Source organism: Physcomitrium patens, chromosome 20 (assembly GCF_059467195.1).
Source record: "Physcomitrium patens ecotype Gransden chromosome 20, ASM5946719v1, whole genome shotgun sequence".
Taxonomy (NCBI): domain Eukaryota; kingdom Viridiplantae; phylum Streptophyta; class Bryopsida; order Funariales; family Funariaceae; genus Physcomitrium; species Physcomitrium patens.
In genome coordinates this window covers 5,778,601-5,850,689 of record NC_143429.1, presented here as the reverse complement: position 1 = coordinate 5,850,689, position 72,089 = coordinate 5,778,601, and the positions used below count along the sequence as shown (strand labels likewise).

General features: G+C 32.3%; 3 protein-coding genes and 1 long non-coding RNA gene across 9 annotated transcripts in view; 1 reads left to right on the top strand and 3 right to left on the bottom strand.

Annotated features, from left to right (window-relative positions):
• Nucleotides 1–4,127: 4,127 nt before the first annotated feature.
• Nucleotides 4,128–7,953, bottom strand: LOC112273520 (uncharacterized). 2 transcript variants are annotated; one of them, XM_090245152.1, is made up of 5 exons: nucleotides 7,827–7,942; nucleotides 6,184–6,236; nucleotides 5,563–5,983; nucleotides 5,341–5,404; nucleotides 4,128–5,138 (listed from the first exon to the last, which is right to left on the bottom strand). In XM_090245152.1, the coding sequence occupies exons 3-5, from the start codon at nucleotides 5,700–5,702 to the stop codon at nucleotides 4,896–4,898; spliced, it is 447 nt and encodes a 148-aa protein (XP_090101278.1). In that variant the 5' UTR covers nucleotides 5,703–5,983; nucleotides 6,184–6,236; nucleotides 7,827–7,942; the 3' UTR covers nucleotides 4,128–4,895. The 2 variants fall into 2 exon arrangements, with proteins under 2 accessions (XP_090101278.1, XP_024358182.1); XM_024502414.3 differs by lacking the exon at nucleotides 6,184–6,236 and having other exon boundaries at nucleotides 7,827–7,953.
• Nucleotides 7,954–8,705: 752 nt separating this feature from the next.
• LOC149987270 (uncharacterized) lies at nucleotides 8,706–9,752 on the top strand. Its single transcript, XR_016498923.1, has 2 exons — nucleotides 8,706–8,917; nucleotides 9,014–9,752. It is a non-coding gene; the product is annotated as an uncharacterized LOC149987270 (long non-coding RNA).
• A 33,950-nt stretch (nucleotides 9,753–43,702) lies between these two features.
• Nucleotides 43,703–46,965, bottom strand: LOC112273658 (uncharacterized). Of its 2 annotated transcripts, none has more exons than XM_024502679.3 (4): nucleotides 46,829–46,965; nucleotides 45,144–45,564; nucleotides 44,922–44,985; nucleotides 43,703–44,719 (listed from the first exon to the last, which is right to left on the bottom strand). In XM_024502679.3, the coding sequence occupies exons 2-4, from the start codon at nucleotides 45,281–45,283 to the stop codon at nucleotides 44,477–44,479; spliced, it is 447 nt and encodes a 148-aa protein (XP_024358447.1). In that variant the 5' UTR covers nucleotides 45,284–45,564; nucleotides 46,829–46,965; the 3' UTR covers nucleotides 43,703–44,476. The 2 variants fall into 2 exon arrangements, with proteins under 2 accessions (XP_024358447.1, XP_090101373.1); XM_090245247.1 differs by lacking the exon at nucleotides 46,829–46,965 and adding an exon at nucleotides 46,032–46,645.
• Nucleotides 46,966–69,832: 22,867 nt separating this feature from the next.
• The window catches only part of LOC112273143 (cationic amino acid transporter 1), a 3,871-nt gene continuing 1,614 nt past the window's right edge, over nucleotides 69,833–72,089 (bottom strand). For all 4 annotated transcript variants that reach the window (XM_073529217.2, XM_024501607.3, XM_073529215.2 and 1 more), the window contains 3 exons: nucleotides 71,859–72,089; nucleotides 71,483–71,722; nucleotides 69,833–71,365 (listed from right to left, as the gene is read on the bottom strand). The exon at nucleotides 71,859–72,089 is cut by the window's right edge and continues 151 nt beyond it. In XM_073529217.2, coding sequence (XP_073385318.1) covers nucleotides 70,206–71,365; nucleotides 71,483–71,722; nucleotides 71,859–72,089 — 1,631 coding nt within the window. In that variant the 3' untranslated portion in view covers nucleotides 69,833–70,205. The remainder of the gene's footprint in view (nucleotides 71,366–71,482; nucleotides 71,723–71,858) is intronic.

Genomic DNA, 72,089 nt, shown 5'->3' with positions numbered 1-72,089 from the left:
TAATTAGACAATATATATGGAGGTAAGAGTGAAGCCTCCTTTACTTTTGTCAACACTTATTTAGTTCTTAGTCTTTTTTAAAAACTTTTCAATCTTTTTTTCCTTAGAAATAGCTATTTTAGTTTAATATTCTATCATTTTTGAGTAATTATTTAGTCTTTTTGAATGACACAAGAATATCTTAATCTTTCAATTCTTCAAGATTTATATTTTTGATAGAGCTTTAAAATGTACCATGTCTATTTGCATGTCTTCTACTTTAAAATGTATGCATTGATAAGGTATAGATATTGCTATTAAAATTTAAAAATATTGAGGTCCACTTATACAACTCTCAGATCAAAATTCAAAAAGTCAATTGTCAAACTTCATAACAAAGTCAATTGTTTGGTTCAATGTCTAAGAATTAGATAAGTTCAATATAAACTTATTTACCTTATATTATAATCTATAGAAAAATTGGGTAATGAATTCAATATCATGCTATTTAATATTTATTGTAAGTTATCAAAATTGTGAAATACATAATATTATTCATTGATTCTTATGTCAAAAAACAAAAATCTTATTAGTTACAATATAAGTTATATCATATTTTTCATACATGAGTCAAAACTTTGCCAAAAGAGTCTATAAAATATTCAATTTTAAATCTTATTTTTAAAAAAAAGATGAATACCATGATAAAACAAAATCTAAAAGTAATATTTCAATAAATTTGATTTGTAACCTTGAAGTTAAATAGCTTAATTGATAAATTTATGAAATATTTATTTTGTATCATCAAACTTCTCAAATAAGGCAACTTTTAGTTTTCTAATACTTGAATAATATTCCACCATAGAAAAAATAATATGATTTGATATAGATACTTTAGTAACTTTAATCATTTCTATATCTTCACTTCTTATCAATTATTTTGCTTCTAGTTGCAGTAAATTGAATTGATGCATTTTAAACATTAAGTCTTTTATTTGTTCTTGCATTTGTGCCATTTCAATAAGCTTTGCTATAATAGGACAATAAAAAAGAAGATGTCTAATATTACTCAAGATAAGTAGAAAATAGAACTTGAAGACAAAAAAAAATCTAATAAAAATATTAATTTAAAAAAATATAATTAAAAAATTCTAATATGATTATTTTTTATCAAAAAAATAATAAAATAACAAAAAAAACACTCAAATTTCAATCATAAAAAATGATATAAGGCAGTGTCAATATTATACAAAGATGACTTCTTTATTTTTTCGGTGTTGCAAAATATGTTATAAGAGCCTTGAATAAAAATTTCACTAAAAACTATTTCAAATTGCTATACAAAAGTAGATATGAATAAAAAATAGAAAGTATCCAATATTAATTTATCAAAGTAGCTAATAGACTCCAAATTTGATTTAATAGCTAATAGAATATTAAATATATTCAAAAAAATAAATTTGATAATCACACATGAAGAGATGAATGAGTATTTTTTTAATAGATAAAAAAGCCAAAAATAAGTGGCAAGATGATCTATTCAATGATTGTGAGGAAAATAAGTAAATCTTGATATGATTCAAGAAAATAAGACAATTGAATAAGATGAAATTGATGCTTTAAGAAATAATACAACTTAGCAATATTAGCAACAATATAGATTTTTGGATATTAACAAACTATTAAAACATCTTATTGAAGTAGAATCATAGTTGAGATCTATTAAGTTGATTGAAGTTATTGAAAATCATTTAGTAGATTTCTTGAGATTTTTTACTATATGTAATAGGATTATTAAAAGATATGCAAAGAAACAAAAATCTTTAACAAACTAATATTGTTTGATATGTTTAAATTAAAATAAAGCAATATCAACTTGAACTATATTTCTAATCATTTATTTTGTATATTTAATCTAAATACATATTTAATATAGTGCATGCTTAAGAAAGAAATTACTACAACATAAATTCAATAGAAATGTGACTAAAGATTAATGAAACCATACTTCTTTTTTAACAATCTACAAGTTATATTTTTAAATATTAAATAAATATTACTATTAATTATTTTATTAAATACATAATAATTTAAATGGACTATTTTTTAAAAAAAATTATGCCAAAAAATAGAATACTAAAAAATTCTTAATTAAATATACTTAATTACCACTTAATATATAAGGATATATAATAAGGTATTAGGATTAGTACTTCTATTGATTATTACTATTTATACTTAGAATTACTACTTAAAATATACAACTTAATAGAAAAATAGTTTTTGATATTAAATCTATTTCACAATAGATATAATTTGCAAAATCTTATTTAAATTTTTATATATCTTAATTAAATATTACATTCTTGCCTATCATAATTTATTTCTAAGTTTCTAATTACAATTTTTAATTTTTTTTTATAATTAAAATATAATTTAATTTTTTATATATTGCATGTATATAAATATATTAATTGCATTTGTAAAAATTAATATCAATATGTTACTACTCTAGATGGTTTTTTTTAATTACCTATATTTTTTTATTAAAAAAATAGATAATAAGAAAATAATTATTACTAAGGACTTTTTTTCTTTACTAAAAAATTTAGAACTAAAATTGATTCTTTAATTAAACTTTTTATTCTTATTCTTATTTTTTATTTGAATTGAGATGAGATTTAAAAATTTGGAGAGTCTTTTCTTTAAATATTTATATTTAGACTTTTTTTATAATTTGAAATCAAATCTTATTTTATTTGGTTGTCTTTCGCACTTTTAACTGTACATCCATTGCTTTAATGTTTGTAACAAGAATAGCTATTATGCTTTAAACCATAAAACTTCTTTCTTTTACCATCTCAATTTACTTTAATGTTCTCTTGTTTATCATTAAACTTCCTTCTTTGCTTGAAGTTTAGTAATTTTCTAATTTGGCCTAGAAGTATAGTCCTTCCTTTAAATTCTTTCAAATCTCTTCTTCAAATCCAAATCCAAATAATTTCTACTACTCAAAATATAAACTTCTTCAAAATATTTTTTATGCAACTATTTTCTTGGATTTTAGAATTATTTGAACTCTTACTTCAAGGCAACTTTTCTCTTCATTTTCTTCTTAAATAAGAATCAACAAGACTTTACTATATTCAAACTTAAACATCTTGAACAAAAAAAATTGAATTGCAAGGACTCTACTTTAAAAAAAAATTGTTTTAATTTCTCTTTCCTTAGTTTTCTTCTTCCTGAAAACCATCACCCAGAAAAGATCTGATTTCCACTTCCTAACCAAATTACATTTCTGTCTCTAACCTCTTATTTTACTTTATAACACCAAACACTTTATCATAGTATATGATTTGTCATTCTTACTTTAATTTCTTTAAGAAATTGACTTACTATACAACCAAATAATTAATGATTTTTGACCTAGTAAACATCCTCACAAATCCTAAGACTTGAATACAATGATACTTAAAGATGTCCCACACTTTTCTCAACCCAACCCTCTCAACTCCTACCAAACCCACATTGAATTTGTAAACCCCAACACAGGTAGCAACTTTATCTATTTCATGGCATGAGTCTTAAAATCTTAGGAAAGACCGTACCCAAAGGATATGTTTTCCAAATGGATTGACTTCCAAAGAGCCACTTCCTCCAGAAAACTCTTAATAGGATTCTGTGACAACATGGCATGTAACCCTTCCAACCACAAACTCATATCTCAGCATATTGTTCTTTACGTAAAGTCAACTTGGAAAAGACATCCAATCATGTTGTGTTCGTTTCGTAATGAAGTAGTCCCACAGATGCATGACAAATCCCCACTTGAACAAGCGTCATAACATGGTTCCAAACCCCTTTCGACAAGGATCACCGATTCACAAAGCCCTGAGCATGCGGACCACACACTACTCGCATCACCGCCATCCCCTACTTCCCAACACAGCCGCATCAACCGCCACCCACGTCTACATCTCGCACACCCAACCCAACCTCCACTCGCCTCTCGCCATATACACTCCTCTCACCACCACACCCACCTTTCAACAACCCACTCCACATCAACTCATGCGCACATCCCACCAACATTCCCACACATTGCCGCAACCCGCACCCACACACCCCCTTCCCCCTCAACTCCTTCATCAAGGTAATGGACGCTTTATTTGCACAAATGTTGTAGTACAGGCTGCACCTCGTCAAAGGGCTCGTAAATTACATGGACACACCCAATGGGAAACGCTTACAGTAAGATTACAGGGTCGCGTGTATGTACAGAACTAAACGCCGTCAAAATTTTGAACAACTATATCCGGAAATTCCCCCTCTCTCTCTCTCTCTCTCTCTCTCTCTCCCCATGCACTCAACCCAACACGCTGGGCTGTGCCACGCACCAATTCATGGCGCTTTCAACCGATTTCCTGGTTTCCTCGCCGCTGCTCGCTAAACTGTCTCACTACATCTGCTCCGTCATGTGTACAGGGATCAAATCTTTCCAATTTTCAAGAAAAAGTCACCAAGAAAATACTTCCAAAATAACTATGCGAAAAAATATTCTATAAAAAAAGTATAAAAAGAAAAATACTCTCCAAACTCGAAAAAAAGCCACCTCCCCCAGGATCCTTCGACCACGCCTCTACACCGCTGCGCGCGTGTCCAACCTCCAAATCAGTCAAACCTGATTCCTCGGACTTCCTCTGGGCCGTCTCGTGCACACCCAGCACCGCTTCCGCTGTGTGCACCTTCGACTTCATCTGACCGCGTTTGGAGCGTCACAAAATCATTACCAAAAATCTATTCGCCCTCCCACTGGCATCGCCTTCTCCAATATCACACTCTCTCTCTCTCTCTCTCTCTCTCTCTCTTTCTCTCTCGCTACCTACAACGTCTCCACTTCCACCCCCACCCTACCGTCACGCAAGTGCCGATACTCGAGACCGCGAGTCCGCACCGCCCGACGCAAACCCCTCCACTCGCACCATCGGATTCCCGCCGAAAGACTTCGGCCCGCGACCCGACACCTGATGCGACAGAACCGACTGAGCTCTCTGCAGGAACTGCACGTCGTGAATCAGCGGATTCCCCGACCGACTCGGAGGCGACCCGCAGAAGTACGGCGGCGAACACCCAAAATTCGATACGTCCCCACACCCACCCTGCACCACAGTACGCCCACACATTACCACCCCGCATCCTGTACCACCGCTGCCCCAACTACCCCAAAACCACGTAACACGCCCGTTACTACCACTCATCCCCCCCCCCACACACACACACACAAAATACAACAAACCCCCCACCGCAATGGCACGCCGCCGCATTCCCGAATCCACACCGCACCGGTCTCTGATCACTCACCTTGCTCAGAAGTATATCCAATAACTCAAATCCCGCATCTCCCTCTGTTCGCACCGTCGCCTGACTGCAACCGCCACAACAAAGCACACCACGACTCGGTTCATGTTCCGTCACAGCACCACGCCCCATACAACACTCTATCCATCCCCATACCACGCTACACCCCAATACCACCTCTCCTATCATGTTACCCACACCAAACCACACATGCTCCACACGTACCCTCGTCGCCGCCTTGGAGGCTTCATCAACTCGTTTACAGGACACGACACGTTCGTTGGTCGCCGCGGTTTCGGACAAATCACCTCCTCATCGTTTCCCTCCACTCGAAATCCCGACAAAGGTCGTCTCCTCTCGTTCATCTCTGGACGGCTCTCCAACGAGTTCCAGGCCCCAGCCAGGTGCTGGACACCACCTAGGTTCCTTGCGATCTCCAGTTTTGCTGATTCGTGCGCTTCCAGCCCCAACGAACCCCGTCTTCAGTCTATCACTCTTACCCAAGCACGTTACCGCATTCCCAGTTTCAACAACTTCCAAAACCTATATTGCTCCAAGTCCAAAGACACCGTGGGTGTATGTGTACAAAATTAAACTCTTCATGTACAGCAGCCTCATGTATATACAAGTGTGCGGTAAGATGATCCTGCAAAAGGACCAGAGACCGTACATCAGATTTATTGCTGGCTCCCTTGAGGACCACGACCGCATTGACACACCAATAATCCTATTTCACGCCGCTCTTTCCACTATTCCACACATCTGATCAGAATATGTGGATTCACATACAGATTGTAAAGCAGAAGTTAACAAATATTTTCTGCATGCCATAAGCGGTTTACGAACCTGAGATTGTTTTCCGTGTTGCGTCAAATAGTTTGATTCCCTCTCTAATGACACTGTGCAAGATCATGTTAATCTCAACTCCAGCAATAACGTGAAATTCCAAATGTAACTAGATTCACGTACGTGTACCTACGCCTAATATTGTCCCGTGCCACGAAAACGAAGGATAAACTAGACATACATCGCAACAAGAGGATGGGTGGTTTCATCGACAAGCTTGGATGAGGTGGGACCAATAAAACACGACTGGTATCAAACTTTCCCAAGGTGTAAGGTTCAGCATATCGTTCATGATTCCAAAATAGAATAAAATAACAGAAATAAATGTAAGCAGTCGGGCAAGGCGAAGACTGCTGCATGTATGGTTTCCTGGTGGTAGTATGATAGTAGAGGGAAGGAAACAGCGGGCAACTCTCTTTGGGCCGCCCTTCGTGACACCAACTGGTGCTGCTCCAAAAATTATACTAATAACAGGCACGGAATTCAAGCGATCCGAGAGAGATTCAAAATAACTTAAGCCACGAACCACAGCAATGACCGTGCTGAAGATTGAAGACGGTGTTTCTCTATTCGAAAATTTTGGTTAAAGACAGGCTACATTATACACCGAGAGCGTCGGTCCGTACCTCAAAAAAGACCTAGCCTTTGAACTGTCTATTATGCGAGGGGCACGACGCACTTCTGCCTCATAGCCTGACATCCTGGCAAAGAAGGTTTGCACCACGACGACTGAGTCTTTATCTCCTAATGTGATAAAGCTCCCTCTAAGCTGAAGTGTGTCTCAGAAGTCCTAATGCAGCGTGCGCTGACCCATTCATTCGGATTTGCCACAGCCTACGCTGTGTGTGTCTGTGTGCGAGAGAGAGAGAAGAGGAGAAGAAGAGAAAGGCAGCATTTAGCAATCGACATTTAACATGTGCGCTACTCGTGTACTTACAGATCCAGAAATACATTCCGGAATAGATCTTCAGACACCACACCCAAACATGCGGTTTCAAACTTTATGACACGCGATTAGTCACTTTACGGCTTCGACAACGAGCAAAACCAGCACGCCATCCCTCAACAACCGTCACGGTGTATCACCACTGCAACTTCTAACCCTTTATCTCAGCCAACGATCTCGTCGCCCGCTCAAACAATATGAGTATCATGAAGGTTCATATGCCTCTTAAGTCGTGGGGGAAGGGGGACAAAAATGCCTCACCTCCTGGCACTAAGCCGTCTCGAAAAAACCAAGGGAAAAGGCCGAGGAAGGCCACTAATCACCATGGCTCCTAATGAGCAGCACGCAACATTCTTTTAATGATACCTACCTAGGTTACTACAACCTCAGCATTAAGACAACAGCCCAACAACCACCACCCCCTCCTTCACACCCAAACCGAAACTGGACCTTAACACTATCGAACGGGTCCACATGCATGTTACACAATGCACAGACAAACCCACATGTGGAGCCATGAAGCCAAACTCGCAGAGATGGTCTGAACACCTATTATCCAAAATCTCAACAGCCCACAACTTGCGAATCGTAACAACACTCGACTCTGCAAGACCCTCCGAACCCCTAGAATCAACATCCATGCACCCAAAACAACGATGCGAAAATGAGATCGGGAGGGAGGGAGGTGCGCACATACCGGACAAGGGGGCCAAGGGTGAGGAATGCGACCACGGCGAAAACGAGTGCAAGAAATCGGCCGGCGATGCGGGGGTGTGGCTGGAATGCAAAGCGAGAAAAAAAGGCATGAAGGAGTCGAGAGCTTATTATGCTTCTCGACCTCTCGCTCAGCCGGGCAGGACGAATCTTTCTACGGGTAGGTAGGGGGCAGGCCAGGATCCTTCAGGGCTTTGTCCCTGGGGTAGCTTTGGATGCCGGGCAGCGATTGAGGTAATATGGAAGAGAATCCGTTAGCACAGGCCGCCACGGAGACGAGGGCTTTTGACGATAAGTTTTCTGAAGACGTTCCTAAAAGAGTTCCCATAAGCGTTCCCAATGCAAGTGGAGTTCTATTCTTCGTGAGGACCGAGTTGGTCCGATCCAATTCCTGAATAGGAAAAGGTATCTACATATTATGAATATATCAACAACTACAACGTATGCTTCTGTGCTCATGTTTTCATTTTTGCTGTACAAATCACTTGAAGTCTAAGAAGCATTGGAAGGCGAATACATCGGGGAAGGCTCAGCAAGCTTTACGACGTGGTCACATGGAACGGGCGTGGATTTTGACGAGCACTATCTAGGAGAAAAAATTTGAAAATTTGATTCTTTGAAAATAGGAAGGTTCACATCCTGTACCTAATAACAATGAATCGAGTAATTCTCTTACAGACGATGTAAACTTCGATTTGTTGATAAAATCAGCATTTTCAGTTCACAATCAGTGAAATCAGTGAAGAAATTGGCTTTTGCTTAAGACGGAGCAATCGCCTTACGAACTCCGTGGCAACGGCGTTCACAGAAGCTTCGGCGTCGCTCTCACTGACGAGTGTGCGGTACGTGGCAGAATCGCGCGTCCCTGTTGCGGGATACAATAGGCTTTCCCTGTTCGTTGTTGGGAACAAAGGTTGTTGAATTCTGTAGCTAAATTTGTCAGTTGCTTGCCGGACTCTTCCTTGGCAGTGTTTGAGTCACATCTGCGCTTTTTTCGAAGCGCACGATTGAGTCAAGAGGTTGTGGTTGAGTGAACGTGTCGGAGTTCTTTCAGATAGCAGAAGTGTTCGAATGGTGAGTTCACAGCTGCGGAGTTTTTTCGTTTTTTTATTTTTATTTTTATTTTTTGTGTGCGATGAATTTTGAGTTGTGGTTTGATGGCGCTCACAGGGATGTAGGAGTTTTGGTTCCACAGGTTTGCTCATTTATTACAATCGACGACGACGACGCTCATTTATTACGAGTCATTGCAACCACACAATCTAGATTTCAGTGCAGGTCTGTACTTCTGATTTGCAATTCATCAAAGAAGATTGTGATATGTGACTTACTAAGCGGTTTAGTTTACGCCTTATCCTCACAGCCCTTGAAACGACGTTCCTGGGCGCAATTGGGGGATTAAGAAAGTTGCGACGAGAAGTTTTCGCAGCAAAGTTATGTTGGGAAGTTCACAAGCTGGAGCTTTACAGACCTCTCCTTACTTGGACCAGTATTTAAAACACAGTATTATCAGTATGTAAACACAGTATTTGCAGTATGTAAAGACAGTATTTACAGTTTGTATTTGATCACTGTAGATAGTATTTGTAGTATTTTTATAGTTTTATAGTTATATCAAATATCTTTATATTTTTATATTTATAGTTTTAAAGTTTTAAAGTTTTATAAGATATAGAATTTTACAAGAAATAAAATCGTTTTATCATTTTTTTCATTTTATAGTTTTATATATAGAAATTTTTATTTTTATATTTAATTTTTTTTATAGTTTTTATCTTAATTTATCTACATGTAGTTTTTATATTTATATTTATAGTTTTTATAGTTCTTATAGTATATTTATTATATTATATTTCATATTATATCTTCATTATAAATAAAATTCTTGAATAACAAAGTTTTATTGGAATTTTAAAAGTATTGTCAATTACAATAAGAATTGTTGTATAAAAATTGAATTATAAGAATTTAATTCCTTGCTTTTATGTGAATTTTTTTAAATTCAACTTTATTTGCATAAATATAGGAAAATGATAAAGCAATCCAAATTTTTATTCAATCGACCCACATACCACGTTCCTAAGCTATTCTCCTATTCTCAACTACTCCTTTGTTCTCAACAGTCGCCTCTGTTCTTGACATTTCTAACCTCTAGCCTCCATCCCTATCAAGGACATGAACTCCAAAAGAAGAAAATCTCAATACACTCTTGTGTCACTCGAAAATACTTAGAAATCAATCAAAGGTGATAATATATTGATCTAGAATGGCTATTGTCAAAGACTAGAAAACATGATGACTCTTGAAACTAGACAAGAAATAAGAAAGTAGTTGACAAGAGTGAAGAAGGCTTCACTCTTGTCTCTATATATACTATCTAACTAGGGGCTACGTGGCGATGTTCTATAGGACCTCCAATATGTATTGACTTTGTAGGACACTTGCCTTGACTTACAAGGCAAGTTTTTTTACATGTAGGCCACATACTTAGCTTGGTCTTCAAGCTAACAACATGTGTGGCACATGGCCAACTTGTTGACCACGTTTCTAATCCAAAAAGTCAATTAAAGACACCTATGAAGTCAAAGCAGTGTCTATAAAGCTTCTAGAAAGCTTCCATATCAAATACTATAGAATTATCTTACTTTTATCTACTTTTACTTACTTCTACTTATTTATATATGTAATTACTAGCTTACATGAGTATGTCCATGACATTACCCTCCCTTCTATGGACGAGTTCCATAGGGAGCGGTCATCATATGTTGCGACAAATTATATTCGCCACATACTCTCATCTTTGTTTTCTTCGAAGATGATTGATAGGGCCTCTCAACCATCGGTAGTGTCCCATACCAAGGCGGGAAGACCACCCAATTATTTGATCATTGTTGAGGCCTTCATTACTTCCTTTGAATAAAACATTTGGAACACCATCAGGAGTTGTTTCTACTTCTAGTAAAATCACCAAATATCGGGAGTCTCTTCCAAGGTCGTGATATTAAATACGTTGTATCTGACCATCTATTTGAAGAAGAATATGTCGTTCTTGAAGATCTTCATCTCGATTGTGTCATCTTGAAAGTTGTGACAATCGTAATGTCTTGTCTGGTAGGTCAGCAAATGAAGGCTCTTGAGTCAAATCCGCTAGTTATTGATTCTCCATCTCTTTAGCGTTACAACTACAAAGAAGCTACAAATAAGGATTAAAAGTAGAATGTTATCTTATCTAGATCTTGTTTCTTTTATAAGGAAGATTTTTATCTTGATTTTGATGCATGTCGTCGATGAAAAGCCTCGACCGCCTTTATTGCATTTACAAGATTCTTTACTGGCTCCCATGTGCATTCACTAATATCATATCTGTGCTAATGGACAAGATATTTCAATTTATTTCGACGTAGCGTTGAATCTATGACTTCTTTCACTTCAAACTCTTCATTATTCTCCACTTCTATAAGAGGAGGTAGAACTTGTCTTCTTCTTGGTATGTCCACTATCTTGTATGGTTCAAAAAGAGATACGTGGAATACTAGATGGATTTTTATTGACTCTGGTAGATGTAAACGATATGCAACTCGATTGATTTCTACAGAAATAGAAAATGGTCCAAGCCTTCGATAGTCCAACTTATCATAAGGACGAGTGATCTTGATATTGCGACGAAGTAACCATATCTCATCGCCCATGTGGAATGGTAGTTGTTTCTTTTGATAGACATCCGTATTTATCTTTTGTCATTCTTGAGCTTCTTTTAATTACGCCTTCATTGTTGAATGTAACTTTGACAACCGATTTGCCATATCTTCTGCCGCAGGATTATCAACTTTTGAAAAATCAAACATGTCAAGTTGTAGATGATAACCATAAATGGCAAAGAAAGGTGTTTGTTGTGTAGAAGAATGCATCGTATTATTATAAGCAAACTGTGCGAATGGCAAAAGAGTTGTCCAATCATCTTGTTGATAGTTGATGGTACATCTTAAGTATTGCTCCAAGACTTGGTTTACATGTTATGTCTATCCGTCAGTTTGAGGATGAAAAGCCGAAGATAGTTTTATATCCATTTGTAAAATCTTAAAAAGAATTTTCCAAAATCTTGATACAAACTGAATTCCCCTATCCGATATAATATCCTTTGGTAATCCATGATAGCGATAGATATTATCAATAAAAAGCTTAGTTGTTTCTTAACCCGTGATGGATTTTGTACATGGCACAAAATATGCCATCTTGGTGAAGCGATCTACTATCACAAATATAGAGTCATAAAAACCTGAGCTTGGAAGATTTGTGATGAAGTCCATAGAAAGAAAAGACCATGGTTGTTCTGGAATGGATAATGGCTGAAGAAGTCCAAAAGATCGATGATGAGGAGTTTTTGATCTTGAAAAAACATCACATGATTGTACAAAATCTTCAGTTGCCTTCCACATTTGAGGCCACCAAAAATCCCTAGATATCAACTCCAAAGTCTTATTGTATCCAAAATGTCTTGCTGCTAGAAAGTCGTGATGAGTTTGATGAACACGTAAATGTGCTTCTCCTTCTGGAACATATAGACATTCTTCAAAATAGAGTAGGTTGTTCTTGAATTCGAATTTAGAGGCATCATGAGATTTAGAAGAATTATTCTTGATATCATGAACAAGAGGGTCTAAAGACATACTTAACTGAACTTGCTTGAGAAAAGTTAAATCAACAATCAATGTTGATTTTATTGCTCGAAGATGAAATTGCTCTAGCTTCAAGAGAACCATTCTTTGTTGCTCAAAAGCTACATCTCCTTCTTTTGGTACAAGATAAGAATGTTTAGACAAGGCATCAAACAAACCTTATTATTTTTCTGGTCGATAAGTGATGATGAACTTGAATCTTGATAAAGACATGCTCCAACAAGCTTGACGACAATTTAATATGCATGCTGACATGAAATATTTGAGGTTTTTATGATCCATGTACACAGTGATTGGACTTGAGGTGCCTTCTAGATAATGATGCCATTCTTGAAATGAATCCACAATTACAAGAAGCTCTTTATCGTGGATTTCATTGTTAATCTTCATTGCTGAAAATTTCCTGGAATAAAAAGCTACTAGATGGAGCTTGTCATCTACTCCTATTTATGACAAAACGACACCCAAAGCAAAGTCTGATGCAACTGTTTCTATAAAAAATACCTTGGAGAAGTCGATGCGATACAAGATTGGTGCAGAAGTAATTTTTTTCTTTAAACCATCAAACGCTACTTTAGCTTCTTTACTCCACTTAAATTTGTCTTTACAAGTTAAACACATAAGTCGAGCTGCAATTTGAAAAAAGTTCTTGATGAAGATTCAATAGTAATTTGCAAAGCCCAAAAAGCATTGCATATCTCGTACTGTTCTTGGAATCTTCCAATCTATGATAGTCTGGACCTTCTTGGGATCCATTATCAGGCCTTTGTTGAAAATGATGTATCCTAAAAAGTCAACTTGAGTAGTGTGGAATACACACTTTTTCAACTTGGCATATAATCCTGCATCTCTTAGTTTTTGTAACACATGACAAACATGGAGTTTATGTTCTTCTGTATTTTTAGAATAGATTAGAATGTCGTCTAAATAACAAACAACAAAATCATTTAAAAACTCACAAAAAACATCATTCATAAGATGTTGAAAAGTAGTTGGTGCATTTGTGAGTCCAAAAGGCATGACATTATATTCAAAATGTCCATACCTAGTTCAAAAAGTAGTCTTCCATTCATCTCCTTCTTTGATGCAGACCAAGTTGTATGCTCCTCGTAGATCTATTTTTGTATAGATCTTTGCTTAATTGAGTTGATCAAGAAGTCTTGAAATCAAAGGTAAAGGATACCTATTTTTGATGGTGATCTTGTTAAGGCCCCAATAGACTACACTTATCCGTAGAGATCCATCTTTTTTCTTTACAAATAAGATTGGCGCTCCTGCTGGAGATTTTGAATGGCATATGAAGTTTATAGCCAAGTTCTTGTCAATATACTCCTTTTGTGTAGCCAACTCGTATTGTGATAAGGTATAGATTGGTCCAAATGGCGGTTGAGCTCCTTCTTGAAGATCAATTGAACAATCATAAGGTCGATGTTTTGGAAAGAATATCTACATTCTTCTTCTAAAAAATATCTTGGAATTCTTCATATTGGCTAGGAATACCACTTGATGTCTTTTCACTATCTGAAATGGACGTGGCATATAAAGCAAAAGATGACCCCTCTTTGGCTACATGCATGAAAGCTCTTGCCCCTATTAGTAAGCGTTTAGATGTACTAGACTTATGTATTTCTTCTTGATTAATAGAATTTCGAAATAAACTACTAGAAAAGTTAAGGTTACAAGAAATCCAATCTATTTGAGGGTTGTACTTTTCTAACCAAGATAGTCCTAAAATGACTGAATTCAAAAGAGATCGTATCACATTAAATATTACTACACTATTATGATCTTTAATTACTACATCTAAAGGAACAGTCTCATGGATAACATCACTAGAAGACAATGAACGACCATCTATGACTTCCACATGTATGGATTTGATTTTCTTGACTAACAATATTTCTTGTTTTTTGACAAAGTCTTCGTCTATGAAATAAGCTAAGGCTCTTGAATCTAATAATGCAAAGACTTTATGATTTTTGGATCCTAAACACACATCTATTGTAAAATAAGGTGAGGGATCTTAGGAGAGAATAAGACCTTGACTACGTATTGCATATGGTTCCAACCGCTCGGTCCCTATTGTAGCTAAAGGAACTCGTTTTCCATCACATTGTCTTCTTTTGCAATCGTACTCCTCATTTTGTTATTACGTTGCTTTCTTGGATAATGTTAAGCAGTGTGTTTAGCTTCTCCTCAATATAGATATAAGCCCTCTTGACGTTGTCTAGTCTTTTCCTACTCAGCGAGGGATTTAAAACGTACCGTATCAATTTACATTAGCTCTGGCCTTGATGGAAAGGTTTCCAAAAACTTAGAAGGTGTTGCCATGACTTGAGTTGTTTCTCTCCAATCATATCTTTGTTCTTGATGTCTTTCAAATAAACGATTATCACATGCAATAGCTTGAGCAATGAATTATTTTAAAGAATCTATTTTTGGCATTGTTAATAACAAATCTTTGACATTATCCTTTAATCCATAGCGAAATTGATTGATAAGGGCTTTATCATTCCATTCCACATCACAAGCAAGACTTTCGAATTCAGCGGCATACGTGGTGGTTGAACGTGATCCTTGTCGTAGTGATATAAGCTTAGTCTCTGCTATCCTTTCTTGATCACTTTCTCCAAATATAGCCATAAATACTACCAAGAATGACTTCAAATCATAGAGTAGTCGTGAAACCTTTTCCATCAAAGCTGCAAACCAAGAAAGAACACTTCGAGATAGAAGTGCACCTATGAATCCAACTTGAGTAAATCCATGAGGGTATTAGAAAAGATGCAACCTTAAGTAGAGTTTAATTTATTACAAAAACCCTCGAAATCTTAATCTTGTTCCATCAAACTTTTCAGGCATACTAATCTTTGCCTCCCTCGAGCTTGTAGAAGCAAAACTTCCGGAATTTGGTTGTGAGGCTAATCGACTTGTTTCCTTCAACTGCACAATTTCTTGGCATAGACTTTGAACTTCTTCTATAGTAGTTAGAATAGTGCTTCTATGGTTGATGTTGGTGATGCGTGAAATTTTGGTCCTAAGAGTGTTGACAAACTCATGAAGATCTGCAATAGTTACAAATCTATTTTCACTTCCACCAAGTGTAGCATCCATGATTTTTCTTTCTATAGACAACTCAAACGAATTCAAAAGTTAAATAAGAGGAGGGTAATCCACAACCTCTAAAAACAAATTCCATAAAGAGGGATAATCCACTCTCTTTAAGGAAAAGATCAATGTTAGAAAACAAGATTTTTTATTTAAAGGTGGATATTTAACAACCTTCAAAATACAATAATAGAAGTGGGATAATCCACTCACTTCTAGAAGAAGACAAAAATAATATGTTAGCACTCTTGTCAAACTATCAAGGACATGAATTCCAAAGAAAGAAAATCTCAATACACTCTTGTGTCACTCGAAAATACTTAGAAATCAATCAAAGGTGATAATATATTGATCTAGAATGGCTATTGCTAAAGACTAGAAACCATAACGACTCTTGAAACTAGACAAGAAATAAGAAAGTAGTTGTCAAGAGTGAAGAAGGCTTCACTCTTGTCTCTATATATACTATCTAACTAGGAGTTACATGGCGATGTTCTATAGGACCTCCAATATATATTGACTTCGTAGGACGCTTGCCTTGACTTACAAGGTAAGTTTTTTTACATGTGGGCCACATAGTTAGCTTGGTCTTCAAGCTAACAATATGTGTGGCACATGGCCAACTTGTTGACCACGTTTCTAATCCAAAAAGTCAATTAAAGACACCTATGAAGTCAAAGCAGCGTCTATAAAGCTTCTAAAAAACTTTCATATCAAATACTATAGAATTAACTTACTTTTATCTACTTTTACTTACTTCTACTTATTTATATATATAATTACTAGCTTACATGAGTATATCCGTGACAATCCCTAGCAATGGTTGGAAACAAAAAATGACTAGGAACAAGAATTGGAACTCCAAGAGTGCAATCATGCTTAAAGTAGAGTAAGTTGCTTTAATAAAAATTTGAGTTGCTTTATCATTTTTTTCAATAAATATATATATATATATATATATATATATATATATATATATATATATATATATATATATTTGTAAAGAAATAAATATTAATATATTATTTAGTAAATAAAAATATATATATTATTTTATGTATTCATTTTAGTTTGTAAAATATAATATTTTGGAAAAATTAAACTTTTTATTTTAGCTAGTCATCGTAAAACTATGTATAATCATAATCAATAGGATGCATGGATATAATTTTTTTTAAATCATTGTGGCATTATATTTTGACTAATTAAGCTATGTTCACTTATTTTTATTTTACAAGTATTATTTAATCTTGCTAAAATATTTGAATAATAAAATTTTATTGAAAATTTATGTAGGTATAATTTTGATGCTTATAAGTTGATTTCAATTATTTGGTAGAACCTATGCTACAATGAATGGTCTAACTTTGACAATGATTAAAATAAATTAGAAAGCAATTTCTTTATGACCACGTAAAGAACATATGAGAGTACAAAAAGAAGCTGAAATAGTTATAAATGATTGCAAAGAGAGAGATTGAAGAAAGATTATAATGATAAGTGCTGAAGGTGTACATAATCTAGGTAGACTAAATGTTTTTTGTTCTCATTGTAACTCATTGCATTGATTTGATAAAGATCTAGTCCAATCTTCAAAGAAGTTAATAATATTTAGAAAGAATCTTTTTCAAGGAAAAGTTTTTCTATCATTTCTAATTTCTCTGTCTTTGCATTTGAAATGCTTATTTGAAGACCAAGACACAAGAACAAGGAAATTTTAAGGAAATATCTATTAGTACAATGTTACATATGTATTTATATCCTTAGATGTAAATATTGATTGATTTGTGCTTCAAAAAAATATTCTATAAAATTTTAGAGTAAATAAAGAGTTACACCATTTGGCAAGAGCATCGTTACCAAAAATAGGTATTGATTCAACTTATGTACAACTTTATATCTACAGTGCATCATTTATTCAAGATAAAAGAATAGAATATAATCGAGATTTATTGAGCCAAACTATGTAAGCAATTGGAGAAGTTTTGAAGAAGAAAAATCCATTTATTAAATCATATAGACATACATATGAAATACTATCTCAAGCATAGAATGAAGGAGCAGTAGAAGTGGATCTTGTAGTTTCTTTGCACTTCATGAATTAGACCAATAGATGCCAATATTATCTTCTTATCACTTTGAAAAAATTTCTATAATATTTTTTGGACATGGATCAAAGTCTAATACACTTCTCTATATTATTATTTACCTATATTGTAATAGATTTATTAGAAAAGATTCATGAGGCTCATTCTACTTATTTGTCTCTTTACTATATTATTATTTTTTTTGCATAAAATCCTTAGATGGCATCTTTGTTTAACGACACAAAATGTAATGATAGATATTGTTGAAAAAAAAGAAGGTGCAAGACAAGAAGATTGGAGAAGCAACAACCTTGTATAAATAGATTATTTTACTTATTGACTATTTTTAAGTCCTATTAAATATTTCACAATTTTACATAGAAGAAAGCTATTGCAATAATTTATGGTTGATAGATAGGTAGCAACTAATCAATCAAATTTGCAATATCTATATTATAATCTAAGAAATCTACATGTTGATTTGTACCAAGGATTGATAGATGTTGTCATAACTCATCAAAGTATCGAGCCTAAAGAAAGAGAATATAAATCAAATAATTTAGGATGCATGATCTTACTTCCATCATCACACATTAGAAGTGTAAGGCATATGATGGAAATACTTTAAAATTCTATGTTAATTATAAGGTTTTATCAACATCCTAATATTTTTATGAAAATGATAAGAAATATAAGATGGTACAAAATCCAAAATGAATTACTTTAGTGACAACAAATAAGAAATCATCTAGATTTGATTGCTAGTATATTTGAGCTAAAAAAATATGTAATTTTAGAAGATAAAAAAATATATATATATTTTTAATCATGTTGTTGCATATATTTATACCATTGAATTTCAAAAGAGAGGTATATGTCATATATATATATATATATATATATATATATATATATATATATTTTGAATTTTTTGGATAAAAAAAAAAATTAGATGCACTATAGATGTACATCATATGGTTTTTACAAAATTTCCAAATAAAGACAATGATCAAGAGTTATTTGAATTTATTCTACAATGCATGGTATATAATTTATGTTAAATATAGAATCTTCAAGCATCTTATATAGAAGCTACTTGTTGTATAAAGAAATACTTAAAAATATTTGTAGAAGAAATAATAATAGATTTCGATGGATATTTCTAATATTGATGATAAAATGATAGAAGAACTTTTGAAGTTTGAAAATTGGTTATTGATAATAGGGATGTTATTCCATTTTATCCAAAACTATCTATTATGGATATATATATTTATTCTATTAATTACCTATATATTATGAATAAATAAAAATTAATTAATTTAATAATATTTTATAAGAAAGCTTTTTAAAAGCTTTATAGATAAAATTTTATCTATATACATGTCTATAGGTGATTGATAGATTAAAAACTTGGCCAAAAAATAAGTCACATGTTGTATGTATTGATAGCTTATGGTATAAGCTTTCAATGTGGTACACATATAAAAAACTTGTCTTGTAAGTTAAGACATATGACTTGTAAATTAAACACATGTCAAAAGTCCTATAGAATGTTGTTATGAAGATTTTAGTTAGATAGTATATATAGAGGTAAGAATGAAGTCTTCTTTACTCATATCAACTTAAAATTATTTTATTTTAAAATTATTTTAATCCTTAGTCTTATTTCAAGATTTTTTAGTATTTTTGTCTTTGGCAATAGCCATTCTAATTTCAATGCAATATTAGTTTTTAGTAAATATCAATTCTTATTGAATTATATAAGAGTATTTGAATTTTTATTTGTTAGAGATTCATATCCTTGATAGTTTGACAAGACAACTAACTTATTTTTCTTGTCTTTTTTTTAGAAGTGAGTGGACTATCCTGCCTCTATTATTGTATTTTAAAGATTGCAAACTATCCACCTTCAATTTAACATTTTAGTTTTTGAATAGTGATTTTTTCCTTAAAAAAGTACATTACCATTCTTTATAGAAATTTTTATTTGATATTAGAAGTTAAAAATTATCCTTCTCTAATATAACTTATAGATTTATTTGATTTATCTATAAAAGAAAAAATTATAGATGTTACTCTCACTAAAAGTGAAAATAGATTTTCAACTATTACAATTTTTTATAAGCTTGACAATACTCTCAAGGTCAAAATCTCAACTATGGAAGTAGTATTCCAATACCTATGAAAGAAGTCAACAATGATGTTTAAAGTCTATAATAAAAAGTTCTACAATTGAAAGAAGTAAGCAAATGAAGTTCACAACTAAATCCAAAAAATCTTACTATTAAAAGTATAAAGGAGGTAAAGATAAGTATGCCAAAAAAGTTTGATGGAAGAAGATCAAAGTTTTGAAGATTTCTACAACAAATAAAGTTCTATCTAAAGTTGCATCTTTTTTAATACTCTTATGAATTTATTGAAGTTGGATTCATAGGTACACTTCTCTGTTAGAGTGTTCTTTCTTTGTTTACACCTTTAATAGAAAAGAATTTATGACTATTTTTAAATTTAAATGTATTATCAAAAGTCTTAATAATCATATTTAAAAAAAATGATTGAAAAAAGATAAAAAAGACCAAATTTATAATTTATAATAAAAAATCATATTTAGCTACCATATATAATAATAAATTCCAAAACCTTACTTAAGATGGAGATCAAAATGCTAAAAATATTATCAATAAATTTCTACATGGATTAAAATTTAATATCAAAGATTTTTTATTAATAATACTAAAAATAGATTTATTAAAGTAATTTATTGCTTAAGCTATTCCATGCAATAATTATCTCTTTAAAAGATGCCAAGAACAAAGATTTGATTGAAGGAATATAAGTCAAGTCATAGCAATGAATTCTAAGTTTATAAAAGTTTATTTATTAATATTGCAATCTATGCAAATTGAAACGATATATTCAAACTTCTTAATAAGCAAGAAAAGATTCAATATTATTAAAAAGGGTTGTATCTATATGATGGAAAATCTAAGCACATTGCTCAATATTATCTAAAGAAGTATTCATCTACAAAATAAAAAAAACATGATTGCCAAAGAAGACAATGTATTAGAAAATAAGTCTCTCTAGGAAAAATAAGGATCGTGCTACTAGATCTTGCATAATATCTAGCAAAAGTCTTATTTTTTCCTTAGATTCTTCATCTTGATTTATAGTAGAAATTTATTTAGGACCAAAAAATCACAAAATCTTAGTCTTTTTAGATTCACAATGTGCATTCTATTTTATATACAAAGATTCTATCAAAAAATAATTTATAACCTATCACAAAACAAGTTGATTGTATTCAAAGAATGTATTAATAAAAACTCAAATAAGAACTTCATATGTCACTTTAAATTTTCAATAGAGACTCTCATCTTATTTGAAAAGAAAAAAGATGAATCTTTATGGATGTGTGTGAACTATCAAGGATTCAACAAGATCAACATTAAGGATATGTACCATCTACTTTTGATTTCAAGACTTTTTGATCAACTTATAAGTCATTAAATAGACACACTAGTTGTTTTAAGACAAAAGAATACATTTCGAGTCCTTAAAATCACATTATATTGTAAATAGTATTAAAATCCTTAAATAAATAGAAAATTAAAATATTAGTTATAAAAATAGAATCTTAATAAGTCTTGGAGGTAATTAACTTAGTTGATTTAGTATTTTTACTTATTATTGAGTAATGAGGATTATTTATTAAGATCAATATTTACATTGGCCTTCAATCTATATGTATTACTTATAAAAAACTATAAATATTAATTAGTAGTTAAAAGAAGCATGAAAAAGAATCTCAAGTCTTTTTAATTATTTATATAGAAAGTAGGATTTATAATGGATTTAAATTGATTTTATGACTATAAAAAATTATCAAGATAGGAAATTATAGAATTAAATTGATATTAAAATTATAGAATCATATTAGAAATTTTTAGAATTTATTTAGAATTTATTAAGAACTTATTTAGAAATTTTAGAATAATTTTTAAGACTTTGATAAAAATAGATTTTAGTACTTTGGAAGCCATTATGAAGAAATACACAAGAATCAAAGGCCACACAAGGTTCTTTAGCTAATTGGATGTTTTTGAACACCATGGTAAAGTCAAGAATGCAAAAATATTTGATCTATGAATAGAAAATAGGATAACTAATAGCTATTGTAGTCCATGTAAAAAAAGAGGTGTATAAATCTAATATATGTTGTGATTTTCGTTTTACTTATTCTACAGTTCCTTTCAGAATAAACCTATATATGGGAATTCGAACACAGGAAAAGACTAAGTGTATGAATTTTGCTTGTTAGGATCTCACAATTAACCGTATTCAAAACCACTAAAACACTAAAAAACACTACAATACTTTCTTCCAGTAACAATACTCCTTCATCAATTGATAACAACAGTGTGCAATCCTACATTCTCAAAAGACCGCTCAAAACACACAATTTCCATCCAACACTAGAAATAACAGACTTCACTCCAACCAATCTGAATTCACAAAATTTCTGTAATTACCAACTTTCTTTGTCCAAAACACATACAGCTCTCAATAAACAACAATCATAATCTTCCAATAACTCTTCATATAATTCAATCACTCAATACTCCAATTACATAATCAATAACTTATAAATCAATCTCTGATTTATTCCACAGATTCACTTCTCAATATTCAGAAACTATCCATTACTCTTCAACAACAAAAAAAACAAAGAAACAAAGAGGTAGCACCAAGCTTACCCTGACTCATGACTATCACAATCTGGCACTCCAACAAACTTCTACAACTTTTATATAATTGCTCTTGATTCCTAGATTTTAATCATAATTCTCTAATTAATTACTTTTAATAACTAAATCAATCATCCGTCCTCCTAAACTGACTATTCTATGGATTATTAGTCTATTTTATCAATATCTTATAGAAACGAATTAATATCTATTCTACATAGCCCCATTCCTATCTGAGCAGCGTCCTCGTCCAATCCTTCCATCGATTCCTTTCTCAACTGGTTTGAGAGATCTTTATTATACTCTCCCAATTCACTAACTTAAGCCTCTAATTTCAAGATCTGGATATCCCAAAGTTCCAATTGATGCTGCTGCTGACTCAACCATTCTGGAACATCTTCAATTGACACTTGTGACCGACTCTTCACTGTTAACTCTTAACTGGAACTACTACTTTTGAATACACAAGAAACACAAGAAATGGCACTCCAAGCAATCCAAAACAACACTAAACAATGACTTTAACTAGTGCCCCACTCTTATTCTTTTACTACTTGGTGATAATGACAACATGTTATCCATACTATCCGTAAAAAATAGTGGGATGTAATCTTTTTTTGTAGCCGCATTAAGTTTCTAGAAATCTTGAAAAATTTGGATTTTTTTGTTCTTTTTCGACACCATCACAATTGAAAAAATCCACTCAATATTTGATACTGGATAAATAAAACCAACCGCAAGAAGCTTGTCTAATTCCTCCTTCACCATGAGAGAATATTTAGGATTAAGGCAATGTTGTCTCTGCTGTACCAATTTAGTGTTCTCCTCTAAAATGATATGATGCTCACAGACTTCACAGAAGATACCTTTTAGATCATCATAAGTCCAAGCAAAAGCTGATTTATGATGCAAGAAAAATTTTGTCTAGCAGATCAACTCCTATTCCTTAATACCTTTGTAGACCTTAATTGTCCGAGGCTCTACTGTAGTCACCAAGTTGATAGTTTGATATAAAGGTGCAGCGACGATGTTTAGTTTCAACTCTCGCGTGGATTTCAAATTAGTCGATAAGTCCGATATGTGTGAAGTACTGAATCTTGTGTCCAAGGCACTCACATGGTGCACATCATACTTGATCATCCAATCAATACTAACTTTAGCAGAGATTTTTGAATCTGACGGGTATATCAAGTACTCCTCCGTACCACCACATTGGTATACCACTCTAGAGTATTGGATTGCTTCCACGGATGCCTCCATAATTAGTGCTATTGCATCATCATCAGAGCTAAGCTCATTGTCCAATGTCAATTCAAATGTTGGCAATTGAGACTCCCCGTAATAGTGTATTGGATACATTTGTAACACCTTTTTATCTCCACCCTTGCCAATTGTCAAAGTATCCTGACTCTAATTATTCTTGGCCTTCGTTTGATAAAGTCATGGTCGTCCCAATAAAATTGGATATAATAAAGTTAATCATTGTAACCGAAAGATAATATAGTCGATTTCATACACAATAGCAGTAATTATAGTTTAAACACTCCATAAAATATCCATTGGTTTAACCTGGCTATGATCTGCCATCATTAATACCAATATTGTGGATACTAAGTATTCCAAATCTAAAGCATCCATTGTATTAGCGTTCATTAAATTGATGCTGGAACCACCATCCACTTGAACACCCGAGATCATAATACCGTCAATTGAAACATTGATGGTTGGTGCACTTGGATGAGGGTTCAAACTGACTTCACAAACTTCTTTATTACGTTGCCTATGCCGTGTTAACGATAAATTTAATGTAGAAAAATATTCTAGTGCAACCGCTAGAAGTTGCTTCATAGAAATAGAAGGCTGAATAGCATCCAGATCCTTCAAAATATCATAGGGTTCCATATTTAAGGTAATTTCTAATATCCTCTTTCTTTTCATTGGTTTAAGTTTAACTCCATGAGGTAAGATATTTTTTCGTCCTAGATTTAGAATTGAAACAGTAGCCAGAGCTTCCTTGGAATTTATGCCCCCAAGAGGATCTTTCAATTGATAGGACGTTTCTCAAAATTGCGTAGAGAACGGAACAGCTTGAAACATAATCAAAGCCTCTGTAATTGAGACCTTATTGGGTTATCCAATTGAGTCAGGTCTCAGAATGGATAAAAAGCTCGTAATAGGACATGGATTGGATGTCCCCGTAATTGGATCAAATTGGCCCTTTGCATCAAACTCACCCAAATGTTGGATTGGTCCTTTCCTCTTTTGCTGTCTCTTGGTAAGAATGGCTTGGACACATTCCACATGATTTATCGGAGAATCTTGAGAACCTTGATTTATCTCCTCAATTTTTCTTTGGTTTTGGATCTGTTGATCTCGATTATTGAAATTAAACGGAGCATTATATTACTGATAAGTATGCCTCGACTATTTGTAATTTCCATACACTAGCACATAATCATCACTCGCTCTAAGATTGGGACATTCACTAGCATAATGACGAATCTGTCTGCAACAGAAATAACGAAGTGGTCTTCTTGCACTTCCATTTGGCATATTGGATGTCTCCATTGGTATATACCTACTAAGCTTATTTCATGTAGGATTAGAAAATGATCCTGGTTGTCCCATTGGTATGGAAGGTATTTGGTTTGATGACGCCGATGGGGCATATTGCTGATACCTCTGCTGCTCTTTTCCATAGTTCTGGAGGTTTGATGTAGACCCCTAATTAAAATTGGAACTTTGAAAGTTATTGAATGCTCCATTTTATCAATAAGATCGATTTCTATTCCATCCAAATCTATTTCCCGTTTGAACTTGATTGACATTCCACTGAATCGGTGGGATCATGGTCTAATTATTGAATTGTTGTTGCCTTTGCCAATTCCAACAATTAGGTGTTGAGTGCTTTCTTCCACAAAATGTACATTGACCTATCATTTGTGATGGTGAAGGGCATTCTGTTACCAAATGACCATGGCCCTTACAATTACTGCACCATACATTGGTCCTAGTATTGGTAGGCTTGTGCCACTTCTCCTTATCCTTGACCGTATTAACGGACATTTCTTCCATTTTCTTCATCAAATTTAATAACAAGGCTTCATTGGAATCTTTTGAGCTAATATTATTGATAACTCTGCCACTTGTTGTTGATATAGAAAATATGGAGTCTACGTTGTTGTCACGTTAGATGGTATAGCTTGCAATGGAGTGACATTAACTGGTCCCTGAATATTGGCACTGAAATTAGCCACTGTTTCTAACATCCATGGATAACTATCCACTCATCTGTTCCAAGTCAAATTTTGATAGCTGCCTTGAACTGGAATCATCGTGGCACCCGCAATTAAAAATTGATCATAATGGTATTCTTTCCAAACATTGGCTTTATTGAAAGATGCAGTTACCGTATTTAGTTGAGCCTCTTTTACAAACATTTTTAATTTAGGTGGGTGCAATCCGTTGATTAATATGGACAATAGAAAAGCCTCTGACATTTGGTGATTTGGCCACTTGCGGAGTATATCTGCCACACGATCATAGTATGATTCCATTGCCTCTCCTGGACCCATTTTGCTAGTCATTAATCTTTCTCGAAGTTGATCCTCAAAACCAATTGGACAAAAATAGATTAAAAATGTATTTTTTAATGCTTCTCAATTGAAAAATTGACCCACTGGTTGACAGTTATACTATTCAAACGTTGTGTCTTTTAAGGTTGCTAGCAACCATCGTAACCAAATATCTTCAGTTCTTCCATTATTGGCTACACATGTTGTCAAAAACTAAGATAAATGTTGATCAAGATTTGTATCCAAAAAATCCCTAAAAATAGGTAATGGAGCCACGTTCATTATACGATCGCTCATGTCACCCATTTGTACTGCTATTGGAACCGCTGGACCCCCCATTGCCATTGAAAAAAATAATGTTTTACTTAATCTTTTGTCAAAACAAGTGGCGCCTTTCCTAATTGATTGTTCTAAATTTTCAGGTTTCCTCAATTTCCTATTATTGTCTTTTACTAAGTTAGTCGATTGAATTAGGGGTGAAAATGATGGATTTTGAAATACACTAAATTGGTTCTTATTGATCAGTAATTTATGCTATTCTACGGAACTAGTTTTGATAGAATTAAAAGCTTTTGTTATTAGAAACATATCCAATAGAATACCCAATTCTTCTGTGATTCTCCCACTTGCAATTAACGGCCTCAAGGAAAATACTAGTCTATTGACCAAATTTTCTATGAGTGCTCTTTGTAATTTCTCTAACGGTATATATTGTTAAAATATTTGATGTTGATCAGCTTCTGAATATACTCGGATATGCCGACAGGCATGCAACCATGGTTTAAACCAACTTTTTTGATGATTCCTTTTTAACTTCCGTTCTTGCTCATTACGTAATAAATTTCTTGCTTGCAATCTCTCTATTCTTTCTTTCGACTATCATATTCTCTTTACTGTTAAGTTCTCATTCTTAATAACCATATTCTTTCATTATATTCTACTGAATTTGCTTCCTATCTCTCATCTAACTAAATCGATAGTTAATTCCTAACACTCAATGCTATTGTCTATCCCCGGTAGCAGTGCTAAAATGTGATTGTCGTTTTACTTATTCTACAGTTTCTTTCAGAATAAACCTATATATGGGAATTCGAACACAGGAAAAGACTAAGTGTATGAATTTTGCTTGTTAGGATCTCACAATTAACCGTATTCCAAACCACTAAAACACTAAAAAATACTACAATACTTTCTCCCAGTAATAATACTTCTTCATCAACTGATAATAACAGTGTGCAATCCTACACTCTCAAAAGACCGCTCAAAACACACAATTTCCATCCAACACTAGAAATAACAGACTTCACTCCAACCAATCTGAATTCACAAAATTTCTGTAATTACCAACTTTCTTTGTCCAAAACACATACAGCTCTCAATAAACAACAATCATAATCTTCCAATAACTCTTCATATAATTCAATCACTCAATACTCCAATTACATAATCAATAACTCATAAATCAATCTCTGATTTATTCCATAGATTCACTTCTCAATATTCAGAAACTATCCATTACTCTTCAACAACAAAAAAAACAAAGAAACAAAGAGGTAGCACCAAGCTTACCCTGACTCATGACTATCACAATCTGGCACCCCAACAAACTTCTAAAACTTTTATATAATCGCTCTTGATTCCTAAATTCTAATCATAATTTTGTAACTAATCACTTTTAATAACTAAATCAATCATCCGTCTTCCTAAACTGACTATTCTATAGACTATTAGTCTATTTTATCAATATCTTACAGAAACGAACTAATATCTATTTTACGTATGTTATAGCACCTTGAAGGTAATTAAGAAGATAATACCAAGGCCTCGTTGCCTCTCTTAGGAACCTATACATACTACATGTGAGCTTTACTAAGGCTCAAATCCTTGATCTATAAACAAGTTATCATTGAAGTAAAATATTTTTATTTAACTTTTTATTTATTTACTTGTTATTTTAAAACCTTTATAATTTATTTATAATAATTCGGATTTATGTATTTTTTATATCATTAGAAAGATAATTTTTTTTTAAATAGATTTTAAAGTTTTTTTTACTAATTATTAGATAAAAATTCAAAAAATAAACTATGGTCAAGTTTTGGATTGTATAATTTCTTGATTTTTCTTATTTAATTTGTTTTATATTTTATCTTCCTTTTTTATTGCTATTTTCTTCTTTTACTTCACACTACTAAATGCAAGCAACTCTTAATTAAAGCCATCTTATAATTTGGATTAAAAAGTGAAATTTATCTTCACACAATTTTATTAAGTAAAAATCTATATTAAAATAGATCTATGAAGAGCATACAATCTAGTATGCATTAAAAAAAATATGAATAGAAAATTATATTTTAAATCAAATATAGATATTTCAAATATAATGTCATGCATGTAAGACTCATAAATGTACTAGTTGCTTTTTAACATCTAATGAATGATGTCTTCTATGAATTTCTTAATGACTTTGTCATCTATTATTTAGACAACACTTTAATTTATTCTAAGATCATACAAGAATATGAATTTTATGTTCATTGTATGTTACAAAATCTAAAGATGTAAGATTTTATATTAAAATAAAAAATATATATATTTGATACTACTCAAGTTGACTTCTTAAGGTACATCATTGTCTTATGGTGGATCTTAAGAAGGTCCAAACTATCATAGATTGAAAGATTTCAAAAATAGTCATAGATGTATGAGGTTTTTTAAAATTTGCCAATTATTACTATATATTCATCAAAAACTTTTCTCAAGTTGTAGCTCTTCTTATATACTTGACACATAAAGAAAAACTTGAATGGAACAAATAAACTAAAGCATCTTTGGAAGCCTTAAAGTTGTCATTTTTTTTTGCACTAATCTTATATTATATTGACTTTTTCAAAGCATTCTTTATAGAAACAAACACATCAAACTTTGCTATGGATACAATTTTGGCACAAATTAGCATAGATAATAAAATCTATTACATAGCTTTCTATTTTTAAAAAAAAAATTAATAATGGAAATTGACTATAACATCCACAACAAAGAAGTCCTTGCAATTGTGGATTCATTTGAAGAATGGCATCATTATATAGAAGGCACTTTTAATCTATTCATTGTATATACAAATCATAAGATCTTTATATACTTTATATTGGCTTGTATTTTGAATCTTCACCAAGCTTGTTGGAGCATATCCTTATCAAGATTTGATTTTAAAATCACTTATGGATCCAATAAACAACTAGATTTGTCAAACACTTATGAGGATAAATTTCACCATCAATCCAAATTACAAGATGGCATCAATTAAGATTTATTTATAATTTTTGGTATAAATTATAAGATATAATAATAAATAAAATAAATAAAATAAAATAAATATAAAATAAGTAAAATAAGTATAATCAAATAATTGTATATAATAAAAATAGTCTATGATCTATTAATTAAATTTTTATCTAATAAAAATAAAAATAAATATTATTAGAATATATTTTTAGATAGATGGTTTTATTAAAGACATAAGAAACATATAATTTCAAATTATTATGAATAAGTTATAAAAGTATAAAGATAAAAAAATGAATAATTGAAAAGTTAAGTAAAAATATTATACCTCAAAGATAACTTACTTTTAGATCAAAGATTCGAGCTTCATTAAGGCTCACATATAATATATATGGGGTACCTAAAGAAGTCTCAAGGCCTTAATCTTATCTTCCTACCTACATCCAAGATGCTACAACTTATGTAAGACTTATGTACCTCCTTGCTTAGAAAGATTAGACTAGTTGATGGTCATCATATTTTCTACTAGTAGAACTCATATTTTTGAATTTTTGACTTCATCATAATATTAAAAAATATTCAAATAGCCTAAAAACCTTTTAAGGCCTTCAAATCTTGTTCCATTTTTTTATAATGGCTTCCAAGGTGATAAAACTTACTTTTATCTAGATCTTGAATTTTTCTCTAAAATTCCTAAAAATTTCTAAATAAATTTTAAAAAATATTATAATATTTTTATAATACTAAAATCTATGTAAGTCTGTATTTTTCTATCTTTTATTTTATAAAGTAATAAAATCAATCTATATCCACTAAAAATCCTATCTTCTATATAATTGATTAAAAAGATATGAAGTTTTTTTTTTATGCTTCTTCTAACTACTAACTAATCATTGATAGGATTTTTATAAGTAATACATATAAACAAGAGACCAATGAAGACATTAGTCTCAATAACTAATCTTTAATATTTAACAATAAATAAAAATATTAAATCAACTAAGATAATTACCTCCAAAATTTGTAAAGACTCCATTTTTATGACTTTTTTTCTAATAAGACTTTTGTAATTTATAAATAATTATAAATTATAATAAATACCTAAATAGTTAAAAAAATCTTAATATTTATATGATTAAATGACTTAAAATTATATTTTTAACAAATCCTCTAATTAAGATGTATTGATAGAATTCACAAAGCTCTTTCTAAATGTTCCTATTTTTTACTAAAAAAATGCATATTTTGATTAAAAAAAAAAAGATGATTTTCTTGAAGTAAAACTATTTTCATATTTAAATTATGAAATCAAAATTAACTATTGATTTAACCTTTTTCAAGTAAGTTCAATTGAATGTCTTTTGATCTTTTTATTCATCATATTAAAAATAATTCTTTTAAATCTTGTGATACTTCTAAGTTTGAAATCAAGATTAATCTACTATATTTTTAAGTCATGATTATACATTCTTAAAGACAAAGCATGATTATGTATTTTTTAAGCTTATTTTTACTTCCCAAGAATTAGATATTTTATATACAATAAAACTTGAGAATTAATATTTAGAGATTTTTTGTGGCCTCAAATATAAAAGGAAATTATAAAATTTGTACAATTATGTGGCATTTGTTCAAGATCAAAAACTTCTCCATATTATTCAAACTAAGATAAAGGATAGAAAATCTTTGCTATAAAAAAAAACATGGCTTAAAAAAAATTGCATTCTATCTTCTATTCTTGTTTATAGTTTTTTGTATTTGTAATACTAAAGAGATAGAAAATCAATAGCCAATAAATTCAATTCAAGAATAATTATTTGCTAATTATTAGACATAATATTATAAATATTACAAACTTTAAAATGATATAATTGAGATGAATACCTTCAAAAATGACATGTTCTTTTTCAAATAGATGGCAAGATATAATGCATTTGATATCACAATATTGGAAGATATTTTTAATGTTAAATGATTTTATTAGAAGTAAGAACAATTCTTGATTTTATTTCAAATATTTTGTTTGAAAGAAGTTATAAAGGTCTCCATAATGATCAAATAATACAATGGTTTTCTTATCTTAGAATGAAACATTATCAATGTTTGAGAGGATCTTTCAACTATCTTTAAAAAAATAAAAAAATAAATAAAAATCAAAATATGAGACAAATACAATTTGTCGCATCTTTAAATTTTTTAATATATGATCATTATTTTTCGTGAAATACATCCTTAAAAGAGAGAATAATGTCAAATATATATATATATATATATATATATATATATATATATATATATTCTAATAATCATTTAGATATTATAAATAAATAAATATATAAATTTAATAATATATTATAAAAAAGCATTTTAGAAGCTTTATAGACGTGATTTTACATTTATACATGTCTATAGGTGATTAATAGGTTAAAAACTTGGCCAATAAATTAGCCATGTATTGCATGTGTTTGTAGCTTCTTGTACAAGTTAACAATGTGGTGCATATATGTGAAATTTATCTTGCAAATTAAAATATGTGTCTTACAAATTAGACACATATCAAAGTTTTTTTAGAATATTGTCATGTGGTTTTAATTAGATAGTATACAAGGATGCAAGAATAAAGCCTTTTTTATTCTTATAAATATCTTTCTAGTCTTTAATCTTATTTCAAGATTTTTTGGTCTTTTTGTCTTTCATAAGAGCCATTCTAATTTTAATACTATATTATTTTTGAATGAATATTTATTCTTATTGAATTTTACAAGAATGTATTAAATTTTTGGTTCTTCAAGTTTCATGTCCTTGGTACTATCTTGGAAGTACAATTGTCTTATAAATGTTGAGGTATATATATCTATTTGTACCATTATATATATCTATAAATACATCTATAAAAGTGATGATTCTATCATAATATAATTTTAAAAAATAACAAAATAAGATCAAACAATACTTAGATACAAGATACATTGGAGCTTTAGAGGCTGCTTGGAGACTTTTTGGCATGTAAATCCCAGAAGAAATACCAAATATTTTTTGTTTGGCCATTCATCTTGTAAGAATGCATCAAGTAAAATATGATCCAAATAACAAGACAACTACAATTTTAGAACGTGGTGAAAGACAAAAGACAACATTAATCTAGTGAAGCTTCATAGATGCAGATTTGATATTATATATATTTGTAGTTGATTATTAGTTTAAAAACTAAGTCAATAAGTTGGCCACATATCTTACATGTTGGCAACTTGTGATACAAGCTAGCAATATGGTGCATATGTAAAAAATTTATTTTATAAGTTAGATATGTATCTTGCAAAGTAGATGTATCTTGAAGGTTGTATAAAACATCTTCACATATCTCTTAGTTAAATAGTGCATATAAAAAATAAATAAAAAAAAAAAAAAAAAAAAAAAAATGAAGCCTTATTTATTCTTGTCAATGCCTTTTTTGTTTTTAATCTTGTTTGAAGAAATTTTAGTTTTCTTATTTTTTGCAATAGTCATTCTAGTTTAATATTATACCATCTTTAAGTACTTATATATTCTATTTAAGTGATACAAGAGTATATTGATCATTTGATTCTTTGTAATTTATGTCCTTTACAATTTGATAAGAATGCTAATTTATTATTCTTATTTTTATTTAAAAATGAGTAAACTATCTTAATTCTTTTGTTGTGTTTTAAAATTATTTAATATGGAGATAGAAATAAAAATTATGGGTGCTATATTTGAAGGAGGTGAAAATAGATTTTCAACTATTATTAATTTTTACAAGCTTGTCAATATTCTAAAGATAAAAATCTCATGTATTGCCATGTCAATCATGGAGGTATTATTTTAATACTTATAGAAGAAGCCAACAATAAAATTTAAAGTCTACACCAAGAAGTTGCATAATTGAAAGAAGCAAATAGATCAATGTCACAATTGAAAGCAAGAAGTCTTACTATTACAAATATGAAAGAGGTGAGGATAGGTATGTTAGAAAAGTTTGATTGAATAAGATCAAAATTTTAAAGATTCTTACAACAAATGAAAATCTATCAATGATTGTATTTTTTCTAATATATTAATGGATTTACTTAAGTTGGATTTATATGTACATTTATATTAGAAAGTATTTTTATTTAATTTATACTTTTGATGGAAAAAGATCTAAAATATTTTTATGATCTAAATTCATTTTTGAAAGTATTCATGGCCATATTTGGAGAAACTGATTGAAAAAAGGTAATAAAGACCAAACTCTTATCTTTACACTAAAGATAATATACAGTCATTATATATATTGTTAAATTCCAAAATCTTACTTATAATGTTAATTAGAATGATAAAGACTTTATCATTAAATTTTCTTTTGGATTAAATGATAATGTCAAAAATTTGTTATTAACTATGTTAAGAATAGATTCATTGAAATAATTTACTGCTCAAACCATTGTATGTAATAATTGACTTTTTAGAAGATTCTAAGAACAAAGATGTGATTGAAAAGAAATAAATTAAATCATAATGGTAATTTTTAAATTTTTATTAACTTATTTATCAAAGTAAGAATCTATGCAAATAGATATAATATATTTCAAATCCTTTACTGAGTGAAAAAAGACTCAATGTTGTCAAAAAAAGGTTTGTACTTATGTTATGAAAAACCTAAGCATACTATTAAATATTATCTTAAGAAGCAATACAATTAAAAAAGAAAGAATATAATTACCAAATAAAACAATATTTTAAAAAATAATTTTTTTAATTATAATAAAGACTATACATTTGGATTCTTAAACAACATCTAATAAAGGTCTTATTTTTTTTTAGAGTCTTCACCTTATTTTACAATATATATTTATTTAAGACCAAAAAATTACAAAGTCTTTGCTTTTGTAGATTCAAAATCCATAATTTTTTTTTATATAAATAAAGACTTTTAAAAAAAATAGAAAATATTCTTAGTCAAAAAAACTAAGTCCATCCATGTAAAAGTTATAGATAGTTGTTTGCTATCTTTTGGAAATATTATCTATGAAAATCTTTTTTTTAGATATAATAATTAACTAATACAATAGCTTAGTAATATTTCATATAATTAGATCTTTTTTTCCAATTCAATTATTTTAGATTTATCTTAGCTAAAAAAGTATAATCTTTGAATAGATTTTATTTTTTATAAACTTAATTATTTCTAAAGCATAATTCAAAACTTTATTATAAAAGTAAAAAGTCAAAAGTAAAATATAACCAAATCCTTATTGATATATGAAAGAATTATTATGCATATTACAAAAGAAAAGCCACCTTTTGATATTTATGCAACACCTATTTTTCATGGAAAAAAATATTTTAAATGGAATTCTAAACAAGTATCAAGATTATTAAGATTTTTTTTAAAACCAATAAGTAGATATTTTTTTAAAACATTTTTCTTAAGATTATTCAATTGATTTTTAAGAAAGAACTTAATTGCCATCTATAATTTATTTCAAAATAAGTTGGATGCACTCAAAGAATATAATAACAAGAACTTGTCTAAAAATTTTATATATCATTCAAAATCTTTAGCGATAATTCTTATCTTATTTTTAAATATAAATAAATAAATAACTACAAATGTCTATAAATTATTGAAAACTCAATAAGATTACCAATACAAATACATATCTTCTATCTTTGATATCAAAACTTTGAGATCAATTCAATAAAATAATAATATAAACTAAAATAGATTTATAACAAGCATATAATTTGGTACAAATTAAATAAAGAGATAAATACAAGACTATGTTTTAAACCAAGTATGTGCATTTTGATTATAATGTTATGGCTCTTGGGCTCAAAAATACACCAGCTTCTTTTTAACATCTTATGAATGATGTTCTTTGAGAGTTTTTTAAACTCATGATTTTTTAATTGTAATATATTTGGATTATAACAAGACCTTGGAATTAATATCAAGAAATTTTTGGTAGCTTTAAATGTGGAAGGCACTCAAAATCTTTATACAATTGCATAATTTTTTGTTCAAAATCAAAAATTCCTAATCATTGATCTTATAAACTTTTTTAGTGATTCTAAATATCAAAAAAAAATATGGTCTTTTGTTTCTATGGATTTTATCACAAATCTTTTAATCTCAAGATGATATGATTTTATATTTGTGATACTAGATGGTTTCAATAAGATTATATATTTTATATAATTTACAAAATTTATTATAGATATAAAAATATCTAAACCTTTTTTAGCAATATTTATTACTATCATGGATTGATTAAGGATATTATATCAAATAGAAGAATTCAATTTTCATCAATATTTTGAAGAACCATTTTTAAGATATTGAAGGTAATTATAAAACTATCTTTGATTTTCTATCCTTAAATCAATGGACAATCACAAGTAAATCAAATTTTGAAGGAATATTTGAAATATGTCATTAACTACTACCAAGATGATTAGATAATTTTTTTCTATTAAAAAAGTTTTTCAATAATAATATAATATATTTTTCTATTCAATAAATACTTTTTTTTGCTAATTCTGATTATCATCAAAAACTTCATATCTTTAACTTTTGAAAAGTTGACAATCCTACATTGAAAGATTTGGTAATTTTTTTATTAGAGCCATAAGAAATAATAAATATTCAATTAAACAAAGCTCAAGAAAAACAAAAGATCAACAAATATCTATTGCAAAAAATAACTTTATTTTCATAAAAGCAACAAAATATGATTACTTCATCATAAGATCAAGACTAGTTGTTCTTATGATAAATTAGATTATTATAGACCTAAACCATTTCTAATTTATAAAGAAAGCAATTTAATTGCTTATTGATTACACCTACCAAAATCTATAATAATCCATCATATATTCTACAGGTCTCTTTTTAAGCTATATAAGCTTGTAGATATACCAAAAAAAAGACAAATTTCACTTCTTTTAAAAATGAACAATAATAAAGATGTGATATTATAGAAGTCTTAAACTTAAATCAATATTGAAATAGGTTAAAATATCTTGTGCATTAGAAAAAATATAAAATTAAAAAATACACATAGAAGCCATCTAAGAATCTTGTATATGTAATAAAAAAAAGTTAATACTTTTCATTGATAACATCTTTCATAACTAACATAAAGAATCAAATAAATTTTGGTTATAAAAAAATGAGGTTTGGTAAAGATTGTATTATATTTTCTATTATTATTTGTGATTTTTTTATATTTATAATACTAAAAAGATAAAATTTTATCTCTAAATAATAAACAATAAAATCATCTAAATATTTTCAAATATCAAAATTTATTAAATATTAGAAAATAACTAGCACATTTGTGAGTCCAAAAAGTATGATATTATATTCAAAATATTCATACTTGATTTAAAATAGCATCTCTAATTCATCTCTTTCTTTAATATATATCAAATGTTTTATTTTTTATAGATCTATTTTGATGCAGATCTTTGTTTGATTCAATTCACCAAGAACTCTTGATATTGAAGTTAGATAATACCTATACTTTAAGATAATATTATTAAATCTTTAATAATCTATACATATTTGTAGTAATTTTTCTTTTTTCTTTATAAAAAAGTTAGAAGATCCTATTAGAGATTTTGAATAGCATATAAAATTCTTTGCCAAGTTTTCATTAATTTATTCTTTGAATGAAGTTTAATCATTTTTTAATAAGCTATAAATTAATCCAAATGGTAGTTGAGCTAATTCTTAAAGATCAATTGAACAATCATAAAGATGATACTCTGAAATAATATATGCATTTTTCTTCTCAAAAACTTCTTGATAATTTCTTATACTTGATTAGAATATTATTTGAAGTCTTTTTTGAAATGAAAATAGGATCTTCACTATATATTACACAAGATTTCAATTGCACAATCTCTATTATAGCTTGACAAACTTGTTTTCTAACACATTGTCTTCTTTGACAACCATACTCCTTATTTGTAGATGTATTGCTTCTTTGAATAATGTTGGATAGTATACATGAGTTTTTCATAATATAAGCACAATATTTTTTGATAACATCAAGTCTTTTTTTGTTTAATAAAAAATTTAAAGTATACTATATTAATTTATATATCTTCTATTTTCAAATATATGTATTAAAGAGATATTTATATTTCCATTAAATTATAAAGACATTAAGATACACATGTGAAGCTTTTATATTGAAATTCAAAAAATTCATTATCACACTTTATAGTAAAATGAATTGGTTGACTTAGAATTTGAAGATTATGTAAATTTAGCATCAATTTCTTTATTTCATATTATAATTTATAGAAAATTTGCTTGATCAATTCAACATCTTTTTATTTCATATCAATTATAAGTTTTGGAATTCTAAAGCATATAATAAAACTAAATAATTGTCTTTATACAAAATACAAATCTTATTGGTTGCAACATAAATTACATCATATTTTTTATACATAGATCAAAAATTTTCCAAAAAAGCCTCTAAATTATCCAATATTAAATCTTTTTTTTCAAAAAAAGATAAAATCCATGATAAAGATGGACCTAAAAGCAATATTTTAATAAACATGACTTGTGACCTTGGGATTAGATAACTTTAAGCTTAATCACCAATTGTATTTGATTGATAAATCCTTGAAACTTTAATCTTATACCATCAAACTTCCTAAGTAAATATTTTTTTAGTTTTCTAATGCTTGAATAATGCTCCACTATAAAAGAAGTAATATGATTTGGTGTAAATGATGAAGTAATTCCAATTATTTTTCTATCTTTACTTCCAATTAATTGTATTGCTCTATGTGGTGGTAAATTGAATTGATACATTGCAAGCATTAAATCCTTTAATTGCTCATGCATTTTTGCAATTGCACCCTTTATTTCAACAAGTTCTACCATGATAACACAATAATAATAAAAAAAAAATATCATATGTACCCCTAAAATATGTTGAAATATCAAAAATATCCATGTATTCTTCTTAATAGCAAATTTATCCCTCAGTTTTGTCATAATATCAAATATATCCTTCAATCTGATAAGATATCACAATTCTTCTTTTAAGTTCAAATATACCCAACCTACGTCTGTGTTAGAAATCTGTGGGCCCTCTCCTACACAGTACGCCTTGTGCCACGTAAACTACGCCCTGGCAAGGCTACTGCGTCGTCGTCGTCGTCATATGGCAGCGGCGTCAAATCGGTGCCTTCTTCGGTCGGGAGCATTTTAATAAAAAGAGTCGGTGCTGAGAGCAGCCAGCCGCAGTCGAAGACGACTACCACTACAACCACGACACATCCGATGAGAGCACTTGGTATGGTGCAGCAGGTAAAGGGGCGGCAGGATTTCCAAAGGATGCTAGAGGCACAGCAGGATCTACTATGTCGTTACCATACTCACAAGTTGAAGGCTCTCCAGTGCGGCGCATACTGCTGCAACAAATTAAGGTGTCGTTGCGGATCGTGTGGGCGATTGTGCGCAGTTTCGACAAGCCTCAGGTTTACAAAAGTTTTATTCAACTTGTAAGTTCATTGAAGGCGATGATGGTGTGGGAAGCATCGGGGAGGTCCATCTAGTCTCCAGTGTCTCCACCGCTTGCAGTAGTTAGCGCCTCGAGATTTTGGATGATAAGAAACACATCATTAGCTTTCGAGTGCTGGGCGGGGGCCACCGTTTACAGAACTACTCGTCCGTGTTATCTCTACACGAGCACAAAAAAAAGAAAGAAAAGAGGGGGGTCATGTGCAACAAATAACCAATTTATTGGCCAAGTTTTCAATTTAATAATCACCATATATACTTAAAAAGTTAAATTTTTATTTATGAAGCTTTTAAAAAGCTTTTCTACAAGATATTATTAAATATACTTATTTCTATTTTATTTTTTTTATATAAGTAAATACTAGTGTTATAATATATATCTATAATAACATTTTATTTATTTGACTCTATTTTCGTGAAAATTGACATTTATGGTTTTTATATAAAGACTCTTATTTAGGGAGTGTGGGCATGTCAAATCTTATCTTTAGCAAAATGATTTTTTCTAAATTCATCTCTATTCTATTATTTGGAATTTTTAAGTTGTAAAGAATCATGTTTTATATCTGCATCCTAGTACTTTCAAACACATAATCAAATCTTTCTTTTCTTTTCTTATTTCTAAATTACTATAGTTTCTATAGCATTATTTTATATTGGATATTAAGTTGAGATTTTAGTTTATTAAGATCTCTACAAATAATCTTGGTTGTTCTTTGTTAATTATAATTTGGAATTTTATTTTTTATTTTTTATTTTGCACAAATAAATTGGAACAAATAAGCTTACATAATCTTGTTGATGTCTTCTAGGAGCATTTATTTAGTTTTATCTACTCATAAAAAAAATAAGCTTTCATACATTTATATATTATTTCTTAAAATTAAGGTTGTAACATTAGTAGGACTATTAATAATAATTCCATGTGTCTTTGAATATTTTTACAATTGATTAATTAGAAGGTGGTATTTTTATTTATATATATATATATATATATATATATATATATGCAATTTATATTCTAGTCACACTTTTTTCATTGTCTTTCTTTCAATTTGACAACATTTAGTATATATTCCTTCTATTTTTTTATAAAAGCTCTTATTTGCACATTTAAAATAATATTTGATAATAGTTAATTATATTTTAAATATAGTTTATTTTTTATAAAATATTTATTATATTATATATCTCTATTAGAATTTGACTTTGACTTATTTATTTATTTAACATTAAAAATTAAATTTTCTAAATTATTTCTAGGTTAATAAATACCTTCTTTTGTAAGATTGATGTGATTATTCTTATATTTTTATTTATTTCAGACTTGTAATAAAAATATTACCTTCTTCATTGAATTGATTTGTTTGTTTTCTTTTATCATTGACAAAGTATAAATACAAGATTATGGCAAATACTATGTTTGAATTATTTAGTTGATTAACACTAGAATTATGAGCCAACTTCCTTCTCCTCAGCAATCATGGATTTTTAAACTTAATGTTAGTTAATTTTCAATAATATTTTATTTGATTATTTGTTGCCAAAAAAAAATAACACTCAATAGATAAGTTGTGGTAATTAATTAAGATATTCATCTTCTTCTTGGTTATGAAATTGATTACTTCTACATCAAGTTTGAATTATTTTCTTATTTTTAGATCCAAGCAAAACATAGGTTCTAAAAAGTCATAATTTTTTTATCTTTTGCTAAAACTTTATTCAAGCTAGTTGCAACTTTTGAGGCCACTTTGAAAAATAATTACTTAATAAATCTTTTTAAAAGATTCACATTCAAATTTTAATATCTTTCATTTTATTCAATGATTTTAGATTCTAAATTATATTAAATTCAAACTTAAAATTGTAAGCTTAACATAGATAAAGACTTATCTATGGATAATAGTACAAATGATATAACATTATTTAAGTTTTATTTTTTAAGTTTGATTATCAATAGAATTAAAAAAATAAAAATAAAAATCTCTTCTTTTATTTTTTAAATTCTTTTTCATTCTATAACTACCTCCATGTCTTTTTCTAATTGCAACAACCATTCATCAAATTATTTATATGAGAGTTTGATTCTTTTAAAACCAATAATTACAATATGATTAAAAAAAAAAAAAAAAAAAAAAAAAAAAAAAAAAAAAAAACTTTATTAAATTATTTCATATTAACCTTAGCATTATGTGTCTCTTTTTATAAATTTATTTTTTTATATATGATCAATAATTTAATATATACAATTATGTGCAATAAGTCCTTGTATCTCCTTCAACTGAATTAGTATAATTAATTGTCTTTATAATGGCACCTTTACATGGCCAAAGAGATGCAAGAAAAGAATTGAATAAGAAGATTTTCACCCTCTATAATGTAGCATGTTGGAGTTATAGAAGGATTGCAAAGGCTTTGGAGGTAGGAAAGTCAAGAGTTCAAGAGGTGGTGAAGAAAAGAGATTTATAGGAGGATCATAATGGAGATGCTCTTTATAAAGGTTGTCTGCAAAAAATTACAAGGATTGTAAGAAGTATAGTAGATGAGGTGATAAATAAGGATCCTATATTATCTTTGAAAGAGATTGTAAGAAAAGGAGATATTGGGCTCTCTTTTTCGAGTATTTGCAAGATTTTTTCTATTAATAGATTCTATTGCAAAAAATCCTACTAGATATCAAGACAAAAAGAAAAACGTAGAGAATTTGCTTTTAAAAGTCGTAGATGGAATTTGAAGCAATGGACTAGAATTTGTTTCATCAAAAAGGCCACTATAGTCTATGATTCATGTCATGCAAGAAAGAAGGTCTATATATGTCAAAGTAAGAAACTTAGTTTTAAGTCAAGGAAGAAGAATGTTGGAATTTTTGCATGCATTACAAAAAGATGTTCTATAGTAGCATTAGTGATGAAGAAAACAAAGAAAGAGTGTACTACTCCTCGCAATAGACTTGGCTCCAATGATGTGCATTTTGCCCAAGATTTATACAAACCTTACATTATTTCTTTTATTTGCAATCTAAGCAATGAGACAAGTCATATCTATCTAGTTGCAAATGGAGTAAGATTGCACCAAGGGCCTGAGAACGTGAGAATCTAGAGAAAATGTAATTATACACAATTACTTTGGCCACCCAATTCTCTAGACCTCAACCCAATTGAAAGTTGTTGGATGATTCTCAAACAATGTCTTAAAAAGTGTTTCTTGTATAGAGAGAGAGACCTTATGATGCCTTACAATTGTTTGAAGTGGCACATGACAAATAGAACCTCATTGATCATGGCACTATTGATAAATGGATAGATGAAATGCCTAGAAGATTGCATGCAATTTTTAGTACATATGGAGGTCACACTCAATGGTAGTGAAGCTTAGATGGTACTATTGTGGTCTTATAAATTTTGTGAATACATGAGCTTGTGTGTGTCAATGGTAGTGAAGCTTAGATGGTACTATTGTGGTCTTCTAAATTTTGTGAATACATGAGATTGTGTGTGGTTGTGAGCCTCACCAAAGCAGACTTGTTTTTCATCAACATGAGTACAAAGACTTATTGCACATTGTTATATATAATCTTTCTTTCTTTTTAAATAATAGTATTACTTTAATTGGATTATAATCCAAATATTATAATATTGAAATCAAATCTAATTACTAATTGTACAAAAATATACAAAAGAATGCAAAATAAATTAAAAAGAAAAAAGAAAGAAAAAAATATTAAAATTTATACTTAGATTGTTTGGGTAGACATAATTATATAAAATACTTATTTTGTTGTCATATTTAAAAGATCCACTACAAAATCACAAAGAAAATCAATATTCAAGATGTTGATTACATTACCAAGTTGCCAAATATTCAAATATAAGACTATAATCCTTAAAAATAATGAAATACTATATTAAACTGCAGTGAGTGAACTCACAGTGTGTATTTGTGTATTTATTGACACACAACTACAAATTAAACATTTGACCAAGTTCAATTAGTCACACAACCATTACCAAATCATACAAGTCATGTAAGTTGCAAATGACAATCCAATGTGACAAACAACTACACTGGTGATAACATATGCCCAGTGAATGTGCACTATCATTCCCTCAAAAGTGAAATACCGTCCCAAAAGAATCATACACAAAACAAGTCCGAGTTTCTGAACTCCTTTCGTTTCACACAATATTGGATTCTAATAGGACGATTACAAAATTCAAAACATTGAGTACAAATCTTGAAACTACACGTCAAGCTAAACGTCAAGCTAAACGTCACACTAAAATTTGTTTAAAAACACACTAAAACTAGATGATTTAACGCATCAGTTTGCTAACTCTAGTTCCAATCATGAAAACCCACATTTCGTAGCATGTAATGTGCTTCATGCGAAGGAAATGCAAAAATGTTTCAGTTCCACACCATCGGTAATCAGTGCGATCGACCATCGTGATGGACACATACCACATCAACTTCCCAACAGTTCAGTGACACCTAACAATTATCTGAACCAAACACACAACACGAAGACTTCGCGACTACTGCCCTTTCCCAAGATGCCCAGCAAGCCCTGCGCATGCGGACCACACACTACTCGCATCACCGCCATCCCCTACTTCCCAACACAGCCGCATCAACCGCCACCCACGTCTACATCTCGCACACCCAACCCAACCTCCACTCGCCTCTCGCCATATACACTCCTCTCACCACCACACCCACCTTTCAACAACCCACTCCACATCAACTCATGCGCACATCCCACCAACATTCCCACACATTGCCGCAACCCGCACCCACACACCCCCTTCCCCCTCAACTCCTTCATCAAGGTAATGGACGCTTTATTTGCACAAATGTTGTAGTACAGGCTGCACCTCGTCAAAGGGCTCGTAAATTACATGGACACACCCAATGGGAAACGCTTACAGTAAGATTACAGGGTCGCGTGTATGTACAGAACTAAACGCCGTCAAAATTTTGAACAACTATATCCGGAAATTCCCCCTCTCTCTCTCTCTCTCTCTCTCTCTCTCTCTCCCCATGCACTCAACCCAACACGCTGGGCTGTGCCACGCACCAATTCATGGCGCTTTCAACCGATTTCCTGGTTTCCTCGCCGCTGCTCGCTAAACTGTCTCACTACATCTGCTCCGTCATGTGTACAGGGATCAAATCTTTCCAATTTTCAAGAAAAAGTCACCAAGAAAATACTTCCAAAATAACTATGCGAAAAAATATTCTATAAAAAAAGTATAAAAAGAAAAATACTCTCCAAACTCGAAAAAAAGCCACCTCCCCCAGGATCCTTCGACCACGCCTCTACACCGCTGCGCGCGTGTCCAACCTCCAAATCAGTCAAACCTGATTCCTCGAACTTCCTCTGGGCCGTCTCGTGCACACCCAGCACCGCTTCCGCTGTGTGCACCTTCGACTTCATCTGACCGCGTTTGGAGCGTCACAAAATCATTACCAAAAATCTATTCGCCCTCCCACTGGCATCGCCTTCTCCAATATCACACTCTCTCTCTCTCTCTCTCTCTCTCTCTCTCTTTCTCTCTCGCTACCTACAACGTCTCCACTTCCACCCCCACCCTACCGTCACGCAAGTGCCGATACTCGAGACCGCGAGTCCGCACCGCCCGACGCAAACCCCTCCACTCGCACCATCGGATTCCCGCCGAAAGACGTCGGCCCGCGACCCGACACCTGATGCGACAGAACCGACTGAGCTCTCTGCAGGAACTGCACGTCGTGAATCAGCGGATTCCCCGACCGACTCGGAGGCGACCCGCAGAAGTACGGCGGCGAACACCCAAAATTCGATACGTCCCCACACCCACCCTGCACCACAGTACGCCCACACATTACCACCCCGCATCCTGTACCACCGCTGCCCCAACTACCCCAAAACCACGTAACACGCCCGTTACTACCACTCATCCCCCCCCCCACACACACACACACAAAATACAACAAACCCCCCACCGCAATGGCACGCCGCCGCATTCCCGAATCCACACCGCACCGGTCTCTGATCACTCACCTTGCTCAGAAGTATATCCAATAACTCAAATCCCGCATCTCCCTCTGTTCGCACCGTCGCCTGACTGCAACCGCCACAACAAAGCACACCACGACTCGGTTCATGTTCCGTCACAGCACCACGCCCCATACAACACTCTATCCATCCCCATACCACGCTACACCCCAATACCACCTCTCCTATCATGTTACCCACACCAAACCACACATGCTCCACACGTACCCTCGTCGCCGCCTTGGAGGCTTCATCAACTCGTTTACAGGACACGACACGTTCGTTGGTCGCCGCGGTTTCGGACAAATCACCTCCTCATCGTTTCCCTCCACTCGAAATCCCGACAAAGGTCGTCTCCTCTCGTTCATCTCTGGACGGCTCTCCAACGAGTTCCAGGCCCCAGCCAGGTGCTGGACACCACCTAGGTTCCTTGCGATCTCCAGTTTTGCTGATTCGTGCGCTTCCAGCCCCAACGAACCCCGTCTTCAGTCTATCACTCTTACCCAAGCACGTTACCGCATTCCCAGTTTCAACAACTTCCAAAACCTATATTGCTCCAAGTCCAAAGACACCGTGGGTGTATGTGTACAAAATTAAACTCTTCATGTACAGCAGCCTCATGTATATACAAGTGTGCGGTAAGATGATCCTGCAAAAGGACCAGAGACCGTACATCAGATTTATTGCTGAAATCCTTTCTTGATCATGGCTGCATCAACAGGCACAGCGTTGTATAGGCAGGCGCACGTATTGTTGGTGAGGACGATGGTCATTAAATAATTGAAGGGAACTGTCCAGGTCTTTCTGACTAATTTAAATCTGCAACTAGCTCTGCTTACGCTTCTGAGCATATAGCATGCACTTGGCGGCTATGACATAAACTATGTAAGTTGTTTAGTGATAGAGGTGCCGATAAACCATTATACAATCGTTCATAAGATGGAACCGAGATCTTTCTTCTGAAATGAAAGCTTGACATCCGTCAACACACATTCTCTAAATGTCCGGGCTAGACCTAACTTTTGATCGAACTGCCGGATATCGCTTGATAACCACACATCAGAGAAGGGCAATGTAAAAGTCATAACTGCGAGCACAGGTTCCGATTCTACGTACGGAACATAGTTGATCAACTGGATGAAGAGTGAAGCAAAGGCGAGTTGCACTGCGAGAATCTTTCCCACTCTTGGGTACGTACTATAGTATCCTCTGGGAAGGGGATGGGGGCAGAGAAGAAGACAATGTGGTCTTCACTGAAACAGGCACCCTTCATAACCTTGCAGATCCTATGCTTCACGTACCATACAAGGCCTGCGGGACCTATGACAAAAAGCGATTCAAGCTCGGTCACCCACGCGCACCTGCCTTCACCGCTTCATCGGCAAGACCCAGCGTGGGCAATACTCACCAGCCTAACTTCTTGAGAAATTCCGAATGGGGACGCACACATGAGACGAGCCTCACGAAATCCATGCGCCCCTCAAGTCCAGATGACAATTAGCCTCTGCTTCTGACTAAACAATACACCTCACTCCGCGTTTCATAGAGACTGGGGAACATATAAAGACGCAGAAAAAAACTGCGCCATACCGCTGCTGATACTCAGGAAAAGACATCCTCTGAATGAGTTTCAAACTCACCGCGACCCATACTTCAAAATACGCTCAACAGTGGTCGACGACAACAAACTTTCAATCGACCCCACACACACTACATGTCAAATACGGTGTAAACCAGCACAAGGGATGAACGCATATTATATTGATCCATAACTTCGAAGTGTGATAACCTTTAAAAACTGCATGTTAAGAATCGTGCTTTGCAAACATCTTGCGACGCCTCTCACTCGCGAGACCAACATTGCTACAGCGGGACAACGCAGAAGAAATATCGGGGAAGAGGTGCGCACTTACCGCACAAGATGGCCGGCAGGAGGAATTAGGCCAAGGAGGAAGATAAGCAAGAAATCGGCCGGCGAAGGGAGGGAAAAATCGAAGTGGCTCGAGGCGTGGTATGCAGAGGCCCTGACAATGTGTGTGGAACGGAAGAAAACATCTTCGTGACCGCTTGGTGCTTTTTATGCTCCTTCTCCGAACTTCTCCGGGCAGCCCGTGTGGTTGCCCGGATCTATTGGGCAGGTGCCTTGGTGGGAATGGTCCGCCGCGGGCTTCGCCCATGAGGTGGCTAGAGTGGGCTACGGATGGGGGCAGCAGTGAAGGGCAGTGCAGTGGGTTTAGGGGGAAAAAGAATCCGTTATCACCGGCCGCCAAGGCGACGGCATTTTGGAGGTAAGCGCCTGAAGGATTTCCAATCGCGTTCCCCTGGAGTTCCCGTGCAGCGTTCCCGGCGGTTGTGGAATCTCAGTTGGGTGGAGTAGGTTGTGTCTCATTGAGCCCTAAGTGGCATTTTTTATTTAAATTTGTATGTTGTATCTCGTGAAAAAAGTATTAATAACTAGTGATTCATTCGAAGCTTTGTTATTTTTATTAATATTATTATTTTGTTAATATATCGATGTGCGTGATGCTGATAGTTTGTTAATGATGCATAGTATATTGTTTTCCTTCCAATAGTTGAATGGAGTATTTTTTATTACATTTCACACTCTAAAAATGTGATTATTGATTTTTACAATTGCCTATCTTTTTATATACATATATATATACATATTTATTTATTTATTATGATTCTTACACAGTTCAAAAAAAACAAAACAAAACAAAACAATGGTGAGAAAATAAAGTGGCGTAAATGTAAGTTTCAATTATGTGAATTGAATTATTTTGCAAACAAATTAGGCTTTACTAATTTGTGAGTTCATTGTAAATGCAAGACACGTGACATGTGACATGTTGTTAGATATATGCAATTTAATAAGAAATAAATTACAGAAAATTGATTATATGCATGTGTTGTAATTTGATATATTCATTGCTATTGAGAACAAATTAGGGTTCCATTAATATATATATATATATGTACGTTTTATTCAATAAAATTTAAAAAAGTTCGATACTTTTATGTTTTTATGTTTTGTTTAATCGAGGAGAATGTATTGCAGTTGTTTGTATATTGTGAATTTAGAAATTTGAATCTTGTAAAATTTCATGCCTTTTGTACATCTTGATTTCTTGCGGTGAAAATATTAAGAAAGTTACCAATTAAGACCTTCAAACTTGGCACCGAAACACAACAATGACCCAGCTTTAAAATCGAAGTAAATAGTGAAGTTTTCTGGTAATAAATCCAAAGGTGAAAATGAAGCATTGATTTCCCAGCTCAGAATAAAGACCAAATCCTTTTTGCTTCGTCGATGAAAGTACCCGAATACATTCGTTATTTCGCTTGTAACATTCGTCACATCATAAATGAACGGAGAACATGTTGATGACCATCATCCAGATTCATCACATACGTGCGAAAGCGTCCTGCCCTACTAGACTGTCCAACAACTCTGCATTATAGCCATAAATCCAGAGGAATAACGCTTTGGTGCCAGAATAGAAAAATCCATGAAAGGCGTGGAAGAGCGGCGATGAACATGTGCTTGGAAAGCCTAGCTGTCCACTGCACTTTTCCGAGGCATCTCAAGACCCCCAGTTTTATTTATTTATTATATATATATATATATATATATATATATTTACGAACTTTAATATCAATAATTTTATGTTTTGAATGAAATTGAATGAGTGAAAACCGAAAGTGTCTATGTCAACGAAAAGCATTGTACCCATCAATTGAATTGGAAATTGAATGTCAAAACTCTTCCATAATGTTCATCAATTTCACATCTAGCAAATTGGTCCTTTATATTGGGGACTTTTCCATGAGCTTTTGTGCACAAGTAGTTTTTAAGATTTTAAGATTTTAGTTTTTTCAAGTTGACATCCATCTATAGGGTACATGGAACGAATCATCCACTATATATGTCCAGCTACGAATAAGTGAGGCACATCCATTGGTAGTCTAAAATGAGGTTGGAAAGTCCAAAAGTCCTTTTGTAATTTGAACATTAAGGCACCCAGTAGACATTTACATTGAATGGTTAAATGTTGTTTCAACATTTATCCTCAAAAAGCTAAAGGCGCTGACATTGCCCTGCCATGGTTCGATGTTGTTGTATTTGGGGAAAGCATCAAATACTTGGAAAATTTTAATAAGTAGTGAAAATCTGCAAAGTCAGCACTGAGATTTCTTGAGAGACTGACAAAGACTAAGTTAAAGCTTCACGAGTTTTAAGATATTTTTAAAGTTAATTTGCACTAAATTATATTTGAGACATGGATGGTATATGCCAACTCCACAGTTTTATATGAAAAGAGTGAACAAATTTCAGTAGGGTTCTACTGTGGCGTTACATCAAACACACACACACACACACACATCTATATATATATATATTTACAATAATACATATGTAATTTAATGAAAAATACAATAAAATACATGTATAATGTATACAAAGTGCATGAAATTCATGCATACGTTTACGAAATAAAATAATTAGAAAAATATAAAGAGTTTTAATAAACAATAATTGAATGTGAACTTAAGTGTTTAAATCTTATTCTTCAAAAGTGTTACAAATCCAACAAAATTGACGAATTCTTGATATGTAACATGTCAATTAAATAAAGACACCGGTCATACATTTGATACTGTTTAATTTTTTACTAAATCTTGGTTAGTTTTACTTGGATTACGAAAGATATATGTCGTTCTTCATTGCGAATATAAAATATTGAGAACCCAGGAAGGAAAGGAAAAGTAAAATCAAAGATTTCCGTCCCCCAGTTACAAAAGCATTGGTTCTGTGGAATGGAAGACTTTGTTTGCCTTCAACTTAAAGGGTGAGAAGTGACAATTAAGTGACCGAGGGCCTTGTTCCCAGAGGACTATAACCTGGTTCCCACGTCTGTTCCCATACTGTTTCACTCTTCACATTTGAAATCCAGTTGGCAGAACAGCTTTTGGCCCTAACCCTGGGAAGGACCCCATGTGACCGCCCGACGTGGCAGTACCCACATCATAGGTCCCACATGTATTCCTATTTTTCTACGTATCGATCTTTAGCTTTTTGTCCTTGAAAAAGCAACCTTTTCGTTTGGATCTATGTCCCATAATTGGCAGCCATGTTGCAGTGGATGAGGGCGGAGAATTTTCTAGTGTTGTGTCAAAACACAAAAAAGTAAAAGCACACCATGAAGTTCATTCAGTTGCGTCTGTTGTTGACACAAATTCGTTATTACATCCAGAGTTAAGAAAAAAATTGTCCCGTCTTATAGGATATATTTTTACCTCCAAACATTTTATTCCCTGTTGCGAGTTTTGTAATCCAATACACACACACACACACACACATATATATATATATATATATAAGTTAAAGTACCACATGAATGGAAACTGTCACTTGCTCTGATGTCGAATTCTATCAACAAGGATTTTGATTATCAGAAAATTTAAGCTCCAATTAATAGTAACATTTTCATTTTTTGCCAGGGAGATGAAGAAGGGGATTTAAATGAACGAATGAAACGCGGTATATCCAAATTTAGACGGATCCATACACTTGCGTCGGTCACGTCTCGATGAATTTTCATTCAGCACGCATTAATTCACTTTGATTGGAACGATGTTGTCGAACCCTAATTCAGGATCAGCGACGAAGGGAGCTCGTGCTGGATCCAATTCGTGCCCCACATCGCTTCTTTCTAGACGCCAACTAATATTAACCCCTGTGCATCAAAACCCCACTCCCTTTTTCAGAACCCCTACCCTGCACTTCCCCTGATGCAATAGAATCCTGCTCCTCGATCCGCTACCCTGGGCGAGCTCATATCTTGCCAGAGCCATGGAACAAGCGTCTCCGCCCGGATAATGAACATATTAGGGATGGAAGAAAAGACAACGAGACGCCACATGAAGACAAAAACGTTGCGATCTGGGTTCTGCAAAGGACAGAGCTGGTGACGCGGTTTTCCGTGAACCGGGGTTGTCGCTGTGGAGTTGCTTTTTCGGAGTCAGATGCTTCCGTTTGCTGGGGATGGAAAGTGGCCCCCCACTCCGCCCCCCGCAAAGTTGGATGAGCATCACAAGCGGTGTTTTTCTGCCCCTTTTGTGGAGAGCCGCGTTTAGCGGTCCGGGGAGAGTGATTAGTGGTGGGCGATGAATTAGCACAGCGATGAAAAAGCACCGCAACAGGATTGCGTCGTGATGACGGCAGGGACATGACGTTGGGGGGAGCCTGAGGATGACCACGTCGGGTGGCGACATCACAAGAATGTTGGCGAGAGCTGCTGAAACGAGGTTGGCGCTGGGGGTTGCGGACTCTGGATTAGGGTTTGGATTGGACTCGTCTACTATTCCTGCTTTTACTTTTATGCAACTTGATTATCCTCGGTTTTACTTTTTCGTAATAATTCCGTTCTGATGAAAGAGTTCACAATTGTACACACTAAGAAGTTGGTATTTTTGGGTTTTATAGTTAGTCATGTTTTCATTTTCTGAAGGTGATATGCAGGAGAAATATGAAAATGGCTTCAAAGGGGACATATTCAATATTCTGGTTAATTTTTTTAGTGCTAATATTTAAACTAATGTAACTTAAAATTTAACTGATCTCATTTAATCATGATTAGACAATTTGAGGATTTTTACCTTTTCATTTGAATTCAAATTTTCGAATTAAATTAAAGGTGGAACTTGAAAAATCTTTTGGTAAATGTTAATTTTTTTATTATTTTCATAATTATTTACAACAGATATTTTTAAATTACCATAATTTATTTGGCAAAAAAATAGTTAAAAAAAATGAAAATTTTACATTGAATGTGATTTATTATGTAGTATGAATTTCTTTTTATTAGCTTTAAAAGGTCAATTAACAATAACAAAAAACAATAATAAGTTTAGCTTCTAATTAAACTTAAAAATAGAATTTAAACGTTTAACATTTGTTCCTTGCATATGTTTAAATAATAAAGAAAAATTTATTTTTATTTTCATTATATTTGATTCAAATAAAATTTAATTGCTTATTGGATTATATATATATATATATATATATTAATATCTAATGTTCTTAGAATACCAACTTATCTTTGTAAACTATTATTTATTATCTATAAAAAATTAATTTTTTTCTTTTAAAAATATTTTTGTTTTAAGATTTAAATAATCAACTAAATAAATATTTGTATTAATATTAGTAATAAAAAATTATTATATATATAATTTTATTATGAAAGTATGATAATATATTTTAAAATTATATTAGAACTAACTAATATACATTTTTTTTTACTATTTAATATCATTTGATATAAAATGTCATGGACACAAAATACAGACTTGAAATCTAACAAGAAGTTCAAGAAGAAGTGGCAGAACTAGATTAAACAGATGAGTTCAAGAACAACACCAGAAAGGTGAGCTAGAACTCCAATAGATGTGTTGTCGAGACTGAAGAACTCTTCAGCCTCGATTCCTATATATACTCCTACTTAGGAAGCTTCTCGAGCTACTTCTATTAACTAGGAAGCTTCTAGAAAGTTCTAGAGGCTTCCTTTCTAGAAACTTCTCTTCTAGAAGGTTCCAGAGGGCTTCTCTTCTAGAAGATTCCAGAGGCTTGTTTTCTAGAAGGTTCTAGAAACTTCTCTCTAGAAAGTTCTAAGGAATATGTCCCTAACATCACCCCCTCTTTTAGCTTCGAGGTCTCTGAGAAGCAATGTTGTTGATCAGTACCAACGCAAGAAAATGAAGATCTGTCGCATTACTTCTGCTATGAACTCCAACTGTTGTTCCCGAGGCAAATGGTTCATCGACCCTTGAAGCCAATGGTAGTGGCCCACGTCTTCGACTTCTGACCAAGCATGAACTTCCATGTCCTCATTGTGAAATTGTCCTGCAAACAAGCCTTCTGGCTGACCATCGTAAGCAGACTCGATCTCAAATACGATTACCAGTGATCGGTTACTCGGTATCCTCCGTCGTCGTCGTGGTACATGTAGTTCTTCATCTCGGGGTCGCCTTCGTGAGCTACTCGGTTGCGATACTCTGACTGGCATAGTATCTATCTCTTGGCTATCCATATCAAAAGACCAAACTACGATCTATCTTAGAGAAAATAACTACATCAACTACGAATTTTGTTGGTACTCTCCCCTTTTCTTATATTGTTGGGAGAACAAGCTTCAGAAAGAAGCTATCGTCGAATTGATTTAGGTTTATCAGGATGTCGTTGATGAAACTCCTGTACCTTTTGTGGCACATTCGCAAGTTTTTCAGCTGGCTCCCACGTTCGCTCATTAATGTCATAGCCGCACCAATGAACAAGATATTCTAACTTTCTCCACCTTCACCGTGAATCCAATACCTTTTCAACCTCGTATTCTTCGTGGTTCTCGATTTCAATACTAGGTGGCGGACATTGCACTCTTTCAGGAAAAGATGACTCTCGATAAGGTTCCAATAGAGAAACATAAAAGATTGGATGTACCTTCATAGAAGCCGGTAACTCTAGCTGGTATGCCACTGGATTAATTTACTTCTGGATGATAAATGGTCCCAATCTTCGATAGTCCAACTTATCACATGGTCGCTTGGTCTTGATATTTCGTCAAAGAAGCCAGGCTTTGTCTCCAACTTTGAAAGTAGGTGCTGGATTCCGAAATCTATCTGCAGACGTCTAATAGGATTCTTGAGCGGATTGTAATTGAAGCTTCAACATAGTTTGAAGCTCTGATAATTGCTTCGCAAATCCTTCAGCTGCTGGATTGTTATTTGTTGACGGACTCAATAAATCAAGCTTTGGATGATACCCATAGTTGGAAAAGAATGGTGTTTGTTGAGTCGACGCATGGAGGGTGTTGTTATATACAAACTCGGCTAGCGGTAGATATGCAGTCCAATCGTCTTGCTGATAGTTGATGCTGCATCGTAAGTACGGCTCCAAGACTTGGTTCACCCATTCCGTTTGGCCATCAGTTTGAGGATGAAAAGCTGAAGAAAGCTTGATATCCACCTTCAATATCCCAAAGAGAGATCTCCAAAACTTTGACACGAACTGGGTACCTCGATCTGATATGATATCATCTGGTAGTCCATGATATCGATACACATTATCGAGAAAGAGTCTTGCTGTGACTTCACTAGACGATGTCTTCTTACAAGGAACAAAGTGTGCCATCTTCGTAAGCAGATCTACAACGACAAAGATGCTATCAAATGAGTTTGATGAATGCAAGTCCATGATGAAGTCCATAGAAATTGAAGACCATGGTCGACGTGGAATTGGCAATGGCTGTAGAAGTCCATCAGGGCGATGCCGAGGATTCTTGGATCTTGAACAGATGTCACAGGAGAGGACAAAATCTTTCACATCCTTCCACATTTGGAGCCACTAAAAATCTCGGGAAATAAGCTCCAAGGTCTTGTTGAATCCAAAATGTCTCGCAGCTGGAAAATCATGGCGAGATTGAAGAACTCGGAGTCGTGCTAGTCCTTTTGGAATGTACAATCGCTCTTCAAAGTATAAAAGATCTCCCTCCACCTTGAACTTGTCGTCATTGGTACGTTGCTTGATATCAATGGCTACTGAATCTTTAATGGTCATAGCACGTACCTGGTTTAGGAAGTCAGCATCAAATGATATAATAGTAGCACAAAGTTGAAATCTCTCTGGCTTCAATAACGTTGTACATTGTTGATCAAACGCTGCTTCTCCAGCCTTTGATGTAAGATACGATCTCCTTGATAAAGCATCGGATAGTCCTTGCTGCCTTCTAGGTCGATAAGTGATAACAAAATCGAATCTAGATAGCAACATATTCCATCGAGCTTGATGCCGATTTAAAACTCGAGCCGACATGAAATACTCCAAATTCTTGTGATCCGTATATACGGTTACTGGATGTGCAGCTCCTTCAAGAAAGTGATGCCATTCTTCGAAAGAATCCACTATAGTAAGAAGTTCCTTATCGTGGATCTTATAATTGATTTCAGCAGTAGAGAACTTCCGAGATTAGAATGCAACTGGATGGAGCTTCTTGTCTTCACTCATTTGTGAAAGCACAGCTCCCAAAGCAAAATCTGAAGCATCAGTTTTTAAATAGAAGGCCTTTGTAAAGTCTGGATGTACCAAAATTGGAGCTGTAGTAAATGCTGTCTTCAAGTCTTCAAACGCCTTCTCTGCCAAAGGTCCCCATTCCAACTTATCCTTGCATGTTAATCGAGTGAGAGGAGCAATAACTTGAGAATTATTCTTGATGAAGATCCGATAGAAGTTAGCAAAACCAAGAAAGCATTGTACGTCTCTAACCATCCTCGGAACCTCCCAAGACATGATTACTTCTACTTTCTTGGGGTCCATCTTCAAACCTTCTGTAGTCGCAATGAACCCCAAAAATTCCATCTCCGTCTGGTGAAATAAATACTTTTCTAATTTGGCATATAGTCCTCGCTTGCGTAGTTTCTCCAAGACCAAACGAACATGCTTATCATGCTCTTCCTCATTTTTAGAGAATATTAGAATATCATCCAAGTAGATGACAACAAAATCGTCAAGGTGTTCTCGAAAGATGTCATTCATCATATGTTGGAAAACCGCTGGAGCATTGGTAAGACCAAAAGGCATGACATTATACTCGAAGTGACCATACCTTGTACGGAATGCTGTCTTCCACTCATCTCCTTCCTTGATTCGTACGAGATTATAAGCTCCCCTTAGATCAATTTTTGTAAAGATCTTCGCACGTCGAAGTTGTTCTAAGAGACTAGAAATCAAGGATAATGGATAACGATTTTTCTTTGTTACCTTGTTGAGGCTTCGATAGTCCACACACATCCGTAATGATCCATCTTTCTTCTTCACAAATAAGATGGGTGCTCCAGTTGATGATTTTGAATGACGAATAAAATTCTTGGCTAGATTCTCATCGATATACTTTCGCAACTCTGCCAACTTTGTTTGCGATAGATTGTAGATTGGGCCAAAAGATGGTTGTGCTCCTTCTTGCAAGTCTATGGCACAATCATATGGTCGATGTTCCGGTAGTATGTCGGCGTTCTTCTTTTGAAACACGTCTTCAAAATCCTTATATTGCTCCGGTATACTTGCTGTTGAGATCTTCTCCTCGGTAGTTGGAGCCACATAAATGACAAATGGAGTGCCTTCCTTAGATGATCTTATAAACGCTCTTGCTCCAATGAATAAGGATTTCTTTTTTCGAGGTTTTTTACTAGGTTTTTTCTTGGTGGGTTTGTGGGAAAAGTCATCTTCCGCAACCTCCAATCTATCGATGGATTATGTTTTTCGAACCAAGAAAGACCAAGAATAGTAGGATTTGATGGGGTTCTAATAATATTAAAAATAATATGACTACTATGGTCTTTAAACGTTACTTCTATAGGTTTTGATTCATGGGTGATGCTACCAGACAATAAAGGTCGCCCATCTATGACCTCAACATGAAAAGTTTTTGATTTTTGTACTAAAGGGATCTTATGACGCTTTACAAATTCTTCGTCTAAAAAACAAGCAGATGCTCCTGAGTCTAGTAGTGCTAAGGTTCTCAGTTTTTGAAGGTCGATAAACAGAGGGATTGTAAAACAAAGTGCAGGTTGGGCAGAAAGAAAGGAACCTGATTGTTGTTGAGATATTTCATTGTCCAGCCGCACGGTTCCTACTGTGGCTGGGCATCCTTGTTTTCCTGAATAAATACTTCCCTAGTCTTGACTATGCCTCGATTTTGCTTTTTGGGGCAGTTTTTGACTTTGTGGCCTTCTCCACCGTAATACAAGCATAAATTTTCCTCCATACGTCGCTTTTTTTCTTCTATAGTAAGAGATTTGATACGTACTACATCAATTTGCATGTCTTCCACCTCTGAATGCGAATTCACACCGCTTGCTGACATACTTGGAGCATGGCGAATTGTATGTTGTCTTGAGCGTTGGTCTTGGCGACGTTGGAATAGGCGATTATCGCACTTCACAGCTTGGCTAATGGCTTCATTGAGCGTTCGTGGATCAGAAAGAGTTAACAGCAAATCCTTCACATCATCTCTTAAATCCCAATAGAATTGACTCATCAATGCTTCTTCATCCCAATTGATGTCGCATACTAATTGCCTGAAATCTGAAGCATAGACTGATGTAGAACGCATCCCTTGTCGTAGCGACCGGATCTTTGTTGTAGCCCATCGAACCTTATTGTGTTCACCAAATGCTTCTGCAAATGCTTCCAAAAAGGTTTCGAAGTTGTTTAATATGGATGATCGTTTCTCAAACAAAGGAGCAAACCATGATAGAGCTTGTCCCGTAAATAAGGTTCCAACAAGCCCAACACGTGACTCCTCCGTTGGATATCGTTCGGGCTGTAAAACTGTTATCAACCTGATTTGATTGACGAATCCTCGAAACTTGGAACGTGTTCCATCAAACTTATCTGGAAGACTAACTCGAGGCTCCTTATGTTGTAGAACTAGTGGTTCTTGTCGAACCTGAGGTAAAGTTATTTCTCCAAGTGCCGAAATTTGAGGCTGCTATAGTTTAGATTGTGCTATCCCAGATACTCCATCATTATGAAGCCTTGCCACCACTCCTTCAATCTCTGCAGTTCTTTGTGATAACGTAGTGAGGGCATTCATAATAGCATCTAACTTAGACTCCGAACTTTCTGTCATACTAATGTCTTGACCTCCGGCCATTCTAAAAGAAGGACAAAAATGACCCTATAAGAGGCAATATTGGTTTATAGGAGGGTAATCCACAACCTATAAAACGCCTTAAGAATTTCAAGAAGAGGGGTAATCCACTTTTTCCAAGAAGAATAAGACTCCAATATTGTAACAAAAGAAGTATCAGTTTAGAGGAGGGTAGTCCGCAACCTCTAAAAATGCTAGTATACCTTCAAGTAGAGGGATAATCCACACTCTAGTAAGAAAGAACTAGCTATGATATCTCAAGTTAGTGTAGTCTCGACAAACTGTCACGGACACAAAATACAGACTTGAAATCTAACAAGAAGTTCAAGAAGAAGTGACAGAACTAGATTAAACAGATGAGTACAAGAACAATACCAGAAAGGTGAGCTAGAACTCCAAGAGATGTATTGTTGAGACTGAAGAACTCTTCAGCCTCGATCCCTATATATACTCCTACTTAAGAAGCTTCTCGAGCTACTTCTATTAACTAGGAAGCTTCTAGAAAGTTCCAGAGGCTTCCTTTCTAGAAACTTCTAGAAACTTCTCTTCTAGAAGGTTCCAGAGACTTCCTTTCTAGAAGCTTCTAGAAACTTCTCTTCTAGAAGGTTCCAGAGGGCTTCTCTTCTAGAAGATTCCAGAGGCTTGTTTTCTAGAAGGTTCTAGAAACTTCTCTCTAGAAAGTTCTAAGGAATATGTCCCTAACATAAAATAAATATTATGCATAAGAGAATATTAATTATTAAAATAAATTAATTTGGTTAAATATGAATTATGATTAAATAAACCTGTTTTTAATAAGATGATACCTATCAATTAATTTTTAGGCAAAGAATATAAAAAATAACTTTATTTTATAAAAAAAATCATTAACTTTATACTTCAATCATCTACTTATCATGTCATACTTTCTTCTTTCTTCTATATATATATTTTTTATTTTTTTATTTTTTTATTTCTTTCTATCCCTTTCTTTTACATCACTTTTATTCCTCTTTTACTATGCATTTTTAATCAACATTAATTTATGCCAAGAAACTTAAGATTGTTAACATAAACATGTCACGGACATACTTATTTATTCCAATAGTTATCTAGATAATATAAATAAATAAAATTAAATAAAAATATGTTTATTCCATATTAACTTGTGTAGCAACTTTATAGTAGCTTCAAAGACATATTTTCACCTTTATACGTATTTATAAGTAATTAATAGATTAAATACTTGGCCAAAAAATTAGCCATGTATTGCATATATAAAAAACTTATCTTGCAAGTTACAACACATGTCTTGCAAAATGAATATGAATTGAAGGTCCTATGGAATGTTACCATGTAGTTCTTAGTTTCATAGTATATATAGAGGAAAGAGTAAAGCTTGCTTTATTCTTATTAATGACTTTCTAATCTCTATCCTTGTTTCAAGACATATAGACTTCTTATTTTTTGCAATAGTCATTGTAATTTTAATATTATATTAGTTTTGAGTAAATATATATTTTTTAAAGTTATAAAAGAATATATTAAGTTTTTATTTATTGGAGATTCATGTCTTTGATAGTTTGACAAAAGTACTAAGTTATTATTCTTGTCTTGTTTTTAAAAGTGAATGGACTACCCTACTTTTGTTTTTGTGTTGTAAAAGTTGTAGACTATCCATCTTCAATCTAATATTTTAGTTTCCTGACAATGTGTCAAGGACATGAATCTTGAAGAAAGAAATCCTCAATACACACTTGTATTACGGAAAAGAACTAAAAAGTTACTCACATATGATATAATATTGAATTAGAATGGCTATTGCCAAAAACAAGAAAACTAAAAAGTCTTGAAATAAGACTAAGGACTAGAAAGATATTGATAAGAGTGAAGAAGGCTTCACTCTTACTTCCATATATATTCTTAACTAAGAACTATGTGGCAATGTCCTATAAGACCTCTAAAATGTGATGATTTTGGAAGACACATATCTTAACTTGCAAGACAAGTTTTTTATATGTGCACCACATAGTTAACTTGTTCTCCAAACTACCAAGACATGATTACCTTGTTGACCAAGTTTCTAACCTATCAATCAACTACAAATATATGTTAAGTCAAAACATCATCTATGAAGCTTTTAGGAAGCTTCTCTAGGAGATATTATGAAATTAATCTACTTTTATCTACTTTTACCTACTTCTATCTAATCATATAGATATTTATTAGAGCATGTATGTATATTCATGATAGTTCTCTCCTTTTAGAAATGAGTTCCATAAGTAGCAATCATCATGTATTGATAAAATTGAACATATGGCTAATGATATTTGCCACATATTCTAATCTTTGTTCTCATCAAAGATGGTTGATAGGTCTTCTTAACCATCAATATTATCTTATAACAAGGCAAAAAGACCACCTTATTATTTGATTATTATTGAGGCCTTCATAACTTCCTTCGAATAAAACATTTGAAACACTGTGAGGAATTGTTTCTACCTCTAATAAAATCACTAAACATCAAGAGTCTCTTTCAAGATCATGATACCAAACACATTGTATCTTGCCAACTATTTGAAGAAGGATATGTTGTTCTTGAGGATCTTCATCTCAATTTTGTTATCTTGAAGATTGTCACAATTTCAATGTCTCATTTGATAAGTCTATAAATAAAAGCTCTTAAGTTGAATTTACTGTTGTTAATTCTCCATCTCTTTAGTATTACAAATACAAAGAAGCTTTAAAGAAGAATAAAATGTAGAGTATTATCTTCCTTTGATCTTGTTTCTTTTACAACAAAGATTTGTTATTTTTTTATTTTAGTTTTGATAGATGTTGTTGATAGAAAGCTTTAATTTTCTTTGTTGCATTTATAAGATTCTTTATTGGCTCCCATGTGCATTCACTAATATCATATCCATGCCAATGAATAAGATATTTCAACTATTTTGGTGCCGCTTTGAATCTAAGACTTTTTTTACTTCAAATTCTTCATTATTATCCACTTCTATAGAAAAATATGACATTTGACTTCTTTTTGAGATATTCACTATCTTATATGGTTCAAAAAGAAACATATGAACTATAGAGTGGATTTTCATGGACTCTAGTAGATATAATCAATAGACAACAAGATTGACTTATTTATTAATAAAAAAGGATCCAAGCCTATGATAGTCCAATTTATTAGAAGAATAAATAGTCTTGTAATAATAACAAAGTAACCATACCTTGTCACCCACGTTGAATTGTAGTTATTCTTTGTAATAGCCATTTTTATTAATCTTTTGTTCTTCTTGAGCTCTTTTTAACTATGCCTTCATTGTTATATATAGCTCTTACAAATAATTTATCAAATCTTTTACCATAAGATTATCAACTTTTTAAAAGTCAAAAGTATCAAGTCATAAATGATAATTTTTAAAGAAAGGTTTTTATTGAATGAAAGAATGTACCAAATTATTATATGCAAATTCTAACAATAATAAAAGAATTGTTCAATCATCTTGATAATATTTGATGGTAGATCTCAAATACTACTAATGAACTTCATTCACTCATTTTGTTTGCCCCTCAATATGATAATAAAAAGTTGAAGAGAGCTTCATATCCACCTTAAAATTTTTGAAAAAGATTCTTTAAAATCTTGCTATGAATTGAGTCCCTCTATCTGATATAATATCTTTAAGCAATTTGTCATAATAATAGATGTTGTTAAAAAAAAACTTAGTTATTTTTTTATTTTTTATTTTATTTTTTATTTTTTTTTACCTATGATAGATTTTGTACAAAATACAAAATTTACTATCTTATTAAAATAATTTACTACCACAAATATAGAATCAAATAAACGTTATCATGTTGTGATTTGGCTACCATATGAAAATAATGTGTTTATACATTTAATACACAATATATTGAATAACATGGTGAAAGGCATGTTAGTGGATTTTTGTTGGTTATAGGATGTAGATAGATTATAATTTCAAAAAGAAATAGTTTAAAAGGGTTTCTATTAGAATTTAAATAACTTTATTTTCTTTTGATAGTGACTTTGAAGTTGATCTTATTAGTAGTAAGTTTTAAATATTTACAGTCACCTTTGTTAAATATTTGTAATCCTTAAAGTCTTATATTGTTTCTTTATTTGGTATTTAGGACTTATATTATGTAAATCTTACAAGAAAAAGGGTTGGAGAAGAGTTTTGGTAGCAAAAAAAGAGTTTGGAGCCTCCATATAGATGAATGGAGATGGATGATAAAAATCTCCATTCCTATTGGTCAAAATTCATGACCAATGGGCTTCAAGGAGATTGCCCGAGGCCATATTAGAGATTAGGGTTAATTTTTCGAGGGATTTTGAACTTTGGAGGCTAAAGATCACTAATTTTAGGTTTTTGGCTATGGTTGTGGTGCAAATTTTGTTTCATTTGGAGTTTATATAAAAGAAATATGAGCACTCAAAGTTAAGGTGTTGATTTTGTACCTATTGTCACTCTTTTAGATATAACACACGCATACAAAAAGCAACAGAGGATTGGCAACTAGGATTGTAGAGAGCATTCTTTCGGCTATACTTTTGGTGTATTGTTTGCTGGATTTCAAGTTAAAATGAAGGAGATATTGGAGGTTGAAGTCAGCACTTGCAAATCTAAGACTAATAAGTGACTTGAATTGCTAGTGGTTGTATTTTTGAGTTTTATCTTGTGCAATTTGACAAGATTTTGGCTAAAAATCTCCAAAAATATGTAATTTCATGTAATCAAATTTTTTATATAAGTTTTGCAATATTTGGATTTTGGATTTGTGAGATATGAAAGAAATAGTACTTAACTACTTATGAATTAGGATTTTAGAGCACCTGCTAGGATTTTTATGATGCCAAATGATTAGTAGCAAATTTATGGTTGAATTTTGGTAAGATTAAGCGTAAGGGTAAATTCTATAATATCCATAAATTTAGAAAAATTTGAATGGTTGGATCAAGAGATATAAATTTCTAAAGTTTAAAAAGAAGAAACCTTTTGCGGAAATATGATATTTTGAAGAGATTTTGTTATAACTTGAGCATTTTATATAAAGTAAAGGAGTATTTTGGAAGCCAAGATTTTATATATATGTCAAATATGGATATATGGAGCTATGGTTGAATTTTTGTATAAAAATGAGCTTTTGAGAAGAGATTGTTGATTTCTTTTGAAGTTATTGAAAACTTGATCTACCAGCAAATGGTTAGCTATGACTTGATATAGCCAAGAATATTAGAATGTTTTTAGATATTTTAGAAAGTCTTATGTATAAACCTTCTTAAATATAAAAGTATTTATTAGTATAATATTTTTTTGATATTGTAGTATTTATTTGTCTTTTACTTCCAAAATTAAATAACTTATTGAAGCTTTGCCAATAAGTTGAAACTAAACTCTCTATAGCTAAGTACCCAATTTATTTTTAGATAGAAAACCTTACAATACGATAATGTGAGACTGAAAGATCTATGATAAAATCTATAGAAATAGAAGCCATAGTTATTCTAGAATAGATAATAGTTGAAGAAGTCCATAAGGTCAATGGTAAGGAGTTTTGGAACTTAAACAAATATCACATGATTGTACAAAGTCTTTGACTGCCTTCTATATTAGAGGCCACTAAAAATCTCTCTATATAAGCTCCAAAGTCTTACTTTATCCAAAATATTTGGCTGCTAAAAAATCATGATGAGCTTGAAGAACATGTAATCATGCTCCATCTTTTGGAATGTATAATCATGTTATAAAATAGAGTAGATTGTTCTTGAACTCAAACTTGGAAGTATTATGAGACTTAGAAGAATTATTCTTAATATCATGGACAAGAAGATCAAAGAACATATTGGATTGAATTTACTTGATAAATGTTGAATCAATAGTGAATGTTGATTTTGTTGTTCAATGGTGAAAATACTCCAACTTAAAGAGAATCATTTTTTTTAATCAAAAGATGCATCTCTTTCTTTTGGTATAAGATAAGAATGTCAAGAAAGGGTGTCTGACAAACCTTATTGTTTTTTTGGTTTGATAAGTAATCTTGAAATCAAATCTTGATAAAAACATACTCAAACAAGCTTGACAACAATTCAAAATATGTGTTGACATGAAATACTCGAGATTCTTGTCATTTATATATACAATGATTAGAATCAATGTTCCTTTTAAATAATGATGCCATTCTTGAAATGAATCCATAATTATAAAAAACTCTTTGTCTTAGATCTCATAATTAATCTTGCATGCTGATTTTTTTTTGGAATAAAAAGCTATTAGATGGAACTTGTTATCTCCTCATATTTGTAATATTACTACATCCAAAGAAAAGTATAATGCATTTTTTTCTATGAAAAATACCTTAGAAAAGTCAATACAATATAAGATTAGTGTAGAAATAAATTCTTTTTTTTAACACATCAAATGATACTTTGGCTTCTTTATTCCACTCAAATTTTTCTTTACAAGTCAAAAATTTAAGTAGAGCTAGAACTTGAGAAAAATTCTTGATGAAGATTTGATAGTAATTGACAAAGTCCAAAAAATATTAGACATCTCTTATTATTCTTTAAATCTTCCAATCTATGATAGTCTGGATCTTCTTTGGATCGATCATTAGACCTTTATTGAAAATAATATATGCTAGTAAGTCAACTTGATTAGTATGGAATATAATTTTTTTTAACTTCTCATATAATCCTTCATCTCTAAGTTTTTGTAACACACGATAAAAATGAACTTCATGCTCGTCTTTGTTCTTAGAGTAGATTAAGATATCATCTAAATAATAAACGATATTTTTTTTAAGAAACTTACAAAAGACATCATTTATTAGATGTTAATAAACAATTGGTGTATTTGTGAGTCCAAAAGGTATGACATTATATTCAAAATGCCCATACCTAATTCAAAAGATAATTTTTCATTCAACTCTTTCTTTAACTCGTATCAGATTATATGCTCTATATAGATCTTTGCTTAATTAAGTTGATCAAGAAGTCTTCAAATCAAAGGTAGAGGATACTTATTTTTGATAGTGATCTTCTTTAGTCCTTGATATTCTAGTTACATCTACATAGATCCATATTTTTTCTTCATAGATAAGATAGGAGTCTCAATTGGAGATTTAGAATGGCATGTGAAATTATAAGCTAAATTTTCATCAATGTATTCCTTGAGTGTAGCCAACTTATTTTATGATAGGCTATAGATAGGTCTAAATAATAGTTGAGCTCTTTCATGAAGGTCAATAGAATAATCATAAGGACAATACTTTGAAAGAATATTTACATTCTTCTTTTCAAATGCATATTAGAAATCTTGATATTGACTAGAAATACTACTTGATGTCTTTTCACCATTAGAAATGGGCATAGCATATGTAGCAAAAGATAACCCTTCTTTTGTGGCATGCATGAAAGCTTTTGCACTCATTAATAAGTTTTTGGATGTACTAGACTTATATATTTCTACTTGATCAATGGGATTTTGGATTAAACTATCATAAAAATTAAGGTTACAAGAAATCAAATCTATCTGAGGATTATACTTTTTTAACTAAGATAATCCTTAATTAATCAAATTAGACAAAAATCTTATTACGTTAAATATTACTATGCTATTGTGATCTTTAATTGCTATATCTAAAAGAACAATCTTATGTGTAATATCTCAAGAAGATAGCAAACAACCATCTATGACTTCTCTATGTATATGTTTAATTTTCTTAATTAAAAATATATCTTTTTTTGATAAAAAATTTGTTTATAAAATAGGCTAAGACTTCTAAATATAACAAAGCTAAGACTTTGTGATTTTTTGGTCCTAAATGAATTTCTATTATAAAATAAGGTGAGAGAATTTGAGGAAAGAATAAGACCTTTATTAGGAGTTACGTAAGATTTTAATCGCATGATTCCTATTGTAGTTGGAGAAACTTATTTTTGACACATTGTCTTCCTTGGCAACCATGTTTCTGATTTTGTGGTTACATTGTTGGTTTAAGAATTTTGAACAATGTATTTAACTTCTCTATAATATAAGCATAAGCCTTCTTCACATTGTCAAGTCTTTTCCTGCTTTGTGATAGATTTAAAATATACTATATCAATTTGCATTGCTTTTGGCTTTAATAAATAAGTTTTTGAAAACTTCAGAGCTACCATAATTATTTGACTTGTTCCTCTCCAAGTAAGTCTTTATTCTTGATGCCTTTCAAATAATTAATTATTACATGCAATGGCTTGAATAATAATTTTTTTCAAAGATTTTACTTTTGATATTATCAATAACAAATCTTTGAAATTATCCTTCAATCCATATCAAAATTGATTCATAAGGGCATTGTCATTCTAATCCATGTTGCAAGCAAGGTTTTGGAATTTAGCAGTATATACGGAGGCTGATTATGATCTTTGTTATAAAGATAAGAGCTTGTTTTCTACTATTCTTTTTTGATTACTTTCTTTGATTAATGCTGTAAACACTTCTAAAAATAAATTCAAATCATAAGAGAATTATGAATCTTTTTGCATTAAAAGAACAAATCAAAAGAGAGGACTTCGTGATAGAAGTGCATATATGAATCCGACTTGAGTTAATCCATCAAGGTATTGGAAGGATGTAATTTTAAATAAAGCTTGATTTGTTGTAAAAATCCTCAAAATTTTGATCTTGTTCAATTAAACTTCTCAAGCATTCTTATCCTTGTCTTTAACATACTTGTAGAAGCAAAACTCTATGGATTTCATTAAGAGGTCAATCTACTTGCTTCCTTCAACTGTATAACTTCTTGCTACAAACTGTGAACTTCTTCCATAAGCATAAGAATTGTACTTCTATGATTCATATTAGAAATATATGAGATTTCTATTCTTAAAATATTGACAAGTTGATGATGATCTCCAATAATTGCAAATCTATTGTTACTTTTGGAGAGAATAGCATCTATAATCTTTCCTTCCATAGATAACTCAAAAAAATTCAAAAAATTAAATTAGAGTAGCATAATTTGCAATCTCTAATATCAAATGAAAATTTTCATAAAGAGGGATAATCCACTGTCTTTTAGGATAAGATTAGAGTTAGAAAACAAAATTATTTGTTTAAAGGTGGGTAGTCTGTAACCTTTAAAATACAACAATAGAAGTGAGATAATCCACTCATTTCTAAAAGAAAACAAGAACAATAACTAAGCACTCTTGTCAAACTGTCAAGGACATGAATCTCAAAGAAAGAAAACATCAATACACTCTTATATCACTAAAAAGAATTAAAAAGTTACTCACAAATGATATAATATTGAATTAGAATGACTATTATCAAAAAATAAAAGACTAGAAAGTCTTAAAACAAAACTAAAGACTAGAAAAGCATTGACAAGGATACAGATGGCTTCACTCTTACCTCCAAAAATTTTCTTAACTAGGAGCTATGTGGCAATGTCATATATAACCTCCAAAACATGTTGACTTTGCAAGACACATATCTTACAAGACAAGTTTTTTATATGTGCGCCACATAATTAACTTGTTTTGCAAGCTATCAATAAGTAATTAATTTGTTGACCAAGTTTCTAACCTACCAATCAACTAAAAACACATGTTAAGACAAACAACATCTATGAAGCTTTTAGGAAGCTTTTCTAGAAGGTATTATGAAATTAATCTACTTTTGTCTACTTTTACTTACTTCTATCAAATCATATAGGAATTTATTAGAATACATATGTATATCCATGATATAATGATTTTATTTTTTAATGACAGTGGACACAATGTATTTTTAGAGTAATTTATTTATACCAACTTAATCTATATTATTTTTAAAATAATAAAAAACCTTTATATATATATATATATATATAATTTATAATCTATAATATGTTGATTTTATAACTATTTTAATTTTAAAAATAGTATACTATTGTTTTATTATGAATTTAAAGCAATGAATATATATATATATATATAATTTATAATATTTTTGTACATTAGAAAATTTTGCTATCTTTGATATAACTAAAAATATTTTAGTCATATAAAAGATTTTATAATTAGCATTAAAAATTGAATTAAATATATAATACATAGATTTTAAAAATATAAAATAAAATTCGGATTTTTTATTATCAATAAATAATTATTTTAAAATACATATATTTATTAATTTTTCTATTAAAAATCCTAGCATCTATAAATTTATAATCAAATTGAATGAACAAAAATATTTAATTTGAATATAAAAACAAGAAAATATCATTATAGTTGATTAATATTTTTATACTTAAATAATAAAAATATTATATATATATATATATATAATCTTTTGAATTAATATAATTTGAAGATGAATATTATTTAATATAGACCTCAAGTTATAACATAATCTATTGTGATATTACCTAGTGTTTTATGGTATGTATAAATATGTCTTAAAATTTGTCCTACTTTTTGGAGTACAATAATTATATTGAAATTATAAATTTAATCCCAATCATATTATATTTTGAAGTAAATTATAAAATCATGATATTAACATACTTAAGCAATATTTAGAATTAGATTTTTTAAATTTTTCATTGAAAGAATCTTGTATTTTTTGATGTTGCAAGAATTCTAAGATACATAGAACTTGTTCAAATGCATATTGCCTAAATGCATACGAGCATCATGGTTCCTACTTTGGGCACATACTTCTACTTGACCCCTACAAGTGAATAACTTGACTAAGTGAAAACCCAATGGCTGGTCCTTGTCATGTTCAATTAGCCTGTTTCTACTATATTAATCATTTAGAAAATCTGTGAAATTGAGTGTATTAATGTTGCTGTATGTTTAAAGTCTAAGTTGTTTTAAACCAATCTGTGAAGATTTATAACTTCAATTTGTAGTTGAAATTATTTTTTGTGTGCAATGACAGTCTTGAAACACTTTACTACGTACTTCATGTAAAACAAATCAGTGTATGTATATGTGTTTGATTATTTATTTAATTATTTATATTATTAATTTGTGAATACTTTAATATAATTTCATACTTGAAAAAGAACTTATAGATCACCAAGTGTGTGATTACTTATGATTTTCTCATAAGTTGAATCATGTAACTGTTTATGCACATATCTCATGATTCAATTTCCTAACAAAAGAGATCAATCTCAGGCATCCAAAATGATCCCTGTTTTTAAAATCTGCTTATTATTATTTCAAATCTTGTATGTTCTGTCAAACATTATTCTACAAAATCAATTTACTGTTCACATTTGTAGTATTCCTCAAGAAAACGGTTAATTAAGCATTCAACAATGGAAGCTTCCACATTTCCTAAATATCAGCGATTGCATCTTAGGAAATTGATTTTTTTGATAGAAATGAATTTCTCAAGAAAAAAACTGTGCATTGGGTTTCATTATAGACATGGATGCATATCTGACTCACTTGCTGATGGCATCAAAAAAAGTAAAAAGGCTGGGAGAATGAATCACTTCAAGAGATTTAGAAAATCCTGACACGTCAGCCTTGTCAATATTTTGTACAGGGAGGAGTAATTGGCACCCCAGCGTACAGAATACGAGCGACGCATACAGTGCATGGATGATTAATCATCCATCCAGTGGATGTCACATTCGGAAGAATAACGTTCGTTTGTGGAGATGAGTGTGGAGGAGGTTCGCATCGTGGTGTGATAACTCCGATATTGAAGACTTTGATATTTAGCGAATTTGAAATGAGTAAAAACTATTTCGCTGTATAGTTATTCAATCTTCATGAACTTCTGTGGACGGGAAACACAAAATTCGAAACGATAAGATGCTTCTAGAGAGCAGGGATAGACTTAGTGGTCTTCTTCTAATTCCTTGTTAGTGAGGAATTTGTTATGGTTCTAGAGCCTCGGAGCAGTCCAAGGCATTTCGGACTTCATTCCATGGGAGTCTATATCTCGATCGTCGGGGAGGATATATCTCATGTCCAGCTATGAGACTATGGATTCATCATCGCTTTCGGTGTTCTCATTGCTGTCTGAGTGCTGCACTCGTTTTTTTTGTTTAATTTAATTGAACTTAATTTAATTTTTTCCAGTACATCAAGAACTATACAACTTTTTCTCGTTGCCTCTGATATTCTGACTACATTCTGCATTGCACATCTGCAGCAGTCGTCACGATCACCTCAGAAATCAAGCCGTAATTTACGCTGGAGAAGAATGGCCAAGTCGAATGGAATTTATTTCACTGCAATTACTGTAAAGGTGAAAGTCCTAATCACAAACAACTGATCTGTTTCGTTTCTGAAAATGTACTAGCTGGGTGTTTGTTAGCTTTCGTACAAAAACTAGGAAATGTGAACCTGAAGGAGGACGTTTTAGGCGAAGGGGCTTGAAAGTGCACCGCATATGTTTTTTGGATCCTCGGGCCTTGTGGTATACTGCGATGGGAATACGAGACCTACATGCTCTATGAGTTCTTACTTCAACTTAGAAGTTCTCGCTCGCATTCATCCTTTCAGATTCATGAGGAGATTCAAAACTGACTTTGGACAATGCTCACTCATGGACCGATTTGCAACATGTTCTGATTATGTTGACGTGGAACTTGGTGTGTCTTGTTCATAAATCGTCGCAGTTTGACCTTCATTGCGTAGTGTTTTTGGCACCAGATCCGAGGAGTTGTACTTTGCTGCGTCGTAGGTCGAGTGCAGGCCAAAGAAAAAGTAATACACAAGCATCATCCCCGTCCAATATCCGAAACGGATGAAGCTTGCCTTGTCCAAAGAGCCCAAGAGGAAGATGTTGAAGGCTACGGAGAGAGAAGGGATCCATGGCATGAAAGGCACCCCCCACGTCTCCGGTTGACGAAGAGGTCTAAGGGTTAGGTGAAGGAGGAGGGTTGAGAAGGACCAGATAGATCCGCATACAGCATACAAGGCATACCCGCTTTTGTTCAGTCCCCAGAATGCTGCAATTGCGGTGGAGGAAAGGATGATAAGTAGCATATACACAATGAAAAGGCCCCCATGCTGCCGAGACGTCTGCCCAGGGACGTAGTAGCGGCGCACAAGAAGTGCAACAGCAACCAAGAAGAAGATGAACAAGGAGGACAAGGAGAGGAGGTTGCCCAGGATTGGAAGGTCGGTGAAGAAGCCAACAACAGAGCTCGCCAAGATCGTGATGGCGGTGGCGTTAATTGGAGTTCGCGTTTGCTTATTCACTTGGGAAAACCATGGAGGGATCAAATGTGAGCGGGCAATGTGTATGAGATAACGAGCTTGGCCGACTGTGGAAACTAACAACACAGTCGTGATCCCTTTCAGTGCGCCTAATGCGACAATATACTTCGCCCAATCCCAACCAACGCTTGAAAACGCCACCGAAAATGGAGCACCTTCGTCGATATTCAAGAAGGGCACCATGAGGGACAATGTTACCGCCATCATGATGTAAATGAAGGTGCAGATGGTCATGGAGCCGAGCAAACCAATGGGGATGTCGCGTCCCGGATTCTTTACCTCCTCCGCCATCGTTGAAATTGCATCGAAGCCAAGGTATGCAAAAAATAAGACCGATGATGCACTAAAGATGCCCCTTGCTCCATAATGGAAGAAGTCATCCGTAAGGTTGTGGGAGTTTGAAAGTGCTAGACCAGCAACAATGATGAATGCGATGATGAACATGTTGACCAAGGACGCGATCCAATTTACGTACGATGCTCCTTTTGTGCTCCATATTGCAACCAATCCTGTTACATTCTCCAAAAACCGCTTAGAAGAACACATTTTCTTCAGAGGCCACAGCTTTTTGAATCTTGAATCATTCCGTAACTTCGAGCCTGAAAAAGAATACTGAATGTGCTTACCAACAAGTACGAGGACGGCAACAGCAATGGGATCGAGCTGATTGTATCCTTCAGCAAGATTAGTTTCGATTCGTAGTTTGTCACCCACGTCAACACCACTGAAGATGAGGGACGCGAAGTAAGAAGTCCACCCCCTTGCGACGGCAGCACTACCAATAACGTTTCCAAGTACTATGTTGCCTGCGCCTATGAAAGCAATAAAATCGCCAAGCTCCACCCGCAGGTATGCAAAAGCTCCTCCTTTCTAGCAATCAAAATATCATGAGAGAGTCCCTTCATTCTTGCATTTCTCATATTGTGACGGTCGCGGTGCCTATTGAATGATTGTGAAGCTGGTATTATATGCAGATAAATTCAAGCGTTAACGAACGCTCACCAGCGAGGGGGATCTCATCAGCAAATTCGGTGTAGCAAAAGGCGCTTAACATAGCAGAGGATCCAGCGATGACGTAGGATATCACAATTGCCGGACCTGCGTGATTTTTTGCCTCCACACCCGTCAAGACAAAAATGCCCGCGCCGATAACAGCTCCTATTCCAAACCAGATGAGGTCCCACCAGGTCAAGTTCTTGTTCATGTCCACATTGCTTCGAGCTTTAATGTCTG

What these genes read in the sequence shown, in the direction of transcription:
- LOC112273658 (XM_024502679.3), bottom strand. Translation starts at nt 45,283, where the DNA reads ATGAACGAGAGGAGACGACCTTTGTCGGGATTTCGAGTGGAGGGAAAC. An exon ending in CCTCCAAGGCGGCGACGAGG is followed by an intron (nt 44,986 to 45,143) that starts GTACGTGTGGAG and finishes TGGCGGTTGCAG; the next exon opens with TCAGGCGACGGTGCGAACAG. An exon ending in TGGATATACTTCTGAGCAAG is followed by an intron (nt 44,720 to 44,921) that starts GTGAGTGATCAG and finishes ACTGTGGTGCAG; the next exon opens with GGTGGGTGTGGGGACGTATC.
- LOC112273520 (XM_024502414.3), bottom strand. Translation starts at nt 5,702, where the DNA reads ATGAACGAGAGGAGACGACCTTTGTCGGGATTTCGAGTGGAGGGAAAC. An exon ending in CCTCCAAGGCGGCGACGAGG is followed by an intron (nt 5,405 to 5,562) that starts GTACGTGTGGAG and finishes TGGCGGTTGCAG; the next exon opens with TCAGGCGACGGTGCGAACAG. An exon ending in TGGATATACTTCTGAGCAAG is followed by an intron (nt 5,139 to 5,340) that starts GTGAGTGATCAG and finishes ACTGTGGTGCAG; the next exon opens with GGTGGGTGTGGGGACGTATC.